At 38.0% G+C, this 52,426-nt stretch overlaps 2 protein-coding genes across 2 annotated transcripts; both read left to right on the plus strand.

The window, feature by feature from the left end:
• The first annotated feature begins 4,418 nt into the window (after positions 1-4,418).
• Positions 4,419-24,105, plus strand: mmp2 (matrix metallopeptidase 2). Its single transcript, XM_036129669.1, has 13 exons — positions 4,419-4,759; positions 4,963-5,189; positions 6,151-6,299; positions 8,345-8,473; positions 10,441-10,614; positions 11,284-11,457; positions 12,142-12,315; positions 12,581-12,736; positions 12,843-12,969; positions 20,076-20,212; positions 20,729-20,888; positions 21,196-21,305; positions 22,971-24,105. The coding sequence occupies exons 1-13, from the start codon at positions 4,607-4,609 to the stop codon at positions 23,072-23,074; spliced, it is 1,974 nt and encodes a 657-aa protein (XP_035985562.1). The 5' UTR covers positions 4,419-4,606; the 3' UTR covers positions 23,075-24,105.
• A 2,966-nt stretch (positions 24,106-27,071) lies between these two features.
• Positions 27,072-43,979, plus strand: lpcat2 (lysophosphatidylcholine acyltransferase 2). Its single transcript, XM_012868254.3, has 14 exons — positions 27,072-27,399; positions 27,658-27,800; positions 31,110-31,327; positions 34,206-34,318; positions 35,543-35,603; positions 36,981-37,039; positions 39,156-39,190; positions 39,403-39,457; positions 39,540-39,622; positions 39,939-40,064; positions 40,174-40,327; positions 41,585-41,683; positions 42,219-42,360; positions 42,553-43,979. The coding sequence occupies exons 1-14, from the start codon at positions 27,289-27,291 to the stop codon at positions 42,729-42,731; spliced, it is 1,578 nt and encodes a 525-aa protein (XP_012723708.2). The 5' UTR covers positions 27,072-27,288; the 3' UTR covers positions 42,732-43,979.
• Positions 43,980-52,426: the final 8,447 nt, after the last annotated feature.

Raw genomic sequence — 52,426 nt, forward strand, 5'->3', positions numbered from 1 at the left:
CAGTTTATAAATTTATAAATAAAATTGACATTGACACCAAAGCTATTGTTGAATGTATTCCTGCATACATTTAGTATGTAATAGAGTAAACAAATGAAATTGCAAGAATAAATTATATGTTGTTTGTTTAACAAAAATGTGCAAAAGAAAAATATTAGTCCTTGCAGTATGGTCACATTTCAAACTAAGTGTTTCAACTTTATTAGTATCACAGGTGACATGAAACATTCAATCAGCCTATGGAAAAGGAATACAACAAGCAAAGCACACAAGAAAAGTCAAACATTAAAGGTGTTAAAGTTAAAGTTTACTAGACCATCTCCGAGCAGACACATGTTTCTTTGACCACAGTTGACAGTTGGGACTGTCACAAACATCCTGGCATCTGGACAGGTCAGGAAGTTGAACCCCATGTTGATCACACAGATAGTCTGGATGTTAGAAAATAAGGAAAGAGAATAATCTGAAAACATTGAATCTGAGCTTTAGGGTCAAAGTAAGTTAAGATTCAGATTCAGAATCTGTTTTATCGGCCATAATTGTGCACAGTCAGAGAATGTTACTTTGGTTACAAGCACTCCCAGCACACAGACCTTTGATATAAAATATAATTTTTTTGTTTATATGTAAAGAAATGAAAAAGAGAAGTCTGAGAGTTGTGAAAGTGCAACATACCTTTTTTTTTTGGTTTTTACAGCAGTGTAGCTGACTAAACAGGCTGTAAGGAGTCCATTGTGTTCATCAGAAACCGCCTGGGGGTAGAAACTGTCTCTGTGACGTTTGCTTTTTGCAAATAGCGTTTTGTAATGCCGACCTGAGGGGAACACTCTAAAAAGTCTGTGTGCAGGACGCATGGAGTCTGCAGAGATGTTGGCAGCCTTTTTCCTTAGCCTAGAGCTGTCTAGGTCCTGGATGGAGGGAAGGTCAGACCTGTAAGTCTTCTCTTCAGACCTAAATGTTCATTTAGGTCATGCCGTTTGTGCCTGTCCAGTTTGGTGGAGGAACCACTGAGTGATGTATGAACAACAGACAGGCTGAATGATGGCGGTGCAGAAGATGATCAGCAGCTCCTGTGTAAGGCTGGACTTCTTAAGTAGCCAAAAGCAGTATTGTCTCTGCTGGGCCTTCTTCCAAACAGTGTCTATGTGTGAGGATCATCTCAGGCCCTGAGCAACGGTGCTTTCTAGGAACCAAACTGGAAGTGATCCACAGCAGATACAGTGTTGTTGAGGATGGTGAGGAGAGGCAGAGTGAGGAAAGTTCTCCGCCAGTCCACCATCATCTCCAGTCGTGACCATGTTAAGCTCCAGGTGGTTCTGACTGCACCAGTTGACCAGTCGATCCAAGTCCAGTCTATATGCTAACTTATCACCATCCTGAGAAAAAAAAAAACAAAAAACAATCACAGTGGTGTCATCCACAAACTTCAGGATTTTCACAAACTGTCCACTTAGGTGCAGACCTTTGTGTACCGGGATTTGAGTAGTGGGGAGAGATCACACCCCTGTGGGGTGCTGATAATTATTGAACAGGAGAACAAGTCCCAGAACAAGTTTAACCCCAGCCTCACCTTTTTGTGCTGGTCAGGAAGCTGTAGATCCACCGACAGATGGAGGATGGTGCTGTGAGCTGGGTGAGCTTCTGGTGGAGGATGAGTGGATTGAATTTGACTTTGGAAAGTGCCTTGAGATGACATGTTTCATTAATTGGCGCTATATAAAAAAAACTGAATTGAGTCGAAAACTGTTCTTCTAATTAACTTTTTATTCAGCAATTGTTTTATCTAATGAACCACACGTCTATCGATCAATATATATTGTTTTTGAATTAGTGCCCAGCCCTATGACGGAGCATTCGAAGCAGAAGCCTACGCCATTGGTAATGAGCCTTCAAACAGGGTAGAGACTTAAAACATATAGATTAGTGCACTCAGGAATGGCTGAGTAAATTAACATAGATCTTTTTAATAACATATTTAGCTAAACCCATATTTAGATATTTACAAATTGTTCAATTTTTCACAGTTTTCTGTTTTGTTTTTACCAAAGACAGGTATTTTTACTTCAGTTTTAATGTCTACAGTGTGTTGCAGGAGCATTCAAAAACTCTAAGACAAGTGTTAACATTGTGCCACCAGATGTCAACATAGCACTATTTCCAAGAGTGATCTGTCCGCAGCCAAATGTTGCTGTTTCCCTGACTATTAATGACGGATATACCAGTTCTGCGCAGACTGGAAATCAAATCAGCACTTCCCGTCTTTGTTACAACACGATTATTCTGGGAAAACCCACATCCTGATATTCACACAGGTTTTGCATTGGAACCTCATAAATTAAATGTTTTTGCAAGACATGTATATCCCCCACATAAAAGCAGTGCTCCTAGCCACTTCTCAACTGGACAGCAGGAGTAATGTATTAGCATTGCTCAAGGAACATTTGCAGGTAGATCCCTCTCACAAAAGAACTTATCCTGCAACCCAAATAATCTAGTAATGCTATACTGTAGTTCTGAATACTCCTGGACACCCCATTTGTTCTTTCATGTCCTGATTAGTTAGATTAAACAGTGAATGTTAAGCCTACACAAATGAGAATATTAGAGTATCTCAGCAGATGGTATTTAACTTTTTTCCAGTAATTTAGTTTTAAAGGTGACCCATATTAAGTGTTTATTTCTGTACATTTGATGATTAAGCTTTACAGCTGATGAACAGCCACAATTCTCTTTCCTGAAAATTTTAATGTTGCATAATATAAATATTATTTTCTTATATACAGAAGTGCTGACTTATAGAAAAGTATGTTCATATACTATATATATATATATATATATATATATATATATATATATATATATATATATATATATATATATATATATATATATATTGAATATTTGGCAAGGATCCTTGTAGGTAACGAGGCAATCAGCTTGTAGGTGTTAAATCTCAGGTTGCTTTGATAGGAGCCTTCTGCTTGTCTGCATGGTTGGCTATTGTATTTCTGTCCAACCAAGCACAGTGATACCATGGTCATTATATTAGCTATTGGTACTTTTATCCGTGTGGGCAGGTGTCAAGTTCTGCTGGAAAATATGATCAGCTTCACCATAAAGCTTCTCGGCAGAGGGAAGCATAAAAGTTGTCTAAACTTTTCTGGCAGAAAGCTGTGCTGACACTGGACTTGATAAAACACAGTAAAGCAACACCAGCAGCTGACACAGCTAACCAAACGACAACCAACAGAGGAAACTTTACGCTGGACCTCAAGTATCTTGGATTCCGTGTTTCTCCACTCTTTTTCCAGAATATTTCAGCACCTTTCCCAGCACACTTTATCCTTCCACGTTAACTTGACATTGATATGCTTGAACGCAACACCCGCTAATCAGCAACCTTCTTTTATGGTTTACCCTCTGGGTGCCAATGACTGTCTGCTGGACAACTGTTTAATCAGTCTTTCCTATGATTGTATCACACACCATGGCCATAACATAACATTTTTGAATTAACAATTCTTTTTATGGGTTTTGTGTAAAGTTACAGTTGTGCAGCAAGTCACAGTAATGTGTTTAAAGTGTATAAGTTGTGTGTCATGAGTCTTTTGAATGCACTCTAAAAAGAGAATGCAGCTCCAACTTAAATTAATTGCTTCAACTGGTAAAATGTGAATTAAGTTTACCCAACTTAATTTATTTATAATGGTTTAATTTGACAAATCAAAAACTAAATAAATTTAGTAAGATCAACTCAATTAAATGACTTGTTACCAACTATAGCAACTTTTTTAGAGTGGCATTTACTGGAATAAATTATTCTTGTTTTTTTATTTATTTATTCTGATCTACTGAGATGCATCTGTATAAAGTATGAACCATTTAGGATACAATAGCTCCATGCAAGTAAAACACAGTTTCCCAGATGGTGTGGAAACGTTGAAAAATGTTTAAATGGGAGGAGAGATGCTAAAACAAGATGTGCAGAATATTGGCACCAGTCAGGTATTGGCAATTTAACTGTTAGGTGACCGTAACTAGAAGGAGACACACATGCTTATAAGCTTTGATTTACATTGTCAGACTACAAAAAAAAAAGTGGAAATAATTGCAAAGCAGCGTTGTCACCAGTAGGGGTATGCGTTTAGGGGCAAATACATCGTTTCCATCCTGGAAATCAGTGTTTAATCATTGTGAAGCATTTATCTCAGCTGTGTTTGGGCATTTTTTGCGTGCAGATTGCATTAACCGCTTTTCCGTCGTCTCAAATGAAAGCCTTTCCTTCACTTTTTTTTTTTTTTTATTTTTTTTATTTTTTTTTGGTTTTCGAATGATCTTGAGGGCTACATCGCCTACTACCAAAAATGCATCACTCCCCCGCTCCAACTCAGCCTGGAGACTGCGCAGAAAGCGTCGGAGGGAGAGAGAAAAAAAAGTGCATGTGCAAGCTCAACTTAGAAAGTTCATGCAGCGGCTGTGCAGGACGTCCCGCTAAAGGGGAAAACTCTGCAGACGAGAAAAAGCAGCACAAGGCGGCGGACTGAAAGCAACAACCGCTTCGAAGCAGCTTCTTCCACCAAACCCAGAGGAGCGCTGCCCTGTGAAAATGGGCTTTCCGACGATATTTAGCTGTCGTCGGTTCATTCTAAAAGTGTTTTTGCTTCAGTTCATCGCCTTTCAAGCAACAAATGCTCGTCCATCTCCCATAATCAGGTTTCCCGGAGACGATTCCCCGAGAACAGACAAAGAAGTTGCTCTGGTGAGTTTTTTTTTTTTGTTTTTTTTTAATTATTATTTGTTTTTACAAATGTACCCAAAAGTTGTTGAAAAAAAAGATTTGCTTGTATACACACGAATCGTCGCGTGACACTTACCCTGTTGTTTTGTTTTTAGTCTAATTAATTTTTTTTTAATTAAAATTTACATAATTATATTTTTTTTAATCTTGCTCCTCTCCTGTAGCACTATCTGAATAAGTTTTATGGATGCCCACAAGACAGATGCAACCTTATGGTGCTCAAGGACACGTTGAAGAAAATGCAGAAGTTCTTCTCCTTACAAGAAACTGGAGAAATTGATGCCAAAACGGTGGAGATCATGAAAAAGCCCCGCTGCGGTGTCCCAGATGTGGCCAATTACAACTTCTTCCACAGGAGACCCAAGTGGCAGAAGAAGGAAGTTACCTACAGGTCAGACCCTTAGTACAATATATATATATATATATATATATATATATATATATATATATATATATATAGCCAGGATTCCATTCATACATGTATTCTATAGCCTTTCAGATATGAAGGGTTTCAGTGTGAAATGTTTGTATCATCCCCAGAACAAAGCAAAATAACTTGTGAATAAAGATGGTAAGAGATTGTCATTGTGTTTTAATGGTCACTTTTTACTGATTTGTGCATATTCTGGTAAAATGGCATTTGGCAACACCTTGAAAGTAGGAAATGTATGTATTATCTACTTTAAAACAGTGCTTTTCTCAAACAGTTGAATACCAAAGTGCTTATCAACTCAGAAAGGAGTTAGGAAAAGAGACACATGTTGGCTATTCCATTGTCATTGTTACCGTATGTTACTTGTCTTAATCTCACTAAAAAGCTTTAGACAAGTCAAAGCATTTGAGATGTAACTGTAAAAACTCCCCCTAAGCCTCCTTTTACCCCCGCCCCCTTCCAAAACAGTCTGAAGTGCTGGTATTTTTCTTCTCCAATAACCAGCATTCCTACGCAGTATGTGTCAAGAACCTTGCTATGATCCTACTTTAGGTTCACAATATAGTTGAGTTTAGTTTACTTATAAAAGCGGTTTTATGTGCCATGGTCATTACAGGCCCCCTAGATTGTGTTTGTACAGAAGACTGCAAGGCAAAAACAATTGCATTTACTGCAAGTCTTACATGGTTCCAAACAAATAGACATGGTAGATCGGTCCAGTAAATTGTGGGTTTCTTGGTGACGTTCAGGAGTTTCAGGAAACGCTTTCACAGATGACTCATACTGTCCAGCTTTTGTGCCATAATCTTGGAAAGAGAGGAAAGCTCTGGGACATTTTCACATGATATTCTTTCTTTTCATGGAATTTGTCTGCATTTAGAATCTCATGCTAAATTACCATGTTGTCATTTCTTTGTAGAATCCTGGGCTATACTCCTGACCTGGATGAGGAGGTCATAAATGATGCTTTCTACAGAGCCTTTAAAGTATGGAGTGATGTCACACCACTTTCTTTCACCCGCATTATGGATGGAGAGGCTGACATCATGGTTAATTTTGGCCGCAATGGTATGCTATGTATTTAAATATAAACTATGTTTGATATACCTAATATATACAGTATTTTTCAGCCTATAAGTAACACTTTTTTCATAGTTTGGCTGATCCTGCAGCTTATCTTCAGGTGTGACTTATATATCAAATTTAAATAGTAATTCATATTAACCAGTATGAACCAAGGAGTAAACATTACTGTCTATAGCCACAAGAGCTATCGCTAGGCTTGTGAAAACTACCCTGCTCCTGTACCGATTTAAAAAATAATTGAAACATCAACGTATACACAACAAAGAGTGAACACGTTTTGCTGTTTCAGTCTACATTCACGCAGTGGATCGTTGCGGAGTGCAGCTCGAAGGGCCCAGACCAGGACAGAACCCTGTTATTGGGCTGTCCATGAAGCTAATAACGCCTAGCACTAGTTTAAAGGTCCATTGTCCAGGTGGTTTACAACTTCCCTGATGCACCTCAGCTATATGTTGTTCTGAAACATCCGTGTCGTACTGTTATCTTAGCGCATAGCACCGTTACGCTAGCAGTCTAATTTAGGCATCTTTGTAATTTAATAAATTGGTTTACCAGAATAAATACTCTTGGATTGTGTGAAATAAATGTTTAAATAAATGCATATAGTCCGGTGCGACATATATGCTTTTTTTCGTCTTTATGACGCATTCTTTTGAACAATGCGACTTATATTGTGAAGCGACACATAGTCCGAAAAATACGGTAATCTGGATTTTTGTATCCCTCAGGACTCTAGAGTGCAACAAATTTGGCCACTCATGTTACCTAATTTCTAAAACAGAATCTGAGGTCGCACCAGAGCAACCAGCGGTTCAAATGAAAACAAAATAAAAAATAACAAATTTAAATACAAACTAGATTTATGCAATGTCATTGCATGAAATAAAATCATATTATTTATGCTATTTCCACAACACTGTAATTTCTGCCTCTACCTGGATGTGTCTCGCAGTGGAGTTTCCACCTGATGTCAGTGGTGGGCACAAACGCTATAATCCATAGATAATTGCGGAGATAACTTTTTGTTCACACAAAGTTAACTGTTTGCGGACCAGTTAGCTTCCACTATATTGGGTTTTGATACCGGTAAATGCTCAAACAACCAAAATATTATTTATATATATATATATATATATATATATATATATATATATATATATATATATATATATATATATATATATATATACATAGCAGCAGATCCATGTTTGATTTGAAACAAAATGTATTTAAATATAGAATTACCCTCCCTCAGCAATAGATGTATGTTTAAACAGAAAAATTACTCTTTTAAATAATATATTTCAGGAGTAGCAGATTATATTATCTTTTAATATTGTGTTAAAGCTCAGTGAAGTACTCTAAGTACCAACAGTTTTTCGCCAAGTTCTGGCAAAATTGTTTTAAATAGTGTGTCTATACACAGTGATTTAAAAAACTAAACTAAAGTAAAGCTGGTATACTGCAGTCTTAAATGGGATTTAGGTTCACCTAACTTTTGTGCTACCGCGCCTTTGAAAAAAAAATTATGTGCACTAGTGCACCCAGAGCAAAAAGTTAGTCTAGAGTCCTGTCCCTTCACAATAACAGTTTAAGCACCTCCCTATCCAGAAGACAGCTAAGCAAAGGTTCAGATGCCTGTAGACTGCTCGCATCGGACCAATAACACACAACTTTTCATGGTGACTCTGCACCCAACCATCCTATATTTAGGGAGCACATAATAAAACGGTGGGAACTGTGGTGTTTGCACAACTCATTCCAGCCATTCTAGCTAAAATAAGCCCTTGATATTTACTTACAGTGTTGTAATACCAACCTGTCTGGCCAAAGACAAACCCCCTTGGAGAAAGAATCTGGTGATTACAGTGAAAGACAAACATAACTACTTCAAGAGACATACAATTATTGTCATGGGGAGTATAATAATAATAATAATAATAATAATAATAATAATAATAATAATAATGTGAGAAAAATAAGTTCCTTACAAAGTATCTAATCTTATACCAATGTGTTATCAACAGAACATGGAGACGGTTATCCTTTTGATGGAAAAGATGGCCTCTTGGCCCATGCCTTTGCTCCTGGACCAGGAATTGGAGGAGATTCCCATTTTGATGATGATGAGCAGTGGACCTTAGGAGAGGGCCAAGGTAATAAAGTATTCTCTGCGTTTTTTTTCCCAGTTATTTTTTTTTAAATTCTGTTAAAGATACAGGGTGATCAGAAAATCTCTTTTCTTTTACAAAATTACAAATTTGCTCAAAAGTTCCATGGTAGGTTTAGATAACAATAGGGGAGGGGATCGAGTTTCTGAACCTGAACGTTTTTCTCCCAAAATTTCATTTTCTGGAATCCCTCAATATACCCCAGCTGAGTGTTTTCTGTTTTCTTGTACTTGTCGAATCTTTTCACCCTCCGCTGAGTTTGTCACACTACCTATAGCACAACACTGTTACCCATATTTACATAATAAAACAAATTAATCGAAAGACTCTTTTAAAACGGTATTTATTAGTATGTCTTGACATTAAGTTTAGCATTATATTCTTCAGCTAGCGTATGTTCTTACATTTCCAGCTGTTTCTGCAATGCTATTACTTTAAGCACAACATTTATATTATGATCTTTAATAAAACGTAGTCTATCCATTCAGCCTTGTTAGTACACTTTTATTTAGATAATCCTAAATGTCTTTTAAAGCACATGTGAATTGGACTTCATGAAAGATAGATTGTTTTTGTAAATATATACTTTTTGAGGTACCTACTTATTTATTACCAGGTCGCACAAACCATAGCATGCAAATAGTGAAACATCTCATGAAAATTGTACCTTTGAGCTTGAGCTTACCTTATCACTTTTTTATGGTTCATTCCAAGTTTTCTCATGTAGAACAGAAAATTATAAGATAAAGAGTTGATTTTTCTAAAGTTTTGATGCATGAATTATTATCTAAATCAGGATTGATGATCAAGGATACTTTTAGGGCAGGTAAACTTTAAAAATTGTGTCACTCAAAACTTTATGTTATTGTAGCAAACTGTAAATTATGCAGGCTTCTGTATCTACTTGCATTTAAAGCGAGAATAGAGAGAGCTTTGGTTAGGATTGCACAGCCATAACTTCTGTTTATTTTACAGTAGTCTGACTGTGACACCAACTCAAAATCGCCTCTGCCAGATAAACTATTTACTTTTCCAAATGCCCATTTTATTCAAGTATTTAAAACACTGTTAAACACTTTAAGATTCAATATGACTGAATCAGATGTTGTATAACAATGGTACTAAATACTTTTGTCAAAAAGTTTAAAGCTTTTGGAAAATATGAGCTGCAAATAAATTTTAATTGGGTGATGATTGAAGTAAAATGCTGGGAATATTCAGCCACCCTGGGGTAGATTTCTACATTTGCAACCTGACTAAGCCTTGGTACTTACAAATAAAAGAACTGGGTAAAGCATTGGCCACAGGAAAATAGCCTGGTTCCTGCAGTGGAAAAAAAAAATCTTTGCTGTAGATTTTCCCAAAATGCTCACGCGTGGTAGGTTTCTCCATTAACAATTAAAAATAAAAAAAAAATAAAAATGCTAAAGTAGCACTACTGGTTAATTTGCCTGCTCTTATATATTGGGTGAAATTTTTAAATTGATAATCTTAAATCAGCTTTCAGCTACGTTGTTAATCTTTGTCTGAATTTACTGGCACCTAATTTCTGTAGTGGAAGCCATTTGGAAGATGATTAGAAGAATTAGAATCTTGACTGCAAACATTTTGGAATTACACTCAGTGACCCAGATAGACTTGCTCCAAGTTTTATTCATTAATACTTGACTTTTGTCTTGATATCTTATAAGTCTATTTATAAATCTTTATTATAAATGTGCTTTTCTTTGATATTGGTGTATTATAATCATATTTTACTACACTCTTAACTTTTTTCTGTCTCATTTTAAAGCATTTATCTATTGTTTTTTTTTCTTTTTTTTTGCAGATTTCTGGATTGGTTTCTTATAATTAGCAGCTTAACTTAAGATTTGTAACTTTGGAGATAATTGATGTTATGTGAATAAGCTAGTAGAGTTAATACGTGATTAAAGGGCTTTTTTTTTCTACAGTGGTGAAAGTGAAGTTTGGCAATGCTGATGGAGAGTTCTGTAAATTCCCCTTCCTGTTCATGGGCACCGAGTACAAAACCTGTACGTCTCAGGGTCGAGATGACGGATTCCTGTGGTGCTCCACCACCTACAACTTCGATGAAGATGGCAAATATGGCTTCTGCCCTCATGAATGTAAGCTTGCACACTGTGCGATCATAAAGGTTTGGCAGATTCTTCTGACATATATAGGGTTTGATTCTCTCAGCAGTCATTATTTTGTTTATTATTATTTTTCTACCTCAGCAACTCTGTTGGTAAATCATAGATGCATTTCAAACTTTAAAACAATCTAAATACAAGGATTCCTACTTTCACAACTCTTCTGTGGTTTTGGACAGGAAGAAAGTAGGTTGAACTGTATGCCAGGAAAGCATGTTATTGTCTTGCTTTGGAGTGAATTATGGAACACTTCCTTTCCAAGTTTCTGCCCCACTTTAGAGCACCACGCTTTACTAATCACTTTGTTCATCTCTAGTGTTCATAGTATAAGCATTGGTGCATACCTGGTCCAACCAACTCCTAAAGTACACGTGTACTAAGTTGTTTTCGACAACGTGAACATGTCTGAGCACTGTTTGCCTAAAGTTCTTTATTTTTTTTTAAGATCTTACTAATATTGACGTGGAAAAGGTTTGTTCGTATTTTGTCTTCTCTTTGGGTCCTTTGTCTTACATTCTCTCTCATGGCATGTTGCACAGAGGCTTTCGTCTTGTCCTCATAAACAGTTACCGTTTGTGATCTCTTTTGGGCACATCAAATCAAGCACAAAGCTTAACTGTACTCGTTCTGCTTCTTTTCCAGTACTTTTCACCATCGGTGGTAATGGAGATGGCGCGGCTTGTAAATTCCCCTTCAACTTCCAGGGGGAAAGCTATGACAGCTGCACCACTCAGGGCAGGGATGATGGATACCGCTGGTGTGCCACCACTGAGGACTATGACCGTGACAAAACCTATGGCTTCTGCCCTGAAACTGGTAGGCGTTGTCATCTGCTCCCCGATATCCACGGCATGCATCAACACACTATTGAGGAATCTTGAATTTCACAGGTCTTTTTTTAGGTGGCAGTGACAACTACATGTGATTGCACACTGTTTTGAGGCTCCTCTTTTTGTGTCTGTTAAAGTGGATACAGTCTAAGTTACTTTTGTGTTTATCATCATGGGTGTTGCGTAATGCTTTTCCATTGTTGCCGTGCAAGAATTCCCCAGCGTGGGCTTTTCTTCCTTACTTGTGGTTGATCACAGTTGATCTGTTTTACTTTCCATTCACATATTTTTAGGATTTGAGAGAGAGAGAGAGAGAGAGAGAGAGAGAGAGAGAGAGAAGGTGTGGAGTTAGTTACAGACAGATAATAAAATTTTTCTTTGTTGCTTCAACACTCTGGCTTTAAAAGACAAATAAGACTCCGCAGAATCAATAAAAACGGGGATGCAAAAAAAACCGGGGATCCCTTAAAGATAAATACATTGTGGTGGGGCTTTTTTTTATTGTGTTCCTCATGTGGATTCGCTGATGGCATTAACTGTGTTGTGCCCGTTGCTTTTCGCTTCATCCACACTTGTTGAAACACACTTTGGCATTTGACTCAGTTCATAAAAGTTTATAGTGTTCTGCACACACACACACACCTCTAAAATATTTCCCTGTGGTTTTCAGCAATGTCAACAGTGGGAGGAAATTCAGAGGGAAGCCCCTGTGTCTTTCCTTTCACCTTTCTTGGAGACAGCTATGATTCCTGCACTTCCTCTGGACGCAGTGATGGGAAGATGTGGTGCGCTACCACGAAGAACTACGATGATGACCGGAAATGGGGTTTCTGTCCAGACCAAGGTGTGGTAGTTTTGACAAATAGTACTTGTAGACTTTTGTTGTTATACTTTTGAGGAATTAACAACTATAAAGACCACATAAAACAAATAATGATTATCTCTGAATCAAGTTTACTTGCTAGAAGGTCACACAAAAACAGCAAGCTGCATAAATGTAGACAACTGTAAAGGAAACTCTGGACATTCCAATGATAAATTTCCCTACTTTACCTTGAAACCCAATAACAGATGACTTTGTTGACTTTTTCAATCCAAATTGATTTCAGGCTATAGCTTGTTCCTGGTGGCAGCCCATGAGTTCGGTCACGCCCTTGGTTTGGAGCATTCTCAGGACCCAGGAGCTCTGATGGCTCCCGTTTATACTTTTACCAAAGACTTCAGACTTTCTCACGATGACATCCAAGGCATCCAAGAACTCTATGGTGAAAAGAAATTAATACCATTTCCAAAAAACACAAAATGCATTTCTTAACTGAGGACGAAACAGACTAGAGGTAAAGTAAATGTTCCTGGTTTATCCAACAACAGGTGTGCCAACCGACAAGCCTTTGCCTCCAACCCAGGGTCCTGTCACTCCAATGGACCTTTGTAAGGAACCAGTTGTCTTTGATGCTGTCGCACAAATTAGAGGAGAGACCTTTTTCTTCAAGGACAGGTAATAGTTAAAATATAACATGCTACATATATTAAGATGACTATGTTTTCATATTGAAATTAAAGGCCAAAAAAGGAAGCAGCCCTGTATAATCAATAGACATTGTGAGTTCTAGACGTTGTAATATTAATAAATGTAGGAAATACTTTGTGCAAATTTGATTAAATAATAAATAAATAATAATATAACTTATAAAATAATAATAACACATTTCATCTATATCAATGTACATAAATCACTTCCATAATCTGTCACATGAACTGTCAAAAATATTTAAGAAAAGTTCTGAAGGATAATTTAATGATTATTTTACACATCTAATGAAGCAAGGTGATTCTGGATATTTCTTCAAACTACAATGCAGTTGATGAGTGTAAATAATTACCCTTTGTCAAGAATTACATTTATTTTTATATTTAACACAAAAAATAAAACAAAAATGCTAACACTGATTCTACTACATAACTACTAAAATTTGAGTTTATGAATATGAAACAAATTAGTAAAACATTATTTAAGATGATGGAATCTTAAACTTTTACTGGTGTTTCTCTGGAGTTAAAAAATTAGGCTTGGGCCTACGATTCTCTTCTAGGACTTGATAGTAAATTTGAGGGGAAAGTGCGGGAAAGAAAAAGGCAAAATTAAAAGTGTCCATCTGAAAACATCAGTTTCACAACACGATAGCCACCAGGATACAATAAGATAAGAGAGTGCCTACTTTGTCACACAGTCAGAATGTTGATTCACCCACAAATTTAATAGATCACTACGGGGCTGTGGCTCCCACAGTCCCCTTTTTATGCTCAGCCGACAGAGGAATCACAGTTCAGCAACTGTAAATGCCAGAGAGGTCACTGTGACTTGGAGATAGGGGCTGGCTTATCTGAAAGAGGCCGTTGGATCTTTGGATGGTTGTTATATGTCAGAAAAGTGGAGGAAAACTAAACAAACCTTGTTGGAAGTTTACACAACTAAACATACAGTGCTATAAAACAATTGTTGCTGTCAAATGTTTTGCCCAGGCTTTCCCTTTGCCTGGGCAAAACCATATTATTAGTTTTTGGGTTCTCTCTGTTTCTTTCCTGTGAGAATTCCATCTCTGGGCAGCTTCTGGGCTAAGACACCTCATTAAAAAATTATATATGCATTTTGGTAGATCTGTGAACACATCACATTTCAACAGATAATAAAACAAATGCCATTCTACCATTGTTTCTGTTTTTTTTTTTTTTTTTTTACCACATTGTTTCAGCTTCTAAATTGACAGAGATGTAAATGCATATGAAACATTTTCTCATGTTGGAACTTATTTAAAGTCAACTAAGTATGGATTATTACTTTTAAAGCAGTACAATTCATAAAAAAATACTCACGGGCATTCAGATTTTTTTAAGCATAACGCTTTTCAGGTTCATGTATGTTTAGAGTCAATATGGTATTAGTGTGGTTAAGGAGGTTTGTGGCTAATTGCTAGAGTGTCTCAAGGTCTTCTTTAAGAGGTGAGGGTTAAAAGTCTGTTAAAATTAGATTTGGGTATTAATGGTCACTATCAATGGTGGATTTTGCAAGAATGGCACTCTAGGGGTCCCACACATTTTGCTGCCCCCAAGTCCCGCTACTGTGTACGTTGTGAAAATGTAATTTCCTAAAATTTCCCATAAAAATTGGGTTAGATAATTGGGTTATCTAAAGGCACCAATTAGATGTGCCAGCTGAAAGATGATAAGAAATCACGGGGTAACTGCAGGGCCACTTCACTTGGGTCCTGTGTGATTGACAGGAAACCGAGCCTGACCTCCATATTCTCAAGAACAAACGGGGGGGGCTCCTACTCAACACGTGGCCATGTCAGCTCTGCATTGATTACACATGTGTGAAAGCAACATAAAAAGGGTGCAAATGGCAGAACATTTTTACAAGCTGCTTGTGCGTCCTTCTACTGCAACCCTGGACAACTGCCTTTAAGGTCCATGTAAAAAAAAAAACGCCACTAGTCACAGCATAAGTGAAATAAGACCCTTAGAAAAGTGCAAGCTCTACTTAAGCTGTTTTTCTACTTTTTAGTGAACCAGATAAAAAAAACCCCACAAATGCAGTAGACGGCTTAGGACAATATGGGTTTATGTCAAAACTCACCAGATGTTTGAGCTTTGGTTCACAAAAACTCCCCAACAGTCAGATTGAGATGTTATATTGATTTGCTGTTTAATTACACTGTAACCCTGTGGTTTAAATGAATATGAGATTTAGCAGGGAGAGAAAAACAAGCTTCTCCTCTTCCTGCGTAATCACAAACAAAATAGTAATTAGTCATCCACACAGTCTATAATCCTGTCCTCCACCGGCGCCAGTGCATTTAATGTTTTTTAAAGCTCAAGCAGAGAATCTGTATAAGTAAATTCATAAAGTAAAAATGGTCTGGCCAATGGTCTTTTTGGGTCCTTGCATTATCATGGCAGAAAGGTGAGCACAAAATGTTTTTTTTTTTTTTTTTTGCATCCCCCTTATTGTAAACTGTTAGTGGACGACATTTTTTTTGGCATTGAGTTCTGGGGGGGGGATCATCTTATCTGTTGGTTGTCTCACATGCTAATCATTGTTACATGCTCTTCTAATGCAAATGTGCATGCTTGTTTCTTCCTAGTTTCCTCTGCACGTGCACACTTCTAGTGTTTATGCATCCAGTGAGCTTCAGTCTCACCGTGTACTTTGAAAATGGCTGCGAGTTGCAAAAAGCAAACTGTCTTCCAAGTTTATAAGAACAAGGGGAAGGCCTGAGAAGAAAGAAATAAGACCAGAGTGTATTTGGGAGATTCTTTCATGCAATCCCCCTGAGGGATGGAAGAGCAGATATGGTCTTGCACATGCGCAGTTATTCAAACGGTGACTTATTACCCGCATTTCTGGAAATATCATCCACTGTACCTTTAAGGAATTGGTAGGAAACACAAAGGCCATTGTATATCTATCAACATTTGGGTAATGGGCGGGAAAAAACCCCAGAAAGAAATAAACTATGGTCTTGTTAATAGATCCTGCTTTGTTGCAGAATTACTTTTCTGTTCTCTGTGGGTCTTATCCACAGATTTAAAGCAAGCAGCAGAGCAGCACAGACGCACCGAAGCTCAAAGAGTGCTCTTCGGACCATGAAACTTTGGCTCTGTTGTTTGAAATCAAGCTGAGCTGAAACTTAAATCCCTTCAAAGCTTTAGAGAGCTGACGGTTTAAGACAGGAGAAGAAGGAAAGCAAAGCTGTTTTTACAGCATATGCTTTTACAGCTAAATTCTTTCTTGCTTCATGTTTGACCATGCCTAGAACTTTCATTTTTTTAATTACACAAATGGCCTTCTAGTGTTTTCTAGGTATTTTAGCCCTATTTATTATATAAATGTTGAGTATTTGTACCAATGTACCAAAGACCTAAAGGTGAGGTAAATGTGAGTGCAAGAAAACTGTAAACTGTCAAACTTGTCTTGCCTAATGAGTTGCTTCAACGTTATATTAGCAGTTTATATTGAAGAGTTTGGAACAAGCAACGTTTTATAGCTTAAAAAAAAGACTAATGCTGCCATGCCAGCAGTGCTACAGCTTTGTTTAGTCTTCCATTGTAAAACTGGAGTATTTCTTTATGCTGAATCAGCGCATACATGTTCTCCCACAAATCTCAACATGGTGCTGTGAGTAATACTCCTAGCACTCCCTGAGCACAGCATAAAATTGTGTGTGTCTGTCTAGAGGCTTAAGGAAAACACCATTGTATAGTCAGTTGCATAGAAACAGTTAGAGAAACGTACTGATTAGACTCTTTGCCAGGAACATCTGCTCATGCATTTGGGTACAAGTACATGTATGAATGTTTTCATGATGAAAAAGCTGGCATTTCAGTGCTATTTGATATAGTAATTCCACTAATACTTGCACTCTGACTGACAGGCATAGAAAACACTTTAAAAGAACTAGACCAACTAGAAGAGAAAGACAAAAAACTGCTAAAAACAAAACAAAACCAGGGGAGGTACCTTGTGCTTTTATGCTTATATTATCGATACACACAAGCTCATATTCAACTAGTTGTCTTTGTGGCTAAGAAAGTCCCCTTCTCTTATTTTGCAAAGACATTACATTTTCCTTCGTAATGTGCAGCTTCATGGCAAGCAGAGTGGTGCTCTGTAAGCCTTAGTTACGCCAAACATAGTTTTATAACAAGGGAGGTTTTATAACTGTAACCGGCCCTTGAAGCACAACCTTTGATGATTTATTTTATTGCTGTTAAGGTGTTGTGTATAAACTGATGCCAAACATGATGGGGAAAGAGGGATAAAAAACAGTAAGATAAATAGAGAAAGGACAGAGAGACAAAGAAAATATATAGACAAAAATGACAAAACCAGCTACCAAAAAAATCATCCTCCTATACCCCCAGTCACAATCCTAAGGTGTTTGGTTATTTATTAGTTTTTAGGTTCCTTGGATTGTGCATCTTTCAGTAAGTGTTTGTTTTGTGTATAGTTTACCTGTGTTTCATGCCCTTCTAGTTTCCCACCATCGTTGCCTGCCCTGCATGAATTTCTATTGATGGCCACTCACCTGTTCATTATCCAGTTGATTACTTCCCAGCGTATTCAAGTTCCTATTTTCTGTTCATTAGCTGCAGTTCATCTGTTGACACTACCTGACGTTTGTCAACCTGTCACTGTCCTCAAGTTTTCTGTTATTAAGTATATTATTACTTAATAACTTGATAATTATTCTTCATGATTGCTCGCCATCGCTCTTGCTACACTTGGGGTCCACAACCTCTGCAAATCATGACACCCCCATAGGGAAAACAAAGAAAAACAACCACAAACACCTGCAAAGAGAAAACCAACAGAAAAAAATTTCCAAACAAATAACCCAAAAAAACACAGACAACAACATCACCAGCAGCAAGGGTATAGAACAAAATAATGCATACTAATGGAGAGAACTATAGGGCAACTGTAGTATGAGTGTATGATGGTGTGTGTGTGTCTGTATGTGTGTGTTTGTATGTGTGTGAGCGTGTGTGTGCGTGTATATGAGTGTATGAACATGCAAAATATTTGGTGTAGGTTGTGCAAGAATTGTGCTCATTCATGGGTGCAGAGGGCCACCACAACCCAACCTCCAGGGATCAGGTGCAAACAGACGTGGCAAACAATCCCTGATAAAGATTGCTGTAGCAATAATTATAATATGCTCTGAGGCATTTCAGAACTCTGATTATTATACAAAGCTGCTGTGGCACTATTCTCTGTCTGTTACATACATACTGTGGTTATTACTGTGGAAAGTAGAGCTGCGTCCATAAGACCATAGTCATTGTTTGTCAAATGTAACTATTTACCCATTTACCCTATTTACTCCAACTAGTTACCCCAGTCTATTACAGATAGGCCTTGTGTTTCAGGGGCACAGGAAGATATACTGCTTTAGTTAAATAGCCCACCAGGATTGCCTTTTTATATAACCTGTAGTGTCATACATGCAATCTGATACCCAGCTAAACCAAGCTGTCATTAATTTTTGGGAAACATCAAACTATTGCAAAGCCTAATTCTGATAGATCCTATATACCACGTATATGCACTATTGCTAGATAATTGATGCACTACTGAAATGTTGCTATAGTGATTCAATAATAATGTTACTCATTCTTATTCTGCACTATCCTGACATTTTCTCTGCGCTGATGAATAAAATGACATCACCTTGACATGCTGAACACCAAGGGAGGCTTCTACTGATGGCAGTCTAACTTAATTTAGCTAAAAGTTAGTTAAACCACTTTGAGGTACTGTGTGTAGAACCATCCCTATATTATTAAGTTAGGAAAATAAGCAGTGAGGCATCGCTATCACAGGGAAGTCACTAGTAGCTACTCAAAGTCTGAAAAGTGCATTTTAATAGCTTTCACAAATTCCTTAACATTACGAACCTTGCCTGCAAGTTGAATTCTCGCAGTATTTGTGCGTTCACAAATGCATGAGAATCCATCTTGTAATGCTCCCGCTTTAACTGTTTGTAACCGAACCAAAAGTATTGCAGTATTGTGGTTTAAGGCTTGACATACCTCTGTGACAAAAGCAAGAGCTGCCTAGCCCACAGCCGAACCAACATAAACATGGCAGTGCGGGAGGACGCATGCGTAGCTGCTGCTATCACATCTGGTTTGTCAGAATCCACAATTTCATCTTTGAAAGAAGGACAGCAAGAAGTGCCTTGACGAGCTTACCTTGTTGTGGTTTCTTATGTCGTCTGCTGCTTACATTTTCATTGGATACCATGACTGAATAAAACCAATCATTTGTAGGTTGGCACTAGGTGTCGCTTCATCCAATCAGCTTGGAAAGTTCTGCTGAATGTCCCTCCTTTCCCAAAACAACAGTCCCGAATTGATGATGTGCAGAACGGAGAGTGCTCCACAATATGAATCTGGTTTGCCAAGTTATCACATCACATGTACCATATGCCTGTACTGAGGCTGAGTTTTAACAATGCTTTAATTGCAGCAAATGTAAAATAATTTTGAGAAGAAAAAAAACACAAAAAACAGTCTAATCAGTCCATGCTGCTTCAAACTAAAAGTAATTACAAAATAATAAAAATTAATTTAAATAGTGCTGTAGATAACTCCTAATGTAAGCCTGTTTTCATTTAATAAAAATGAAAAAATTTAAACTTACCCATAAGCCCTCTGCTTTTTATGTGTTCACTTCAAAATGATCAAACTATTTTTTACTATTGGCAACTGATTTTCTGTTTAAAAAATAGGTCAGTGGAAAAGAGTTTGGGGAGCTGTTATTTTGCAGCTGTTTATTGGAAATCCAGGCAAGATAGGTCTTGTTCTGCTGGCGTCTGCAGCCTCAGTTCTAATGAGAACCAGATGCTCATGAATCAGGCCATTGTGGCTGGCTGGCCCAGTGAAGCGCTTGCACTAAACTTCAGAACACACATGCGCACATGCTCTTCCCCCACCTCCAGATCAACCCCTCGCTCTGTCGGTTTTCCTATCAGACTAATTTCTTTCTGGAGCTCGTCTGTTGCACTATAACTCACATACTTGTTCCGTCTCTGCCAGGTTCCTGTTCAGGTCAGTCAACTTCCGAAGCAAACCCACTGGCCCCATGCTAGTGGCCACCTACTGGCCAGACCTGCCCGCGAAGATAGACGCTGCCTATGAAGACCCAGTGGAGGAGAAAACAGTCTTCTTCTCAGGTTTGCAGGAAAACAAAAGTGACTCATGAAACAATCGGTCTTGGTTCTTCTAAATAGTAACCTCTAATCCCTGGGAGCAAATCTTTGTCTTTATAAAATACTTCATAAAGTGTCGTCTTTGCTATTTTACCAGCATTTTACCACTTCATCACCCAACTGTGAAGCCAAAGAGTTGCAGGAATGTGGGCTGTGCGCTCGTTTGCGGTGTGCACTTAAGATATTCCATCATAGTCATTTGTGGTTTTAGAAACATTCTCAGCATTACATTAATATAAAAATATTCTAGAATGTTGGGGAGAGTTGCACAATATATCAACTAGACTTCAAGAGTTTAACTTTATCTGGGAATAGCTTGCAAATAATAATTTGTGTAGATTCAAATAAAATAACTGCATGAATGAAAGGTCCTGCTTATAACACCAACGTGTCCTTTATAAAAGTTATCTTCTTTTACTAAAGCACAATGGTCTGTGAATGACACAAAATCTTCCCTTTGGCTGCCTCCTTTGATCCCAGGTGAGGAGATGTGGATTTACAGAGCCGATGAGCTGGAAAGAGGTTACCCGAAGAGGCTCTCCAGCCTTGGCCTCCCCACAGACGTCCACCAAATTGATGCTGCCTTCAACTTTAGGAAGAACAGGAAGACTTACCTATTTTCTGCAGACAAATTCTGGAGGTGAGAATAGGTTATAACTTATGCATTTATTTGCAAAGCTGCAACCACAATCCCACCCACCTGAGTTTATATGATGTCATAGCCTTTTAAACCGGCACCGGTCTGCATCTGGATTAAATTAGTGTTTGGTTAAGACCTGAACTACACTGTGAACTACTCCACATCTGTTAGTGCTTACACAGCACAGGGATTCGGGTTGTTGACTCACTGTTTTATCAGCAGTCTCTTAGGAAAATATGGGTGTATGCTTCAAATGCCCTACCAAAATGATGCATTTTCATTTGTTATTGTTACTTTTTTTTTACAGATATGATGAAAATAGTAAAGCAATGGACCCTGGCTTCCCGAAACTTATTGCTGACTCCTGGAATGGCATTCCTGATGCCATTGACTCTGCTTTCAGTCTCAATGGAATTGGTAAAACTATATTTTTTAAGTCATATTAAATATATGCAAATCCCTGCTTGGTAGTGTTGTTATGTCCAGTAAATTGGCAGCATATTGAACACACCCATCCTTAAAGAAAAGCAATTTTTAACCTCAGCTTTAATAGTATTACAGTGTGACAATGCTTGGAGCCTACAGCCAAGCTAAAAACAACAAGGGCATTCTGAATTTAGGTTGTTTGCCTGTTTATTATTGCTTATTTTCTGCTGAGGTTGCACAGTGTGTTAGTATGCTGTCATTCTACTGATTAGTTCTTAACATAAACTCCCGCCAAAGTTCATCACGATGTTTGCCAATTATGTCAAGGCACCTTCCTTAGAGAAAATTTTTTTTTATCTTGTGGTGTCTGGATAAAATCTAAAACAATCTTATTGTTATCATCTAGGCCTTCATAGTACCAGAATTATGAAAGTCTACACCAACTTGCAAAGAAATATCACATTTTGATAGAATTTCATGTTTTTTTTTTCCTGCTTAGTACTTAGACAGGCATTTAATTATTCTAAATCTGCAGAAAAATCTCTTCAGCAAGTTTGAAATTCTGTCTCCTAATAGAGCTCAATTCCTAATACACTAGAAGTTGTGCATCTTCACCCGAGTTACACAGTCTTTTAACAGAGGTACAAATTCTCACTCTTCTGGTGTGAGACCCAAGTTTTTTTTTCTCCCACTGCTCATATGCAGTAAATAAGGAAAATGCTGTCTCCAAGTAAGAACTGTTCATCAGCGGCTAACATCGAAGCTAAACACTAAGCTAACCGGATACATAAATGCTAGAAGTGCCTACTACTTTGACTACTTTCAGGATGGAAAGACCATTTTACCCAGAATAACAAAAATTGTTTCTTAACAGGATTACCAACTATTGCTTTAAGGCATTTATTTTTAGGTGCTGTCTCCAAATACATCCACAGGTGTGCCTCTAATTCACTCCGATGTTTTGAATTAACAGAATCAAATGACAGGAAATCATAACCTGGGTCTTTTGATATTATTTAAAGGCATAGAAATCTTGGTGTATGTGAAAATTAAAATTCAATGAAAGCTAAGAAAATTTTAATAAAAAACGTTTCTCTTTGATTTTTCTGGAATTTAGCAAATATAAATACATAGTTTTGATAATTCCAACTGACCTAAAACAGAAAAGGTTTAGCATGAGTAAAAAGAAAACATAATCAGTGTGCTTATAGAGTATATGTAAAAATCTGGTATCATCAACTCTACCTGGAGCTGAATTTTCAGAATTACAAGTAAACATTTTCCTTACAGTCAGCCAAGTGTTCGTGAGGTTTTTGAGGCTATGCAAATTTTGGCCCTGGAGTTTTCCCTTACTGCTCTACTAACATACACTCAAGCATCACAAACACACTTTTATATAAAGCAAGTCTGTAACCATCTACAGAGGTGCCTCTGTGTGCCAGTTAAACAACATATTTCACAGGGACTGATACTCAAATGGATATTGATTGTTTTATTTCATGGAATTGTGATGAAAAAGTTTATAATGTTTTAATAAATTAAAAAACATAATTATTTGATAGTTTTACTTCAGAGCTCCCTTTTTAAGCATGATAATAAAACTTTCTAATGTTTAACCCAAAAAGCATGATGAACATTATGCTTGTCTCTTTGCAGATTACAGCTACTTCTTCAAAGGAAACCACTATTTTAAACTAGAAGACAGCAGTTTGAAGATTGTCAAGTTGGGAGAAATCACAAAGGACTGGCTTGGTTGCTGAACATTTACCAGAATGGTTCACAGCAGGTGATGACGGTCTTGTGAGATCATCAGTGTTTATCGCACACAACTTGGGGTTGCTGCAGTGCACACTGTTATGCGTTTTTATCCTGGCAACTCTGCATGCTTCTGTGGGACACATGTACCTCCAGCCTGTATAACCAGTCTCAGCTTTGTAGAGTAGCATTTAAGACCTTCTACACAGGCTAAATGTATGCAAGTGGTAAATTGCTTTATTTCTGTGATTTTGTTATTGTATGACTTTAATGCACATTTAAAACATATGGACCCCTTTTTTTTATTTTTTATGCCTTTTTTTGTTTGTTTGTTTGTTTTATGGAAGAGAGACATCGGGAATGTCTACACTGCACAGCAGTGCTATTCTGTGCCAAAATATTTTGGCTATTTTTTGAAAATTCTGATTCTAAAAAAAATGTTTTACACCATATGAGGAATGCATACTGACTAGGGATTACTTCTTCATTCAGTGTAACAAAAAAGACAGCTTTATATAAATGTATCAGTTGTGTTAATTTTGCCCATGTGCAAAAAATGTACATGCACAATGTGACCGAGAATGGTGCTTTTAGTAATTGCTTCTTGCATATAATCTTACATATAGTGTGTATTTTATATTTTGTACCTTTGGTTGTATGGGAGTACTTAGCACCATGGATGTTAGAAAGTAGTTTTCAAAAGCTTGTTATTCTTTATTTGGTTAGCACTTTGTATACGGTACACAAGGGAACTGCCCAGAAAGGAGACCAGCTATTGTTGGAATCTCTGTTGCATTTCCCTTCCCTAATGGCGCACACAGATTTACTTGGTAGATAAGGCACAGGTTGCCTCTAGAGGCTATAGGTTTGCTCCACGATGGAACAATAACAAGAATATTGCAGTAGTTTTGTTTACTTCTGTTTTTATATTAAGATTCCTTTTTTTCGGTGTTAACAATATAGTTATTAAGTCTTGTATTTTTTTCTAAAGCTTGTGCACTTTGAAAAACTGTCATCAATAAACGTGGATATTTTATTTCTATATGTTTTTTCAAAAACATAGAACTGACACAATTACAATTCAACACCCCCATGCTTGTAGAATCAGCAACAAAGTAGAAGAACGGTCAAAGCTATTCTTACTGTGCTAAGGATCTTGAATTTCCCATTTTAATAGTGTATCTCATTAAGGATTTTCAGAAAACACTGATGTCTTGAATGGGTACTGAAGTCACAGAGAGAAAAAGATTACACATTTAACATTTTTGCTAATAACAATAGCAATAGCACAGCAATTTACATCATTCTCTAAAGTAACTGCTATTTGACTTTTTTGACTCAGACAGTTGAAGCTTATCAGAAGCTAAGTACTATTTGCATGTGTTTAGCTTCTCAGAAAGTCATGTCGGTGCATGCAATTATTTTAACATTATGTCTTGTTTGTAGCTGTGTGTTAAGTGTGAATCTGTGTGAATTGTGAGCCGGTGTCTCACCAAATTTTCATTATGGACAATTAAGGACAATTACAATTCTTAATTCTTGAAGTCTCCAGAAAATGAGGAGCTAAATTGTGTACTTTTAGTCCAAGTATTAACATTTATAGATACAAGTTATTTTCCACAAAGGACCATCTTTTCTTTTATCTGATTTTTTACAATATTGGACTCATTGTCTTTGTGTTTTTGCCACTGTCACGCCCAAATGTTCCCAGAGTGAGGTAATAAAGGTGTTTCTACTTTATTTTATGGCCCTAACTGACATTTCTGCTCCTGCTTTGTCTAAAGCTCTTCAGATAAGTTAATTGTTGCTCAAGTCAAAAAGACAGGTAGCAGTCAGTTTACTGGATGATGTACTGTAAACTGTAAAATACTGTGCAATTGCATGAATGTACATGACAAACATTTCCAGAGTAGTTAAAGTGTTCAAATAGTTGTTAGCAAAATTGAATCTCTAAGTTATAGAACTGTGCAATTTGCATGGATGTCCAAATTCCCTGAGAAACTAAAGGTATGCAAATAGACATTAGCATGTCAGAGTCACTGTAAATACATCATGATTATAAATCGGATCAGGGGCCTGTTGAACCAGTTGTATGTCTGTAAACATGTAGCATAACATGAACTGGGCTGGTGGTTTATTTGATTCTCAGCTGGGGACGATAGCCCTCACAGCTTTGGGAAAGAAGCTGTTGGTGAGGAAGTCACTGATCCAGGAGCAGAGCGGTGCAGACGATTCTAGGTTGTAAAGCTTCTAGGCCAGCATGTCTGGGAGCACAGTTTTGAAGACTGAGCTGAAGTCCTTGAATAGCATCCTAAATAGGTGTTGGGTTGCTGCAGATGAGTCAGAGCTGTGTGAAGTAACAACAAGACAGCATCCTCTGAAGACCGATTCTCTAGGCGAACTGCTGGTTGTCCAGGCCAACAGGGATGGCGTCCTTGATGTACCTTTGATGATCGTCTCGAAGCACCTCATGATGACAGGGATCTGAGCTACAGGACTGCAATCATTGAGGCAGATGATGGTGGTTGTTGTTTGTTGTTTTTTTGGTACACACACAACGATGGAGGACATAAAAACCCAAAATAAAGCACAAATCTTAATTTTAAAAGCTAAATTGTGTTTGCCAAGATATATTTGATAAAAATACATACTTGCACATGCTAAAATATGCCATGTTTCCTGGAAGCAAAAATACTGTTTAAATGAATTTATAACTAATTTACAAACATTTACATAAAACTACTTTTTAGCTAATGCTTATAGTCTTACAACAAAAGTGACTCAAAGCCCTTGTCACAAAGCCCTTGGACTAGGACTAGGGCAATGATGAAGTCCATAAGGGCGCAATGGGAGCCATCCATTGCACAGCAGTATGGTTTCTCAGGAGAGCAGGTCGTTCAAACTGATCGCTGTGAGAAGCAGAATGGAGAGGTACAGAAGATCTTTTGTCCCGGCCACCATTAGACAGTTTAATGCCTCTTGAAGGACTGCATTTTTATTTTTTATTTCTTTAAATCCAGTTTATGGTTTTATCCCATGTTACAGGTTTTTATCTATGCAATCGGGCAGATGAGTTCCCCCTATCAGGGATCAATAAACTATCTATCTATCTATCTATCTATCTATCTATCTATCTATCTATCTATCTATCTATCTATCTATCTATCTATCTATCTATCTATCTATCTATCTATCTATCTATCTATCTATCTAACAAATGCTTGGTGTTACTTTGGTAGCCTGTAATGGTTCTCAGGATAAAAAAAATTAAATATTGTGTTACTTGCGTATTGGCTATTCATGCGTTCTCCCATTTAACCTAAAATACCAGACCAAAAGTGACCAGGCAAAGCCCTATTAGCAATTCAAGCCAGAACCAGACTTAGAACCAAATTATGCATTGGGTGTAACCCATACATCAACCCAGAAGAGCAGGAAGACACGGAGGAGAACTCGGATTACAGCCTGATTTTAAATAAATACTCTGATCAGTATTTATTTAGTACTCAAAGCCAAATGGTTAAAACTCAGCAGTGCCAGTTAAACCAACATGACAAGGGTTCCCTTTTCAATAAAGATAATGTATTATTTTATAGATAATATGTAGATTATTATTATTATTATTATTATTATTATTATTATTATTATTATTATTATTATTATTATTATTATTATTATTATTATTATTGTTATTGTTATTATTATTTATTTATTTATTTGTATTAATCCAAAAAGTATGGAAAGCAAAATATTGAATAAATACACACCCTACTTGCCATACCAACTCAAAAGAAGACTTTCATTTGCAGAAGAACTAAAATGTGTGAAATGGTGCCACCTTGTGGAAATCGGTAGAAACATGTTTACATGAGTTAATCCCGCATTCATTATTTATCCTATAATTGATGTTGTCGTTACCCTCTGTGTTTGCGACATAAAACGCCTTAAAGCTAGAAAGGAAAGGCGTGGGGTGACAATCCTCTTAGGTGAACGATAATTTAAAAAAATGAAGAAAGAAAGAAAAGCAGCCGCGGCTTTAGTCGCGTTGGAGGTGGAGCTTGGAGGTAGTCGGACCACGGTAGGGCTGTCAAAGTGAATGCTACCGGTCGCCTGATGCGGGAAGAAAAGAGAACAAACCCCGCCAGTTAAGGAAGTGCGATGATAACATAACGGCGCAGAGACTGCCTGGCTCTTTCACCGAGGACTGCAGGGCTCCACCATGCCGCCCCAGCGAGTGTTCGCCGTGCCGAGACAGCAGTCTCTGCACCTGCCTGCGGTCATCAACCCGTTCGTTCAAGACACCAAATTAACCAAAAGTGCAGTCATTAAAGTGAGTATTCGGTGGTTTGTTCTAGTGGTCTTATAAAAGCAGGCCGTGGAGTTGTAGCTGTAGCTTATTTGTGAAATCACACACAGACACACACGGGCCTATAATCGCCTTTTGACAATCGGCTTGCAGGACCAACAATGACTGATTGTGTGCTTTTCAAGAGAACCAATATATAGTGTAGTTTTTTTTTTCTTCCCGTTAGTCTGCAGCTGTACTGCTTCTAATGTGTTTATGATCCACCCCTTCCTCTCTATTCAGTGTCTCCTGCTGGGAATCTTCCTGGTGCCTCTTCGGGTCATCCTCATGTCTCTGGTTCTGATGGTGACATGGCCTGTGGCTTTCATAATCACCTTCAATCAGCCTCTGATGGGAGCAGTGGAGCCAATGACAGGCTGGAGACGGTATCTATGAATGCAACATCCCACTCTGCTTCCATCGCCTCCTACTGACTTGCCCCTGCCTTGAGGGACCCCCGAAGTGACGTTCGCTCCATATTTTCTTTCTAATTTAGCTATTTAAAATAGAGAAATGAGAAACTGCAATGACTAAAAAGCACAAAAAGGATGTTGGTTACTAAAAAAAGCCTTCCTCAACTGTCATGGGTCAGCATAATAATGTTAAAATACTATAGCACATTGATTATTACAGTAGTTTTGTTAAATTTAACAAGTATGATTACAGTAATTAGACTTTTTATTCATAAACTGAAGCTTGGTTTTAGTTTTGAAAAGGGTTTACTACACAGAAAATTGTACTTTTATGTCATCATGCGCTTTGATTTCACATTATTTATTCTATTCATATAACACCAATTCCCAGCAAATGTCATTCTTGAGTCTCAGGTCAAATTCATAACCAAAAATCTATAGCAAAATCATCAGTTCAACACACTTCAATATAAGAGACAGTTTTCTTTTAATTATATCCATTCTAAGTTATAATAATATGCGGTAAAATTCAGAAAATATTTTTGGTAAAAAGTGAGCTAGAAAGCCCACCTCATTGCCTTTTTTGGAAGACTTTACAGCAGTCCCGAGCAAGGATGTGGTGACAGTGGTAAGAAATAATACTGCTTTCACGTGATGAAACCTGCAGCTGAACCTCTCTGTATGAGAATTCTACAGCAGAACAATTCACAACTTTGTCTTTGGAGAGAAACACAGTTCAACAGATAATCTAACTCTACACAGCACCACAAGTAAAACCTGCTGATATTACATTGGTTATTAATTGGCTTATGGGCTCGGGTAGCCAGGCTGGAGTCAGCTGCTTAACAGCTTATTGGTGGCGCCCCCTGAGTTTTCACACTGTTTGTTTTTCAATACTCCAAACATTTTCCAGACATCAGAATTTGGCTTATTTGTAAGCAACACCAAATCTGAGCAGACATCGTTCAGCCATCTGAGCAGCAGTGTGTAGCAGCATGCGTAGGATGAGCAGTTCTGCACAACTTTATGCTCCGTATAGCCAGACCAACACTATGGTCTAGCTGGCACTTTCTCAGTCATTAAAGATTAAACTGAATGAGCAGCGTGACGTAAATGCTTAGTGGTTTTGGAACCACAACGTTTCAAAACTTTTGGTGCTTTGACACCAGAAACTAGACCTAACATTTTTGCCCACAGCTATACTGTGTTAAATATTACTATGCCAGTTGTACAACTCACTCAAAATGGAAACCCACTACAGTCCCTGGAGTAATAGAAATGTTATGGCACATGTAAAGCAAGCATGTCTTAACACTGTTCAAATCTAGTTCATTTGTGACACATCAGCTTTGTGTGGGCTAAAATTTGTGTATGCAAATTCAGCCGCCAGCCGCCCTACAAGTAAACAGGCAAATCACCAACTATTAATAATAGTGTTCTGGTTTTGGTGTCTGCTCATCACGAGGAAAAGCCCTGCAAATATGTGTGGTATACCAGCTTAGTACAAACCTGACTTTTTAACATTTTTTATATAATCAATTGACATAAAAAGAACTGGCTCCAAGTAATTCAGTTTATCACCAGTGATGCTTTAGGAGCAGCAGAGGAAACTGGCAGCTCACAGAAACTTACCACTGAAATAAAACATTAAAACCACCGAACATCAAACAGAGAGTGGCTTTTGGAGATGTCAAAAATTAATCTAGCAGATACATTTTCTTAAAATAGGAGCTGAAGTGGCTGAAAATTTTGGTGCATGTTCTTCTGCTGAGTCACTCCTTGCGAGATCGTATCTGCCCAACTGGCATTACCTCAGCTTCCTACCGCTCTCACAAAGGAAATGGTGGGTACTATAATAAGGGTGCTAAAGGGGAACTCAGAAGGCAATTCCTGCTTTTACATAAAACGTACTCTTCTAATGTCTAAAATGTGATTGAACAGCCTGTTTACAGTATATTGTTACTCGAATATGTCTCTGTGTACGGTAGTATGATTAAAATATGAAGTGGATCTAGTATTATTTTCACCTCAATGTACCAAACAAGCTTTAATGTTTTGAAAAGTCATTTGCAAAAGTTGCAACTTCACATGGATCTTGTGGCCACCACTCCCCCAATAAGTATAAAGACGACATGTAAAAATGGTATTTACTTTACTTTACTCCAATCAGGCATTACATTACGACCGTCTATCTCATAGGGTGTTGCTCTTTCTTTTGCTGTCATGGTTCATTGACGCATGGACTGCAACAGTTTGCAGCAGATCTGTGCCATGTGTACTGTAAACAGCAAGGTGGAGTCTCCATATATCTGACTTCCTCATCCAGCACATTCCACAGATGCTTGATTAGATTGGGATCTGGTAAATTTAGGGGCCCAAGTATATGTATACAGTATAGTGCCAATTCTGTGCAGTTTATTTGTACATTTATGTGTAGATTTGCTGCAAATCACAACATGTATAATCTCAAGACAATTCAATTCTTCTTAATCATACAGACGGATTGGTTGAAAAGTTTTCAAAGAAAGCCCAGCACACTGCATCCAGTGACGAGCACCTAGCAACAGTGGACAGAAGCTTGCATGGTGGGGTTGACTTTGCCACAATCCCTCATATTAAGCATACATGTAGCAACACAGGAAACTATTTTTTCTTTATCAATCTATTACATCAACTTTGAGGTTTAAATGATCTCTTATAACCCAGTTTTTCTGCCGACTAACTTTTGGCTGCTCCCTTAGTCAGGGGCCACCACAGCGAGTCATTGCAACATTCACAAATACTTTTTACACCATTTCTGATGCAACTGGGATTGGAAACCGGATCCCCTGTGTCACAGGTGTGGACTTGCTACACCTCAGAAGCACTCCATTAAGATGAGAAGATGAGTGTTATTCACTTCACCTGTCGGTGGTTATAATGTTATGCCTGATCAGTATAAAAACTAGAAGCCCTTTAGTGTTGCAATACAGAAAAGTAATCTGCACCCTTTACATAATGCCGTAGCCCATTTCGGGGTTAAGCTAATTCTGAAAACTCGCACCACATTGTGTTAAGCTTCCTGCCCAGTGGAGCGCAGTTATTAGGGCATACATATTCATAGAATGGAAAGAATTCGACATTGTGATTCATCATTTCTGCCTCAGTGTTTCTGTCTACACTGTCACTTCCCACCTTTAGTCTTAGTTTTGTGGATGTAACATTTATTGCAATCGCAGAGGCTACATTTTGCAACTCAGCCTGTTTCCTAATGACTTTTTTTTTTTTCTTTACCATCCATAGGGTCATGTGTAAAAGACTGATGGCTGCCTTGGGGAGAGCCTACTTCTTCTCCATGGGTTTCAGAGTTGTGGTAAAGGGTAAACAAGTCGGCAACACCGAGGCCCCCATTCTCGCCGTGGCCCCCCACTCCAGTTTTTTCGATGCGATTGCATGCGTCGTGTGTGGCCTGCCTTCCACTGTCTCTCGGGTAGAGAACCTGGCTACGCCCATCTTCGGCAGTAAGACATCTCTCAGTCATGCTACTGTTTGAAGAAAGGAACGTCAAAGCACGTGTGCTTGAGGGAATGAAGTATGTATTTGTGAACTTGTGAAGCAAGCATAAGTGTGAAACTATTTTAGGTTGGAGTTTTTTTTTCTGTCTTAATCTGACAACACAATTTCTCACTATCTTTCGCAGTTTTCTAATTGCAGGAGGCATTTATGATATCTAGTGAGAATTGTACTTTTACTATCAACACCACGTGTCGCGTTCCCCTAGTCAGTTGCGGGGTATAGGGTGCCGTTACAATAATTGTCCAGGAAAGAAAAATCAGCTGGGTGGAACGTAACTCAATTGTTCTTTTATTTGATACAGCAACTTCAGAACAAAAATAACCTGGAAGAAATAGGAGAGTAGATTCGTTTCTAACTAAGAAACCAGTGCCCATATTCACAAAGATCGCCAGAGTCCTCTCAGAGAGCTCCTATTTTAGCCTAAAAAAATCCTACCTAGGAGTCTTAAGAGCTTAAGAGTGATTTAGATAGCTGCTGAGAGCGACCCTGAGAAAGGATACCACATAAATGTTTACTTTAGGAAGTGTGGTTCACCCCGTTGCTAAGTGCTGTCTTTTAGGAGCTGTGATTGGTTCATAGTACAAGAAGAAAAAAAAACAAAAAAAACGAGAAATCCGCTTCTAGAAAAAATTACCCGATTAGAATTAAGAAATCTGTGTCATGATGAGGAAACTTAGCAAAATGAAACAATTGCCACACAGCATCAACATGTTTGAACACACCTTATTTACATTTCCTCATCATTTTTATTTGCTTATTATGTTTACTAGCCTTACTGGTAAGCATACTACTTCATCTATTTGATATTAATGTGCTCTCAGCTGTCAGCATTTTATTGTGACTGCCTGCTTGTATAAAGTGGTTGCATTTGACCAAACAACCAGCAGAAAATGGTAGGGAAAAAAAAAAAACAAGAGGAGATACGTCTTTGTCCGCACAGCTCGGGGAGCAGAATGGAGGAGTGTTGAAAGGTAAATTGACGTACATTGATCGATGCGCCTTTTTCCCTGCGCATCTTGCTGCTTTTATGCATCACCCTGGAAAGTGAGAAGCTCTCTGTGCAGCAATCAAAAGCCAGAGAAGAGAAGGCGTCACACAAGCTAACTTCTAGACCATCATTAGGGCTACTGATATCATCATGCAATACAAAAAAAAATTATTTGTGTGTATTTATATATATATATTCCTTCGACTTTTTCCATTTCTTCTTAGATGTTATTATTGAGAGCATTTCTGTAAGTAATATAAACATTCTTCTGTACTATATTTTTTGTGTATTTTACAAATTTGTATTCATGATTATTCAATGTTTTTCCTATTATTTATTTACCCTTAATACAATTAGGTTACTGGAGCCGTGGCTTTAACCTGTCGGGCCGCTGAAACTAATTAATTTCCCCCTATGGGGATGATAAAGTTTGTCTTTTCTACATATTAATAATTCTATGAATGTTACAGAAGTTTATTTATTTATTCCCTCCACTGTGTAGGTGGTGGATCAGCCAATCAGCTCTCTTTGTTTCCGCCATCTTCTATGCTGTGACACATAGGGTCACTAAAAGTCCTACTCACTACTTCTAACATTTTTTGTTTAAATTTAGGAGCTCTCTTTATGACTTGGGTGCTTTGTTTTTTCTAACTGAGGTAAAATTCTGGGAAAAAGGATAAGGATCTTAGAATTCGGCAAATTTAAAGATTTTTTCGTAAAATTATGTCAATAAGGCTAGGTTCAAACCACAGGAAAATGCGACCTAAATCCATCTATTTCATTGCAGTGTGAACGGCCCGTTTCCGATCTTTTCTGATTTGTGGTGCTTCTATATGTGATACTAATTCGATACGTATCGGATATTTTTAAAAGTGTCCGCAGTCTGAACGGTTATGTCCGATTTTATTCGTCTTTTACGTGACTCTCCTGGCTCCAACTTCACATCAACGCACAGCAGTAGCAGTTAGAGCTTCATAAAGACTGTTTTTGATAGCGGTGCTGCTTATTTCTTACCTTTATCTTGCTATGATGTTTTTATTCTTTCAAGATTTTTATTTTAATACATTTTTTTTGAACACTTCTAGAAACAATTACATTCACCATCACTTCTGTAACCAATGCGCTGCTCTGTGATGTCTCCTTCTGTTATCCACGCACGCGGGTCAGTTTGCGGTCTTCAACCGTTCAGACAGAAGTCTGATGGCGGTCACATTTAATAGTAATAGTATGGCCACCTCAAAAAAAATCATATTTCAGCAAAAATTTGGAATTCAACATCCAGACCTGCAGTGTGAACATAGCCTAAGAGCTACTTTTAGTCTTAGGATTCTTTGTGAATATGGGCACAGATTTTAGGAACCCACAACAAGGAAATTAAAGCTCAATGATCAGCCATGACAAAGACTAGATTTCCTATACTTAAAACTGATTTCTAACATCAGGTAACCAGCTTTCAATTCAGTCCACTCAAAAACACAAGGCCAACTAAGACTTCACAAAGCTCAAGCCAGCTAACCAGCTCCTCTCCCAGCTTTATACTCAGCTCGTCAAGGGCGAAGTGCAATCAGCTGTGCCCCCGGGCTGCAGGGACCTAGCTGCTAGAGGAAATAGAAAACTCAGGGGTAGAAGGATCCACTCAACTACATAGAGACCTTGTTATATGTAAGACCACTGATACAATGTCCTTTGTAAAGAAACTTTTTTCAGACACAGCTGTAAACTGTCACAAAAGGCTTGCTTCCTTACAGTCCAATAAAAAAATATGCATGAAAGAGCATTCTCTTTTTTTTCTTCCTGTCTGTTTTGATGTCACTGATGTTTAACTGTCTCTGCAGGGTTTGTCCGCTGTCTCCAACCAGTGCTGGTATCTAGAAAGGACCCAGACTCCAGAAGGAACACGATCCTGGCCATTGAAAGCCGAGCCAAGTCTGAGGGCCAATGGCCTCAGGTTTGTAAATACAACAAAAGCGCAAGGTTTTGAAATACAATACTACATATAAATACATCAATGGTTAACTAGACTTATCTAGTCAAAATAAATAACCCAGATAGCAATAACTTACCTTCCCAACTAAGATAAAACAAAGAAAATGTCAATTTGACATATAGATTTAAAAGTGTTTACAAAGGAGTTGCACAGATAAAGAGGTGGCTAGTTGAATAAAGGACGAAGGACAGGTAGTTTGCGCCAGCAGCATCCTATACATCATCTCCATTTAGGTTATCAGTCTGTATTCATCTGTCTTCTGGATCCACCAATCACAAAGAGGTATCTTTAAATTTACAAAAAATAAAAAATAAAATATAAAATAGCACCTCTTTAAATTTACAAAAAAAAAAATATATATATAAAATAGCACCTTCCAGTAAGTCATAATATCACCTCTACCAAGAATTACACATCCCGTGTCCTAAACTCAAATAGAAAGTTACAAAGATGTAAACAAAGCATCAGCAAATAAATTATCATTACCTGTTTTGTAATTGATCTACATGTGAAAATCTTGCAGCAACTGAAGCCCACGTCCACACGGAGACAAGGTTAGGAGTATCCACAACGGTATTTTGTCATTTAGACTGTTTGTCTACATGGATGTGGACAAACAGTCTAAAAATAATTTTCTATAGAGACCATAAACGATTATTTTGGAACCTGGTCCCAGAGTGGATATATTTCAAAAGAGCAGTTTTAAAAGAAGGACGATGTAGCTTCGCCAACCTCTATGACCCGCATGCACTTCACTCTCACAAATAACAACAAAGATGGCGCCGTCCATTGTTGCGGGTTTTGCTATGGCTGTTAGTAGCGTCCTTTGACTCTTCCCTGTGTCTGATCCTCCTGCCACGCTGCTGTGTTTACCTCACCTGAGTTGTCTACTCGCCGCATTCCTGATGTTTTCTGGTGTCTTTTGAAGTATGTTAATCTTAAATATTGGATTTTCATTAGCAGTAAGCTTAAAACCATTACAATTAACAGATACAAAGGCTTCAAAACATCAGTGTTTCACTAAGGGAATTGAGTTACTGAAATACAATAACTTTTCAATAATATTCTACTTCATGAAATATGACTATCATGTGGTCATAGTAGAATTACATAACTTCTAAATGACCAGTATTTTCAGTACACAAAATCACACGTCTAACGTAAATACAATGTTGTGTCCTTTAGGTGCTGATATTTCCAGAGGGAACATGTACCAATCGTACATGTCTTATCACTTTTAAACAAGGTAAGTTTAACAACATATTGATTTTTTTTATTTTTAAGCATTATACTTAATTTCGTTGGAGCTGCATTTTGTAGTTGCTAGAACCATACTTTAATTATTTCAACCTCACAAGTATCATAATGCTGTCTCTCTTAATATTAGCTTCACGGATATCCCATTCATGGTGCTCTGTCAGTCTGAGCTCCCCTGACGAGACAAGCTTCCCAGGTGTACAGTTCTGTACCACGCAGTGCTCCATTCCACTGTGGTCCAAATCAATGCAGGAACATTTTCATCAGCTGACTGCTGATTTGGCTACTAAATGGTCTGGCAATGAAACAAACCATTGCAACCCCTCCCTTATTTCTCCTTTCAGTTGTAAAGCTGTTGGAGGATGATGTGGCTAACAATAAGACATGTTATGGTGGAGCCAGACTGAAGCTGACAATTAGAGAAGAAAAAAAAAAGATGAAACCCATAACACCAACTCTACTGCTGTAACTGATCACAAGAAAATATAATGCAAATATTACCAGAAAGTCAGAAATTGCACAGGGCTGCTACTGAATACATTTGCATAGACCAGATCCTGGTTTATACTGTGAAAAATATATATTTTGTATGCCACTACATCCAGGTTTGTTGTGAAACCCATTTTTATAGTATAGTATTAATTTTTATCAACAGGGAATTGACAGGAAAATGGAAGCACACAGTGGTACACTAAATATATTAGCCAATATGATCAAATTAAATAATTCCATGACTAAATCAAAGGTACATACTTCCATAAAGGACATTAACACTCATACTAAATGTTATCTTATCTACTGCTTTTCTGAATAGGGAAGTTTAAATATTAAAACATATATTTCTCTAAGCAATGGCCGAATTGCCCTTTACTTATTAGGTTTGCCTTAGTTAGTAAAGTTAAAGTTATGTTTGTCATGTTGTAGTTAAGTATATTTGTTGCTCTTAACCAGAAATAACTTTGTGCCTTCAAAAGATGTTGCCGTGTATTTTCCCTAGCATTGTTATGGAGTTAGAAATTTTAGTACCTTGACAATCTATCTCTAATTGTTGTTTTATTTTTTTTTTGTCTTTTAGTCATTGGCTGTTTTAGAAATTAGATATCCCATTATAATTTACCTTTGGAATTACTAAGACATTCACTGCCATTAAGTTAACACACAAGAAAAGAAAACTGCAAAGCGGACGCTTCACTTCCTGTTCAACGGTTTCTTCTTCTGCTTCTGTGTTTTAGCACATGTGTCTTTTTATGCTTCTAACCCACAGTGCAAAAACGATATTCAACAGAAAACCTCTTTGTTTATTTCAAAAACTAAAGCTACTTATATTTCTTATTCTTCCATAATGACTATGTCATCTCATTTGTAGGTGCCTTTATCCCAGGGGTTCCTGTGCAGCCTGTCATTATAAGATATCCCAACAAACTGGTGAGTATGTATGATGGCTTTACAGTAACACATGTTTACTTTAAGAATTGTGGGAAAATTTGGTAGTGATACAGTTGTCTTTTGCATGCTTTGGTGAACACTGGACTAATTCAAATTAGGTCAATATACTCTACTGTAGACACAGTCAGTGCTGGGCTCCTTTTGCAGCATTTCCTCCTGCAGTGCAGCATAGCTTAGAGGCACTAGGTTAGGTGTTAAGGAAGTTCAGCTTGCTTCAGTAGAGGCCCTAAGAGAGTCTGAATCATGCGAATCGTCTTGTCTCCATGAAAACTGCCTATTTTATTCACTCAGGTTATCTTTGTCTGATATTAACATTCTTAAAAAAGATCTGAAACATGTAAATTAAACTAAAAGATAAAACAGAAGAAATCGGTATGGGATGGATACTGATAGAAGAAAAGGTGAGAGCTACCATGAGTCTTGGTCTAAAGGAGGAAACACACCAGACGCATTATCGCGCATGCTATGCTTAGGTTAGCTTTTCATTTTAATCAGTCAATAAATGTACATTAGAAGTATAATATGTGCGTACCACGCGCCTATTCACACAATACAATGCCTACATTAGATTGAAGTTCTAATTTCAGATGCGTATACGCTCCTGTTTGGCAGGTAGTAAACAGGAAACAACATCCTGTGTCAAAGTTCACTTCCGAAAATATCCAAAAAGTCGAGTCTCAGTTCGGACTGAAGTGGTAGAAGTCACCTTGTTGACGCTGCTGATAGATGGGATGCGCTGATTTTTGCTGAGCTCCCTGCCTTTCCTCTCGCACCAGTTCATCAACTAGAGGAAGGAATGCCAAGGAGCGCCTTCTACTTGGAGCTCTTTCCATGTGCCGATAGTTATTTCCAAAGGAGAAGCATGCAACTGTGGAGCACACTTTGCAGCATCTGGTGGAAATTCACGCTTTTAAAAACACGCCCGTAAGCTGTGCCGCTTGCGTTACACTTAGGTTACGTGTCCGGTGTAGTTCCTGCTTAACAGTCATGCATTCTGATTCTGTCTCAGTACTGGCAGGTTACTTCTTATCTAAGGAACTGGGCTTATTTACAACTCTTCCAAAAATATTTACTCTGATTAATGGGAACAAAACAGGTCACCAGAGCAACTTTTCCTAACCCGACTCTTGGCAGATGGATGTAGTTCCGCAGAGCTCCACACTGCTCCACACATCCATCTGAGATCGCTCCATTGAAGATGCATTTAAGAAGGCGGGGCCTTATCAAAAATTCTTGCATATGATTGGATAGACCACTTGTCCGTCACCTTTACTGACGTGCAACAAGCTCTTGCCAAGCCCAGTTGGGAGAAGGGCAACAACAAAAAAGCCTTCAACGGCTTTTAAATAATTAATATTCGGTAGATTGGACAACACTGATGAAATAGTAGTATCAATGTTACCGGGTAACCAGATTTCTCTTATGAAATCCGGGGACGTCTCTGTCGGGGGGGTTAGTTTGTTTTGCCTGATCTGCAACTCTGACGGGGCGGGGAAGGCACATTCGGCTCTGCTCTTCTACTACGTCAGCGACAGAGGCAGGACCGGGTAAATACCTCTTGCTGCGTTAAACTTTTTCACTCCATCATGATACACTGAAATCGGGGACATTTCCGGGGACAGCTTTTGCCAGGGACGGATAATCTAAAACGAGGATTCGGGGACGTCTGGTCACACTTGCTTCCTCGCTGCGAGCCGGCATTGTTGTCTGAATCCAAACAGTCGCTTCTGTGATACGTCACATCTACGAAACTCCCGCCCGTCTATCCTGATTGGCTCGTCCATTTTATGTGGTATTGAAATCCTTCCCAATGGCAGCGATTATAGGTGGATGTGTGGAGCCGTGTGACGCTCTGCGGATCAAAATCCATCTGGCGAGAGTCAGGTTAAACCTTTCCAGCAATCCTTGCACAATTTGATGATGTTGTGCATACGTACCACCATGTCATAGTGCCGTATCACAACAGAAAAGTAATAAGAAACTCTCTCAGAATTCATGACATTAAACCTTTTGAACCTATGATACTTAACTGGTGATTTGCTCATTCCTATTGAGATTAGTAAATATATATTTTTTTGTTATGTTTGCTCTTTAGGATACAGTGACCTGGACTTGGCAAGGTTTCAACTCGTGAGTATGATTTACCATGTTGTTCAACTGATGCCTTTTATACCGTAGATTTAATACTATGTTGAGTTGAGCTTTTGTTTTTCTTGAAACGCTATGCTTGCATGAACGCTCATGTTTTAGAAGTCTGAGAACATTTTAAAAACTAAACATTAACAGCATTTTTCTGTTATATTGTCAAACTTTTTCCACTGTCCTCTGTGTATATCGAATAGGAAGACGCTGCTGCTGCTAACATTGTCCCAGCTCTACACCACAGTGGAGGTCGAGGTAAGAATGTGTGGTTTAGAGGTTTGCGTTCTGCTTGACCTTCCCCTGCAACCCTTTCCCCCCTGTTGGTTCTGTTCTCCAGTTCCTGCCACCGCACATTCCCACAGAGGATGAGAAGAAAAGCCCCGCTCTGTTTGCCAGCAGAGTGAGAGACACGATGGCCAAGTGAGTGCTCATTGTCCATTATGTCTGTTAAGTCTCATGGAAGTCACTTTTCAGTTGTTGAAAGCTGCTATACAAAACGCTTTCCTTGCTTTGCCCACTCGCCCACTTTCCGTTTGTTTTAACTTGAGTACATCGAGGAACAAGGCTCAATAGAAAACCGAGAGTATATATTTGTACAGGAAGTGAAAGACTGTGAAGCTAGTTGAGAGAAACGCATTAGAGAGTGCTGAATTTGATCACTGCGCCGATGATATCTGCATATGTAAATTGTCTTCTAAAAGCATGTGGGCTGATTGCAAAAGCTTTTTACCTTCAGGGCTTTGGGCATTCCAGTGACAGACCACACGTATGAAGATTGCCGCCTGATGATCTCAGCTGGAGAGCTAACGCTTCCCATGGAGGCTGGCCTGGTGGAGTTCACTAAGATTAGTCGCAAACTCAAGTAACAATATCAACTGCACCCCTTCAGACATTGTGTTGTTGTTTTTATTCCAATTTGTTATGTCTGAAAATGATAAAAAATACCAATCTCTGTTGCTTTCTTCGTGTAGTTTGAAGTGGGACAGTGTGAAGAAAGAACTTGAGAGTTTCGCAACAAAGGCATCTGCCTCCAAGGGAGGACGAATAACCATTGAAGAGTTCGCCAAGATCCTGAAGCTACCTGTCAACCCTATTCTTGTGGAGCTGTTTTCATTGTTTGACAGGGTGAGTACTTGTGCTTAGTTTGTTTCCAAAGTTTTTATGCTCCAGTGTAGCGCTGACCACTTATTAGTACAATTGCAAAAAACTGTCGACTATGGAGATGCGCCCGGATTTAAAGCTTGGTGCTTTCACAGCTTGTATCTATGTTTGAGGCTCTTATTTTGAAGTAATACAGGAAGTAGTTCTCCATTGTCCTGCTGCTTTGACAAACTGATCACCGGGCTGGTGACACTCGATGACATCGCATTAAGGCAGCCTCCACTTCAAATTGTTTCTCTGGCAGCATTTTGAGTAGAAAAATAGAAATGATCAGCAAGCAGTGTTATAATACAGCAAACGTCTAATTATGAGCTGCTAATTTTGTTGATGTTGGCTGCTTTTAAAGTCCTTATTTATGCTAAACTACAGGACTATTTCACTGTTTCTAGTGAGGCTGGACTGGAATTTATTTATCTGCACCTCAAAATCTAAAATACTTTGATTGGTAAAAAAATGGTGTGGATACTTCTACATTAAGCATATTCTTTAAAACACAGTTTCAGTTATAGAAAACAAACTCTATTTGTGAAAATAGTTACAAAATGTTGCAACGGTGACAAATAAAACATTCTGATTCTCTGATGATTCTGGTTCTAAAAACATAAAATGAAATCATCATCTTGAGTCCTTTTTTTTGCCCTTAGTTCCACTTTAGAATAAGACAAACAAAAAACGCAATGTACGGAGGAGTTCATCATAGATGAACTGATTCTACACTTTTTTACCGATCCTTTAAAACACTGTTTGCATGTCGTCACACGTTTCTGTTAATCTGTAAAAAAAAAAAGAAAAAAACATCACATCATGTAAGAAACCCTCCAGTTTACACTATTTGGCCAATTGACTAATTACCTATATATATTTGTAGTGTGAGATCATGGTACTGCGATAAACAAATTATTTATTCATTTATTTGTCATTTATAAGTCTTTTTACGCATCTTTCTCAGAGAAGCCAGGAGACGAGCAGTTTCTTTGTTGGAAAATGGAATTAAATCCAAAAAAAAGCTTCAAGTATCATGTTTAATGTGTTCACTGTACAATGTTTTTTTATGTGGAATAACATTCATTGGTCATGAGTCGTTCTTGTCAGAACTGCTGATACTGAGTGCTGGACAAATAAAATCCACTCTACAATAATAGTTAATGAATTCCAGATGAAGGATAGATAACATAGGGATTCCTAGCATAGTAAACATTGCTTGTCTCTCACACTCTGCAGAACGGGGATGGCACCATTGACTTTAGAGAGTATGTTATCGGTGTGAACATCTTGTGCCGACCAGCGAACACCGAAGATGTTCTACAAATGGCTTTCCAGGTAGGATGGGGAAGAAATATTCCTGCTGACGCTAAGCTGTCTTTCACAAATGTATTTGAATAGGGTGAGTCCTTCAAAACTACTGATTTTGCATTCTGTATTCATCTGACTTATTCTGTTAGGTCACGTGTTTCCTGCTGCCATTATTTTTTTCATTAGATTATAGAAGTAAATGATGATGAAAATAAGCTGGCAGTACAAAGATTCTGCTCCCAGCTCTGCCTCTAGTTTCTGTGCACTGCGGTCAGAAATAGCATGAAAACAGAGACAGACAGGCATGGACAGCATCACGTTAATAAAGAGTGTCTCCTGGAGTCATTTTGCCGGACTTGAGATCAGATATAGTTTTGAACAAACAAATGTTTCTGTTCATTTACTGTAACTGAAAGGTTTCTCCCCTCGCAATTAATTCAAGAGAATTTAAACCCCTGCGTTTTATCCTCTAACACCATCCCAGGTTTTTAATCATTGTCCCTCGTGCCTGCCAACATTTAAATAAAGATAACTGTAGATCTGTTTGTTTTCTCTGCTGCAGCTGTTTGACACGGATGAAGATGGGAAAATCACTCTGGATGAGTTTAACGCTCTGCTGCGTTCTGCCCTGGGTGTGTCCCACCTCAGCATGGACAAGCTCTTCCACGAGATTGATGCAGATTCTTCTGGCTTCATCACTTACTGTAAGTGGATTCTGCCAGTTCTGTCAAGTCAAGCCACATTTCAGCGTTTGGATAGTCCAGATGTGTTTTCACAAGTGGTTTGAAGCGGCCCTCGGAATGTGTTCTGTTAATAATTAGATCACTGCTTTTACTGCTTGTAGTTCCACTGGATATTATTGGATATTTTTGTTCTTTTTACTTGTGTTCCTACAGGCGAGTTTAAGACGTTTGCCTCAAGCCATCCTGAGTACGCCAAACTGTTCACGACCTACCTAGAGCTCCAGAGATACCAAGCAATCCAAGAGGCAATGCCGGGCGATCTGGAATTAGCCGGGCAGAGTGGTTCGGGGGAAACGTCTGAGGAAACCCCCTCTGACAAAAAAGACGACTGAAATTACTGATAACTGTGTTCGATTGCACTAGAAATGTTTGGCCTTTTAATTTGAAAATTCAAGCATTTGGTTTTAGTGTCCTTTTTTTTTTTAAATAGTGCCTTAAAGATTTTAAATGAATCATCACACAAAGAGTACTTGTGATAGGAAGAAATTATGTAAAATAAAATGTATGTATATTAAAAAAATAATCTAAACCCAGCATCAATTAGTCAGTCTTAGAGTTGAATCTTATTTTAAGATTTTTTGTTTTAGCCTCACTCTTTGTTGCACTGAGATGGCCACAGCCCCGGGTACCTCATCCTTTGTCTTTGTGGTTTGTATTTACATAAGAGAAAAAAAAAATGCCAAACCAACACATATTTAATCATAAGCAAAGAGTCCCTGTGCTTCTATGTTTCTGTATAATTAGTGTTCAGTAAGCTGCAGTAAGAGCTTTCCAGTCTGGTGAGCCAGACTTATATTCTGTACTAAAGCTATGTTTACAATGAGCATAGATGCTGCGCCTTACACTTTTTTTTTTTGCAGCGCTTTGGGACAAAATCCTTGTAAGACGGCCGTGTAATTAGCCAGAAGTTTGCTTTGCATGTGTACCTATTTGCATTTCTACTGAAGACAGTTGTTGCTGAGGCAGCAGTGTGCCTGTGCTGCTTTAAGTTGACTAAAGCAAATCAAGCATTGAAAATAGGGCAATTTGTGAGCAAAAAGCTAACACTGCTTCTTCACAGCAGCATATTCCAGCGGGGTATGCACAGAGTCTAACAAGCTGCATTGTTATTTATTTAGCGGACCGTATTGCAATTATATGAGCTGTATTTTTTTGTGAAGATTGCAAAGTTTGCTTTTTAAAAGAAACTAAGAACAGGATACTTGTTTTCTTTTTTGTTTGTTTATGGCTGTTTTTTCAGAATTTTTTTTATCTATTTTTTTAGTGGCTGGAAAATTTGTAATTACTGTTTCAGCAGGTTGTAGCTGCAACAATGTTTCTCAAAAACAACCACAAGGTGCCAGCAGTTAGCTGCTCTCTCTGTCTAATGTGTGTCCGTGGAGCTCTGCGTTTTTTATAAAACGTGTCATTTGTGCTTTAGATAACAAAATTAGATTTAATGTGACATGCATTTGTAAAATGAGAATTAGTGTCTCCACTTTTTTTTTCCTGATACCCAGCAGCGAGAGATGTTCCCTATAAAGCTAAACCCTCGGCAACTGACCATAAAATAAAGGTTTTGGCAAATGCTTTTAATCATATATAATGACAGCAACCCCAATCATTTATTTTCTCTCCTCAATATTTTACTGGTGTGAGAATATAAAGAAGAAACTTCCGTCCACTGTCTATATCCACTTATTGTTTAGGGTCATGAGTGGCTGGTAACCATCTCCAGGTTTCACTCCACCACACTTTCACTTACTTGCAGTTTAGAGAGGCCCAGTATTCTAACATGCATGTCTTTTAGCTGTGGGAGGAAGAATTACCTTTTAAGAACCCACGGACCCAGAGAGATTATCCAATCATTAGCCCCAGCTAAGATCTGACCCTAGAACCTGTGTATTTTGTCCTGCTTGCAACTTTGGAAGGGCGATTCTCCAAGGCTTTTTAGGGGTCTTTTCCACCTCTCAGGCTCCCTCAATTTTAAATCATACAGTCTTTACTTCCAATTCTGTGCACATTTATATTCAAACCCATATGGACATGTTTCAGTTAATCACGTTTTTTTTTTTCTAGGGAACTCATGGAATGAAATGTAACACAAAGGGCTTTACGGAAGAACAAGAAACACATGCAAGCAATCATCAACAAAGTAAATCATGTAATTTTATAACAATTGCACAACTTAAATTAAAAAAGTCAGAAAATGCAGAAGTACGGAAACACCATCACAAAGGAGGAAGCCATAGATGGGTTTAAACATCAATGTTCTGGCAATGTAAAACTATAAAACATTTAAAAACCGCACACCAAAGAAAACCTTAGACACAAAAATAGAAGTACAACATTTTAATTATTATTTTATTTATGTTGATGTATAAAGTAATGTTAAAAATGAAATAAAATGCATTAAAATCAAACTAAAAATGAAAAAAAAAAAAACAGATTCATTTAACTTGACAAACATGAATTTTATACATATAAAATAAAGAGATAAAGTGTACGAAATAGGCTAGAAATGAATTCGCTTGTAGGTGGAAGACGGCAAAATCACAATGAGCATACAGAATCTCAGCTGTAGGTGCAGTAGAGATATTAAGTTATTTGTGTCTTATTTTTTGTTATTGTTGCTAATGTGAAATCAAAACCTTTTAAAAAATTATAATTGTCACAAAGACCAGGCCATTGCAGCCATATCATATATATATATATATATATATATATATATATATATATATATATATATATATATATATATATATATATATATATATATATATATATATAATTATTATTTATTTAAAAAAAATATATTGGGATTGGGCCAACGTGAACCAGCTCTTATTTCTGCACATGCTTGTGAGCATCATGTTAATATGCATGCCAATATTAATAGAAACACAAAAATGTATGTAGGGCAGAATGGAGGCTGAAATGAAGTGTGGAGAGACAATCTTCTGATTAAGGGCTCCCTGTTAGACTAACTGTGATTACCAGCTGTGATTTCCTCGTTCAATTTGTTTTAACCTTTTCAGACGTACAGAGGCTCATTTCATTTTGATCAAAATTGATGAGATGCCATGGAATCAATTAAACTTCCTTTTGTCGCCACGCTTACAACAGTTCGGATTCTTCCCCACCCACAGTGCCCGCTCTCCTCTCTCTCCCCGACACCACTCCATCCTGCCGCTTTTTCTTTGGTTGTATATTGCTGTATCCATTTCAGCCCTGCCTGGAGGGTGATCCTGTCGCAGTAGATTGTGGGAGATATGTGTTGGTAATTTGATTTGGTCTCCTCAGGACCTGAGTGAATGAGCAGCTTGTGTTTGTGAACACAGATACACAACCATATGGGGACAGAAGCCCCATACGGTTGGGGGAATCACTGTGTCAGGCTGGAAGAAAAGGTCAGGACCAACAGGCCTCATCGCTAAACTGATGTGGCACAACTCGGTGCATCAATTTCACCAAAAGCTCTTTGCCTTTTTCCAGGCAAAATAAGGTCAAGAACTGGCAGTTTTCTATGACATATAAAACTGATAAGTCTGTACAAAGCAAATACCTAGAATGGGAGCATGTAAAAGCTGCATCCATGAAAAATATTTTGTGCATTTGAATTTTTTACATTTGTTTTGTGCAGCACCCCTGGGTCAGAACTTTTCAGAACAAGCCTTTGCTGCATTTACAGCTACTAGTTTTGCATCTAGAAATAGATTTTCTCCCGATTCTTCAATGCAAATTGCTAAAACTGAGGAAGATTGGATGGAGAGTGTCTGTGAACAAACATTTCCAGGTCTTCCAACACATTCTGTATTAGATTTGGTTCTGGAATTTGACTGGGCCATTTCAACAAATACGCTTGTTTTAATTTAAACCATTTCATCGTTGCTGTACATTTAGGGATTTTGACTTGCTCGTAGGTAAACCTCAGCCTCAAGTCTTTTGCTGCCTCCAACAGATTTTCTTCTAAATATACCACTATATTTGTCATGTAGATGACACGTGTATAACAATTTGCATTGTTTGTTTTTCTTCCACAGATAACATTTTCCATGTTGGCCAAAAAGTTTTATTTTGGTCTCATCTGACCAGAACTGTTTCTCTAAACTGGTTGCTATGTTCCCTTCATGACTTGTGGCAAACTTTAGACTGAACCTGTGGCATTCTTTTAACGTTGGCTTTCTTCTTACCACTCTTTTATAAAGGTCAGGCCTTTGGAGTGCACAACTAGTAGTTTTTGTGTCAACAGGTTCTCCCATGTGAAGTGTCGTTTACTGCAACTCCTCCAGTTTCCTTGGGCCTCATGACTGTTTCTCTCGTTAATGCTCAACTTGTCTGGCCTGTTAGATTACAGGCCAGACAGTCGTGCCACACTTTCCAGTTTTGGATGGTGGGTTCAGCAGTAATTTGTGAGACGTTCAAAGTTTGAGACATTCAAAGTTGTTTTAGAAACTATCCTCGCTTTACACCTTTCCACAACTTTATCCCTGACATATCTGGTATGTTCCTTGGTCTTGGTGATGATTTATGTTCACTAATGTTACATAGCAAACCTCTGAGACCTTCACAGAACAGTTGAGATTAAACTATGAACAGGTAAACTATTTTATTTTTTATGATGACTTCTGGTTGCACTTGATTTTATTTAGAGGCATCAGAGTAAAGGGGGATCAATGCAGATGCCAGCCACACTGTTAAGACTTGTTTTAAAAAGTTACAAAGCATTTTTTCCCCTCTTGTCAATTATGTGCTACTTTGTGATGCTATGATAAAACAAATTGAAGCTTTTTGTTATGACATAAACTTATAACACAGAACTTGAAAGATTAATACCTTTACAATATACTGTATTTCATGTGTATGCAGACTTACCCAGTCATACTAAACTGTCAACTTAGACTTAGAATTAGACAACAAGATTTGTCATTTTGTATGTAGAGTGCATACAGAACGACATTTCGTTGCATACAGCTTGTAAATTACAGTATAAAGTGCAGCAGTAATCAAGCATGAACTGATACATTTTAGTGGCTAAGGCATCATTATAACACTAATGTTTTAAGAATGTTGCATAAGAGAACAAAATTCAAAGTTACTTGAGCCATGTACTCCTATAGAATGGACTTTCCCGCCTATAACAACAGGATACCCGGGTGTGTATACACACTCCTTTGGCCTTGCCTTCATCCTGCTTTACGAACATGGATACAAGGATTCAAAAGGTCAGTACATTGTGCACAAACACCAGCCTACAGGTTAAAGAGGTCCAAAACTATTCCTGACTGCAGCTTCAGAGCAAACATGTTATCGTAAATACTGGAAACAACATTCTAAATAATTAAAACGGTAAAACTGTGCTCCCTCACTGTCGTAAAGTGCCAGTTTCAAAGTTTTGATATTAACCTAAAATATTCCTCTCTGTGGTATCATTCTTTCCAGAAATAATAGCATAACACATGCTTTTGTACCCTGATGTTTGAAAAACCAAAATACCTGTCAACTGACTTTCAGCATTTTCTTTTATTTAATACCTGTTGGATGTTAAACAGTATCTTTGACAGCTTGGTATGATGTCTGCAGTTAGGATTGATAGCCTAACTGCTCTGTCAGAGGAACATGTGTGCTTTTGATTGATGTGTATTTTGTAGAATTTTGTGCTGACTTAATAAGCGTTTATCTCCATATCTCACACATCTTGCACCACCCTTGACTCCTGCAGGCCTGAGCCTGGCAGCCGGTCTGCTTCAGCTCCTCGGGGAGTTCCTCCAAACTTCATTGTTAGGTTTCCTCACTGCCCCAGATGACACCTTGTTGATTTTCTCTTCCCCGTTCTGGTCTCAGAAAAGTGATTGTTCCTAATTTCCCATGTGATGGTTTATAGAAACAGTGAAGGTCTTGGAGAGGGCAAAGTTTGAGATACTGTATGAAATATGGGTTGTCCGAGAGCCATATCAGCACCACTATCTGCAGCACGGGTTTGTTTTCTCGATCTGTGTTTGGGGTGTTTCAGATCTCTGTATTTGATTCTTTTCCAGATGGTCTCTTTGGGCCATGGGCAAAAAAAAAAAAATTGCTGTGTAATATTCAAGGATGGGTCAGCCTGAGGTTGCTTAAAAAAAACAATTTGTCTTTTGCTTGCCAAATTAAGTGTGGAAGGGTTTATAGCTGTTAAACAAACTGAAGTTCACCTCTTTGCACTGTGTGGGGCAAGGCAAAAACATGTTCAGTGAATGTGCCCGCCGTTTGTCCTTTAGGCAACACATAAAAAATGACTGAACAAACTGAAGACTTGGGAAACTGGTTTCTTGATGGCTGAACACAATTGTTATTTGAAACTGACAGGCTTTGCTTTTTGTGTCTATCAATTACTCCTTACTCTTGTGCTTACAAAATATGCAAGTATCTGATGCACTTTTATAAAATAACTTAAAGCGCAAATAAATATAGGTGTCAACCTTGAGTTACTGACTTTTTTGGGTCAGTAACTCATTTCGTCTCTCTATTATTTCCCTTCATTCTGTGTTGGAGCTGAGAGGAAGCTCACATTACGTTACCCTTAAATATTACCCTATTTAACAGATTCCCCAGATGTGCTGTCTACTGCACAGAAAAAAATGTATCTGTAACCAGACAAATGGCTTTTACCTTTCTTATTAAATGTATAAAGCATCCAGGGGAAAAGATCTGACATTTCTGGAATAATGAACAATCTCACATGGTAAAAAACCCAGAGGGAAACTTTGAAGACGCTGTTCCTTAAGTAAAGTCTGTGATTCAAATCAAGCAGTTTGAATAGGATGCACAGCCAGCTAACACTGATTCAATTATAATACTTTAACCAGATTAACTTTTAGTAATCTACTGGTGCCTAGTGAGAAAAATAATGCACATTGATAACACTTCTAAAGGATATTGTCAAAATCTATGTTGTTAGAAACAAAACCATATATATTACAAGACAAATCTGAAGGTGTCCATGGGGCAGTTTTAAAATGTATCACTTTGTCCTGTATCGCTTTGTCCTGCTTCAGATTCTATCTCTGACAGGCAGTAATTTTCATCTGATCAACTCCACCACCTACCATGGTGTTCCTCAAGGTTGTGTACTTGGTCCTCTCCTTTTCATCCTCTATATTATCCATTACCTTGCACAAGTATTCACCCCCACAGACACCTGATGTTACGTTGCATTATATAATTTAAATGAATGACAGCTGGATACCCCACAATGGATAGACGTGTTAGAAAATGGATGGATGGATGGGTCACGCTCCAGACCTCCAATTTAGGGTGTGTGGTTAGACTTAAAGATTGCTATTCACTATTAAAAACCACCCAACATAAAGGAGCTAAAGCAGTTTACCTTGAGGAGTGGGCAAGAATCCCCATGGCAAGATGTGACAAGCTCACACACTAATTCGAAGTAACTTGCAGTTGTGCAGTTAAATGTATTTAAGTCATGTAATATTTAATCAAATGATGCTTAGTCTGTCAGGTATTGTTTTATGAATATAAGCTCAATTTGGTGATTGTATTAATGAATTATGTACACACAAAACAGTATAAGGACAAGTTAAAAATGGTTGAAAACAATTCCCGTGAAATTATTCAATGATTTTGAAGTTCATTCTGGGTGCTTAATTTTGAGAACCAAAGTTCATGTTAATTAGGTCAAATTAGCTTGTGTTCAAATAAAAAATCAATAACATATAGGACATCTGATTCTAAATATTATGTAATTATTTCCCCAAAAAATACAATATTTATATTGGTAACTCCTACAATACTTAGTGGAACTTTTAAAGACACACGTTCGATGAACAGGAAATTATGTTGGAAGAACATTTGATGCACCTAAAGCTGACAACAATTAACAGACTTCTTTTAAGTTCCAAATACCATTAATCAAATATATTGTTAGCATTATACAAATTCTTGTGGTAGATTATCTGATGACTGCGAAGTGAACGAGTGAACGAACAATGATTGTTTTAACATTAACCATGTTTAAATAGCTCGTTGCGAGCTATTAGCATTATTAGCTAATGGAATGTCAGAGAGCTAGTTTAAAAAAAATACTTTTAGTTATTTTTGAAAGTAATGAGTCAATTGAAAAATTCAAATGTTAACATCCCCCTTAGGGTTTAAGACCCTCGTGGAAATGAAGTTTGTCATAACCCTAAAAAAACAACCGAAAACATGTTAGTATAGCTTTGTGGCCTTTTAGAACTAGGGTTAGTTTTAGCTTTGAACACAATAAAAACATATCAGCAATAATTTATACCCAAGGTGTTTCATCCAAACGGTTAAAATAGCCAAATGTGGGACAATAGGATGCTTGTGAGGGACAAAGTGGGACACATAACCAACACTATGATGACGTCATACATTTTAATTTACCACAGATCTCACATTCCAGTCTCTGCTTTGCCTGTTATTGCACAACAATTAATTATCACAACTCATGAGTTTATAAAAGGTATTATTTAACTTTTCTGTAAAATGTTAGGCCTGTGCCGTGCGACCTGTACCGGGTTGCACCCCGCATCCCCGGCTCTCGCCCATTGACTGCTGGAAGCAGACACCAGCCGGCCCCCGACCCTGTGAGTCGAGTCGCGTTTCCCATCAGATACGGCACAACGTAACATCTGCACGGAAAAGCGGGTGAAGAAAATTGATGGCTGGGTGGGATGTTGAACATTGAAAAATGTAATAAAATTGTTCTAAGTTTATCAGATAAAAGTTTGAAAATGTCTGTCCAAGTCCCCCTACTGTGAACCTTGGTATTGTTCATGGGACATAGATACCAAGTTGCATTTGGAGAAGGGTTTTGTATGAGCCGAGGACTCCGTCTGTCACTCTCCTTCCTTCCAGGACTTTTCTAAAGAGGGTTACGCTTGCTACACACTCCCCGAGAACCAATCTTTTTTTTGTTGTTGTCAGGTGGACAAGTACAAGAAAAAAGTAAATTTTGGCTCTGTCTATTCATACTTCACAAGAAGCTCAGCTGCCAAACTCTTAGAAACCCCACTTTAACCCCCACTATAGCACACACCACACCCATTCTAAGAGTTTGGAAATTTGTCAGAAAACAACACAATAGCAGATATGGAAGGAAGAGAGGAGGAGGAGGGCTAAATGCTTGAACCTTGTTATTTGCAGTCACTGAAGATTGATATAGGGCGAGAGGAAGGGTCACAGAGATGGGTGGGTTGGGGTGAGATTGATAGGGGAAACACTGCAAGCAAAAGTTTAGAGTTCAACTGCTTAAACCACCAGAGTTGAATATGATATTGAATATGATATTCATATTCTTGTGTAATTGGGAACGCACAAATACCACAAGGATTCGTCTTGCAGACAAGGTCATATCTTTGGTGATGAGTTGGAAGAGCTGTTTTCCACCACCGTAATCAAAAGGTCCCGCTTCAGAATCCGGCTCTTCTCTCTGACAGGGCAATTCCAATATTTTAATATGATTAATATCAGAAGAAAAATTCTGGTAATTTAAAAATATTTCTTCAAAGCTAGATCTGTCAGGATTGTAAGTAATTTGGGGCTGACTGTATCTCCAACAAATCCATAACCCCCACAATACACTACATTTTTAACAAATGCCTCATAATAAATAAAATAATGTATTCATCCCGGTTTTTCTTTCAACTAACCTACATTGAATTTGACATGTTAATATGTGCGCCTAAATCTCTCATTGCATCTTACAACTTCTGCCAACCTGACTTATCATTTTTAGAGTCCTCTTTGACAGCCCTTGGTATTCATGAACAACATCAGCAAGATTTCTAAACCTGCCTACTTCCATTTGAAAACATTGCTCCCCTCTGCTCTTCCCTTTCCTTTGCTGCCGCTGGAACTTTGAGCTGCATTTCTCCCCTACCCACTGGATTATCTTCCAAATTATTTGATGAACTTTAGTACTTATAGAACTAAGCTGTTCATCTTCTCACCCACTCCAGTACCAAGGATCATATGACCCCTTTTGTTAAGGACCTTTACAGGCATCCTGTTGCTAAACGCATTCAGT

This window comes from Fundulus heteroclitus, unplaced genomic scaffold, assembly GCF_011125445.2.
Source record: "Fundulus heteroclitus isolate FHET01 unplaced genomic scaffold, MU-UCD_Fhet_4.1 scaffold_199, whole genome shotgun sequence".
NCBI classification, from domain to species: Eukaryota; Metazoa; Chordata; class Actinopteri; order Cyprinodontiformes; family Fundulidae; genus Fundulus; species Fundulus heteroclitus.

Coding starts and splice junctions, on each gene's coding strand:
- mmp2 (XM_036129669.1), top strand. CDS start 4,607: ATGGGCTTTCCGACGATATTTAGCTGTCGTCGGTTCATTCTAAAAGTG. Junction 6,300..8,344: donor GGTTAATTTTGGCCGCAATG/GTATGCTATGTA, acceptor TGTTATCAACAG/AACATGGAGACGGTTATCCT. Junction 12,316..12,580: donor GGGTTTCTGTCCAGACCAAG/GTGTGGTAGTTT, acceptor AATTGATTTCAG/GCTATAGCTTGTTCCTGGTG.
- lpcat2 (XM_012868254.3), top strand. CDS start 27,289: ATGCCGCCCCAGCGAGTGTTCGCCGTGCCGAGACAGCAGTCTCTGCAC. Junction 27,801..31,109: donor CCAATGACAGGCTGGAGACG/GTATCTATGAAT, acceptor TACCATCCATAG/GGTCATGTGTAAAAGACTGA. Junction 39,191..39,402: donor ACTTGGCAAGGTTTCAACTC/GTGAGTATGATT, acceptor TATATCGAATAG/GAAGACGCTGCTGCTGCTAA.